Source organism: Tinamus guttatus, unplaced genomic scaffold, assembly GCF_059628265.1.
Source record: "Tinamus guttatus ecotype Peru unplaced genomic scaffold, ASM5962826v1 Tinamus_guttatus_pri_ptg000166l, whole genome shotgun sequence".
Lineage (NCBI taxonomy): Eukaryota > Metazoa > Chordata > Aves > Tinamiformes > Tinamidae > Tinamus > Tinamus guttatus.
This window is the reverse complement of record NW_028288700.1, coordinates 266,587-330,496: the sequence shown is the minus strand read 5'-3', so window position 1 is coordinate 330,496 and position 63,910 is coordinate 266,587. Positions and strand designations below refer to the sequence as shown.

The following is a 63,910-nucleotide window of genomic DNA, read 5'->3' as shown; positions in this document are numbered from 1 at the left end:
CCCGTCCCGACCCGCTCCTGCCCGTCGGTGCCGATGGCGGCGCGAGGCGCGGGCCCGTGGCTGCTGCTGGCGGCGCTGCTGCTGCTGCGCGCGGCGGCGGAGCCGGGGCCGCGGTGCCCGTCGTGCGCGGCGGGCGCGGAGCGGCGGCTGCTGGAGGAGGCGGCCAAGCGGCAGCTGCTGGACAAGCTGCGGCTCCGCGAGCGGCCGCGGCTCGCGCACGCCGTGCCCCGCGCCGCGCTGGCCCGCGCCCTGCGGCGCCTGCAGGCGGCCGGGCCCCGCCGCGGCCCCGAGCGCGACGAGCGGGGCTACGAGATCATCAGCTTCGCGGAGCCAGGTGGGCGCGGGCGGCCGGGCCGGGCAGGGCGGCGCCGCCGCCGGGTTTCCCTCCGCTCCCGGTGGCCGGGACCCGCCTTGGGAAGGGTCCTGCGGGCTGGCAGCGCCGCGGCCCCCTCCACCGGCTGCCCTCGCAGGGCACGAGGGTGCAGGGAGCCGCTCCGTCTGGAATTAAGGCACTGGATGGTGCACCCGCTCTGCTGCTGAAGTGGGCTCGTGTGTAGGGGTTCCTCCTGCCCTTGTCCTGCATTGGTTGATGACGCTGCTGCGCTTTTGAGTGTTGCTATTCCTGACCCATTCCTGAAGAATGGGGGAGCCTCAGGCTCCCCATAGTGGGATGGGAGGCTGCATGGGCTGTTTCCCTGGAAGCCTGGTAGCCACTTGCAGCCTCCTGTACAGAGCAGGCAATGGGCCAGTTGAGAGCAGCCCCCCCTGCCCCATTTGTTGCCCCTTCCCTCAGGCAGAGGGGAACAGCAGCCCTGGGGAGGCAGATGGGAAGGATGGGGGGAGCTGGGTCTGTCCTGGGAAGCAGCAGGAGGGGACACCCCTGTGTGCAGGTGCCAGTGCAGTCCCCTGCGGCGTTTGCCTCATTTTCCCTCTCCTTCCTTAGAGCCCATGTCACCCTCTGGCACCAGGCTGCGCTTCCAGTTCAGCGGAATGCAGGACCAGGACATTCACATCCTGCAGGCCCAGCTCTGGCTCTACCTTCGAGTTCCCCGAGACCTGGCAGCCAACCTCACCCTGAGTGTCTTTCTTGCTGGTGGGGAAGGCAGCTTGGCCAGGGGCAATCGCACGCTGCTGAGCAAGAGGCGACTGAGCGCCAAGGGCAGCGGCTGGTGGACCTTCTCCCTCATGCCTGCCCTGCAGAGCTTCTTTGAGGGAGACAACAGGACCCTGCAGCTGGAACTGGAAAGCCTTGTGGGCAGGGGCCATAGCCTGGCCGTGATCAACGCTAGTCGGTCCCACCAGCCGTTCCTCGTGGCTGAGGCAAAGGTGCAGGAGCCGGGACACCATGTAGCCAAGCGCAGCCTCCGCTGCAGCCAGAACTCGAACCTCTGCTGCCGCAAGGACTATTACGTGGACTTCCGAGACATCGGCTGGAACGATTGGATCATTAAGCCTGAGGGCTACCAGATAAACTACTGTGTGGGCCAGTGCCCTCTGCATGTGGCGGGCAGCCCTGGGATGGCCTCTTCCTTCCATACAGCCGTCTTCAACCTCGTCAAAGCCAACAACATCCAGGCATCGGGGCACTCCTGCTGCGTGCCCACGCGGCGCCGTCCGCTCTCGGTCCTCTACTTCGACCGCAACAGCAACATTGTCAAGACTGACATCCCTGACATGATTGTTGATGCCTGTGGCTGTAGCTAGAGATGGGGGAGCAGTGTTGGGACCTCCTGCCTTCCCCAGGACTGGCTTTCTGGGCACTTGGGATCAGGGGAAGCTTCTCCCTTGAGTTGGATTGTGGTGCGACAGACCCGTGTGGGCAGCTTGGGGGTGGCGGGGGGTGAAGGGGACTTGGGCATCATCTCGGAGCTGGGAGCTGTGGGGACACGTGGGCCAGAGCAAGGCCACCTTGCACCGCCTGGGTCTGAGCTGGGGGCAGTTGGTGGTCGGGACATCTCCGCCCTGATGCAGCGTTCCTGGCGTGTGGAACTGACCCACACTTCTGGGAGATGCCCTCCCTCTGTGCGTGGACTGGAGTAAGGAGGGACCTGTCCTGCTCATGTTCAGGGTGTCTGGTGGCAGCCTGAGAGCAGAGCAGAGTGCAGTGGGGTGGAGAAAAGGGTGGGTTTTCTCCAAGCAGGAAAATGGGGCAGCAAAGAGCAGACCTGCTTCTCTTCTGCAATAAATCTTGCACCAAATGTGGGCTATAGTAGAGGATGGTCGGACTGAGGCACAAATACCAGATCTGAAAGGTGAGAAGAGGGGAGACTGTCGGGAACCCCTGAAATGCAGTGACTAGACCCAGTCCCGGATCCCAGAAGGACACAAAGGTGTTGCTTCCTGACCAGGTTTCTTCCTGTGTCCCCTTTCATTCCCGGGGATTTGTGTACCTTTCCTGCACCCCTTGGGGGTCTTCCAGCCCAGTGCCTCCTCATGGGAGGCTGGAGTCGGACTTTGCCTTAGACTATACTAAAGGTGCACTTTTATTTGCAACTTTTCTTTTGCAACTGCTACTATTTTTTGTGGAGGTTTCTGCAGCTGTTTGGACTCCCTGGTGCTCCATCCTGTCTGCCCATCTTTCTATGGAAGATCCCACTCTGCCTTTGCTTTCCTGGTACTGGTGAATGCAGTGCGCCCACAGGGACTGTGCTTTTAACTTATTTTAATACTTTGGTGCAGCTTCCCCAGTAAATGGGTGGAAACACGACATCTAGGCTCTGACTGCTTTCTTCTGGCACCGCCTGCATGAAGAAGTGGGAAAATGGTCCTACGTGGCCAGAAGGTTCTGGAGGTAGAGCAGAAACAGGGGCTGTGGGGCCTGTGGCAGCACCGCTGTGCTGGGGATGCATCTGCCAGGCTTGCTGGGGTTCCCCAGCCGTGTACCCCTCAAAGCTCTGGGTGAGCAGAGCTGTGCAGGGGCCTCTTGCCCATGTGAGCCTGGTATGGGGATAGGGCATGAGCATCGAAGGAGCCGGTTCCTGGCCTGAAGGGGCTGTTGGCCACGTGGCTGAGCCCCGAGGGGAGCTCCAAGCGGCCCCGCTCTGGGAATGTTGGCCCCAAGCGATAAGCCATGGCCAGTGCCTGGATCCTGCGACCCTGCTGCAAACCCCCCTGCTCCCGGGCACCCTTCACCTCCCGGCCCAGCCCCAGAGCCTGATGCTGGGGGTGCATTTACAGAGGGGCACAGGGTGATGCCATCTGCTCATCCCTCCAGGATCCCGCACGGCCAGCACAGGGCCTGGTTGTGCAAATACTCGCTCAAAGCTCAGCTTAGCGCCGCTTTATCTGGGAGCAGCCCCGCTCGCAGCTTGGCCCCACGCGGCGCCCTGGGCAAAGGGCAGCTTTCCCCAGCTGGCTGCAGGCCCCGCTGGCCGAGGGGGCAACCACAGCCCCGTGCCCAAAAATAGCTCTGCCAGCAGGAGAAACTGGCTGCACCTGCGGGATGCTCTGGCCTTCCGGGACCTCCTGCAGCCCCAACACGTCTGGGATCTCCTGCAGGGGCCCCTGTGGGTGTCTATAGCCCCCACGGGGTGTCTATGTGCTGCTATAGGTGCCAAGGGAGGCAGCGTGCAGCTCACATGAGCACATGGGGGTCGTGCGCGAAAAAAGCCGCAGCACCTGAGCTCTGTCCCTGTCCTGGCTGTTCTAGCCAGCGTGACCGGCACGGGGGACGTTCTGCGAAGACGCCCGATGCCTCCTCTTTTCCCCGGCCAGCGCTTTGCTGTGGCAGTGGCCGTGGGGAGGGGGCTGTGCGCAGGTGTGTGCCTGGCGCGCTGACTCACTGGCACACTGACACACTGACCCACCAGCCCGGAGCAGCGCAGCCTGGGGGGACTGCTTAATCCTTAATCTGCAGGATCATCTGGCCCTGCTTTGAGCTGCTTTAACTTTCTTAAACTGAAGGCCAAGATTAGCCTTGGGGGTGGGAGGCTGCAGCGGGGCTGGTGGAGCCCCAGGGAGTAGGGGCTGCCCGGGGCTGCTCCCACCCGGGGGGCTCCAAGCCCAGGACCTGCTCTGGGTGGCTCCGTGTGTCCCCTGGGGGACTCACAAGGCAGGGGAGGAGCAGGGCAGGGCTGGCCCATGCAGAGCCCAGCGCTGGCGGGGACCTTTCCTGGCAGCTTGGCCAGGGTCACACTTGGCTCAGGAGTAAATCTGTGCTGAGCTGCTTATGTGTGTTACAAAACTTGCGTGCAGGAAACGCTCTCACCTGCGGCCCTCACCTTGGGGCTGGTGCTGTGGGGCTGGACCCACTGCAGCAGCTCAGGGACTCCCTGGGGGCCCAGCCAGTGGTTCCCCCTTCACACCAGGGATAGAGGAGGCCGTGCAGGACCTCCGTGATGAACACGGACACCCCCGTTTGTCCCTCACTGGCTCCTGCTGCTGTGACCAGCAGGAGAAGCAGGTGCTTCCAGGCCAGGATGGTGGAAGGGAAACTGAGGCAAGAAACTTTTGCAGACAGGTTGAGGTGACCTGAACTCATCCTGCAGTTCACATGTTGTGCCCTTCTCTGGAGGGGCCCTCTGGTCAGCAGAGGGCATTTCCCAGGGCTTGGGCCGCACGGGAAAGCTGCTCCGTGGCGCTCCGGGCCGAGCGTGCGGCGACAGGTAGGGCACAGGGGGTCAGGCTGATGCCGGGGAAGGCAGAGCGCTGCGGCTCGGGTAATCCCGCTAAGAGGCTCGAGTGTGGCCCGATTCACCTCCGTCTTTCACCTTCTCTGCGAGACCTTCCAGGCTTGCGCTGGAGCAGGCAGCAGGACAGGGCTGGCTGCAGCTCGGAACAGCACCAGGGCCGGGAGAAAACGGCTTTACCCGCCCGGGCGAGCGCACGCAGCGTTCCTCTGAGCAGGCTCTTAGCTCCTCAGCGTCCCCTGGGGAAAGCCCCTTGCTTTGCCTTGTGCAAGAGGAGCTGGGGCAGGGGCAGAGGGGAACTGGGTCCCAGGGGCATGAGTGGGTCTCGGGGGCACTTCAGCATCAGTGTCTCCCCCATTGCTGGCACCAGCGCACGCTGTCACGTTCTGGCCAGGAGCGGGTGGGCAAAGGCCACTTTCCCTGAAATAGCTGCTTGCACCTCGGGCCGGCCTGGCCCTTCCCCTGCATTTGGTCACTGTGGCAACCCACCGGTACGATGGGGACTGACCTTCGGTGTGAAAAGCAAACAGTGAAACAGGGCAAAGAAGGGCTGCCCAGGTGAGAAATTCATTTCCCTCTTCGCTTCCCCCCCGCCAGTTCCTGGAGTTCCCAGGCCCCATTTCCAGCTTTCGCTTAGGCACTGGCGCTCTTCCTGCCTCCCTCTGCTGTGCGGGCCTTGTCCTTGACCCGCGTCCCCTCCCTGCGCAATAGGACCTGGCTCCCTGCACGCACAGGCTGGTCCCGTGGTGGGCACAGGAGCCGGCTGCCCCATCCACCCCGGCCTGGGGGAAGCCCTTTGGGGAAGGGGGCTTGGCCGTCTGCTCCCCGCGCTGCTGCAGCTGCCGCGATCTGGGAATTGTCGGTTCTGTGACGCAGACGTCGAGTGGGACTTGGCTTGGCCTGGTGGGAGTGTGCGGATGTGGTGGTGGTGGCACAACCAGCTGCATGTGAGGGAAAAGGGCCCTCAAGATGCTCTCAGGTGCCCAGGGAGTGTTCTCAGGTGTCACCAGGACTTAGGGGTGATTGCAAACAGCTGAGTGCGGGACAGGAGCTCCACACCCCAGGGGCTGGGGCTGCATGGGGGCGGCTGGCAGAGCTGATGGGTGCAGCCAGGAGGGGACACGGCCAGGCCGGTTTGAGAGCGGGGAGGAAGCTGTCAGAGCCACAGACCCTGCGCTGAGCAGGGAGATGCCCAGAAGGCCCATGGGGGCCGTGCCAGGAGGATTGCTGGGCACCTGGGCACATGTGTGTGGCAGGGGGGTAGGTGGCATCCTGCAGGAGCGCTCTCCTCTCCCGAGGGGCTGCCGTGAGCCCTGCCGTGCTGGGGGCCGCGTTGGCAGGCAGGGGACAGAGCTCCCCGGGCCTGTGCCAGGGGCTTGGGGATCTGCCCCTCCACCGGGAGCTGAGCCCGAACCAGAACCCCCGGTGCCCCGTGGCCTTTCCCCGGGTGAAGTGGAGGGACCTGCGACCCCGCGGCCACCAGGGGGCGCGACCCGCCGAGCGCGGGGGCCCCGGCGTCCGGGCCGCGCCGTCGGGGAGCGCGGGGGGAGCCGCGTGCGGCCCCGCGGAGCGCGGAGTTTCCCGGCGGTTTCTGTCGCGCCTCCAAAGCCCCGAGCAGCCCTGCCCGGGCGGGCAGGTCCCCACGCAGCGGCCCCTGGACGGTGTCACTGAGCCTGTGTCACCCTGCAGCACCTGCGTCTCCCCGTTCCCTCTGGAGGCCCTTTGCATCTCTCAGCCCTCCGGGATGCTGCAACAGGCGAAGCAGGGGGTCCCAACCTGGTGGCCGCTGCTCCCTGTCCCTCGGCAGGGGAGTCAACTTCTGCAGGGCATCTCCTGCGGTCCTGTATGTGCGCTGTGCACACGCCTGTGCTGCACGTGGGCAAGCTCACAGGGATGTGCTACACGCACAATCGAGGTGTGCAGGAGCATCCGTGTGTGCAAGCAGAAATGCATGTGTGTTTATGCTTCTGTGCACGCATGCACACACATGCACATGTGCAGGGCTCCGTGCCTGCCATGTGTACACGTATGTGCCCTGCGTACGCACATGCACTAGTCCCACTTGTGAGCATATGTCGGTGCACAAGTTCTTTGTGAGTGTGTGTGAGCACCGTGTGCGTGTGCACAGCGGCGTGCAGGCTGCGCGTGTGCCCGGTCCTGTGCGTGTGCACGGGTGAACGCGTGCACACCCCTGTCTGGACACGCACCCGCGCGTGCAGGGAGCGCGCGTGTCCCGCGCGTGTGCAGGGCCGTCGCGTGCGCGCGCGTGCAGGATCCAGCCCGGGTTTTCGGAGTGGCTGGAGCCGGTCGCGTTCCCGGTCGGGGTCTCCGTCCCGAGCGCGCTCGGCGCCGCCGCCGCCGCCCAAGTTGGCGGAGCGGGTCCCGCCGCCCGGCGGTTCCGCGAGTTTTGCCGGGACGCGCCGCCCCCGCGGGGCTCCGGCAACTTTCTCTGGGCGCCCGGGGCGGAGCGGGAGAGGGGCCGGGGCAGGACGGGCGCTGCCGGAGAAGCGCGGGGGGCGCCGCGCCGTCCCGTCCCGCCCCGAGCGCCGGCGTCCCCCTGGATGTGCCGCTTCTCGTTGGGACCGAGTCGCCGCCGGGAACCGGGTCAGCACCGAGCCGCGGGAGCCGCCCGCGTCGCCCGGGGCCGCTCGGAGGTAGGAGCCGCGGGGCCGTCGGGCGGGTCGGGGTCGCGGGCAGGAGCCGGGGGAGTCCCGCGCGCTGGCGGGGGCGCCGGTCCCGCCGGCGGGGCCGAGCCGCGCCGGGGCCGCCCCGTCGGCGCCGCGGGACGTCGGGCGCCGGGCCGGGGCCCGCGCCGGGGCCGCTGCGGAGAGCCCTGGCGCGGAACCGCCGCCGTCCCGCGCCGTGGGTGGGCTGCGGAGCGCCGGGCGCAGCCCCGCGCCGCCGGCGGGGGCCGGGCTGCTGCCGCCCGCCCGCGGCGGCTCCGCGGGGGCGTTGGACGGGGCGCAGCCCCGGCGGGACGGGACGTCGCTGTCCCCCCGCCCCGGCCGCAGCGCCCGGTGCTGCCCGTGGCGCAGGACGGTCCCGGGTGCTGGAGACGCTGTTACCGAGTCGTGGCAATAGCGCAGCCGCTGCTCCTGCGCCCTCCTGCCTTGGGCCTGTTGCGGCTGCGTGGGGCCTGGCCCGCTGCCCCGGGACCACCTTGCCCCACTGCCCCTCAAGGCCAGGGGGAGCTGGCCCAGGCGGGGGGGCCCTGCAGCCCCCAGCCAAGCGCTGAGTCTCTGAGGCTCCGATTCCTCCAGTGCTAGCGGCCTGGGCCTGGTCCTGGCAGGGAATGGGATTCGCTGTTGGGATGATGTCCCTGCTCTCACCAAGGCCCTGCAGCAGCAGCCAACTGGGCCCCGTGGGAGCCGTGTGCTTGGGGCAAGGCCCCGCACACCCCAAAGAGCTTCCCCGACCCTGTGCAGGGTCTCACTGCACCCTGGCTCTCCAGCTCTTCCAGAGGGCTCCTTGGGGCTGCGTTTCTGCCCTCCCCACCTGGGACATGGTTGCAGCTGCTGTGGAGGCATCATGTGTTAGGGAAAGCCTCTGATTTGAGTGGGGAGGCAGAGCTGCTCTTTCAGGTTGTTTGTGGAGTACCTTGGTTCCCTTCCTGCGTTGGTTTCGAGCGTCTCTCTGTCCTCCTGCGTGCTTGCACAAGGAGAACTGCTGCGCTTTAATGCTCGGAGGGATGTGGCTGGCATTGGGGTAGGGGGTCGGTGGTGGAGTTCATTCCCGAGACCTTCTGCAGCAGTGACCAGCTCTGGCCTTGCTGGCAGAGGGCTCCAGGTGTAGAGGACATCCTGGCTCCTGGGGTCTGACTAGGACGGCTGCCAGGGAGCCCCAGACCTGGTCCAAGCCCCCAGCGAGCTGGGGGAGCCGGGAGTCTGAAGTGTCTCTCTGGAGAGTGGATTATCCTCGCTGCTGTCAGGGGGCCCTGGGCAAGGCCTGCTCGCACATGAGAGGTTCAGGTGGCCCTATAGATGCCACAGGGCACTGTGGTGCTGCCCCTTTCCTGTGCGGATAGAGAGGCTGGTGGCTGAGGCCTGAGCAAGGCGGCGCTGCCAGGGCTGGGACACAAGAAGATGCTCCAGCTCTGGGCGAGGGGGGACTGTGCCTGGCTCCAGAAGAGAGCTGGGGCAGCAGGATCCCCAGACACCTGGGTCCTGCCCTCCTCGTGCTCTGTCAAAACCTGCAGTGAAGGTAGGAAGTGAAGTGAAGCAGCTGAACAAGGTTTATTCAGACCTAGGAACACTTTACCCCGTGTGGCGGGGCCTGCTTTCTGCTAGCTGCTGTCTCCAGCTAGGATAGAGGCTATTTCAGCGGGGACAGGAGGAGGCAAAGTCACCCAATACCCTCTTTGTGCCCTTGTGGGTTTTTGAATGGTCATTTTTTTGTTAATTTTTCTTTGCCTAATGTTGGCTGGTTTGGTCCATGCCTTCCCTTGAGCCTGTCCCCAGCAAACAGTCAGGATACCTGCAGCCAAAAAAGGTCTTTGAGGGGAAGGGGGTTCTGCTGGAAATCGGGGCCCTCGGGCAAATCCATGCAAAACCTCCCAATGTCTTTCCCAAGTTCCCCAGCATCCCAACCCCTCTTGGGAGACCGGTGCTCACCAAGCACGTCAAGCTGCCCAGCTCCTGCCACGTGTGTGCACTGGCTCCCGGTTGTGCTTGGGAGCAGGTTGGGTCCTCTGGACGTCCGCTCATCACTGTGTCACTAGTTGCTTGGGGTTCATCTCTCCCCCACATCCCAGGGTCTTTTCCATCACACTCCTAGACGAGCACACAATCAGGAGCAGGTTGGGAGATGAAGGTTGCCAGATCCTCACAGTTTGAGTGACACTTGGTGTTTCTCTTCTCTTGAGTGAAGGTTTTTCCTGCTGGGGTTGGAGCTTGCTGAGCTGGGAGGATCTCCCGAGGAGCAGGGAAATTTCCGTCTGCGGCAGTGAGTCAGCGCAGACACCTTGTGACGTGTTGGGGCAGCCCGAGGAGCAGCGGCTGTTGAGCTCCAGCTTGGAGGGACCTCTGCAGCTCCGGGCCCTGAGCGTGGAGAGGGGGCGGTGGGTGGGCTGGGGAGGCTCCGCGCTCAGCACGGCGCTGGCAGAGCCGACCGGCCCCCGGTCCCTATGGAATAGGCTTCCCCGAGCCGTTCTAGCACCGTGGGCCTGTGCACGCTGCTTGCACACGCGTGCATCCTCATGCATGCACACAGGTGCACATGTGTATGTGAGCACACGCTATGCCTGCTTGGCGTTTTGGAGTCCCTCTGTCCACGTGCCTCAGTTTCCCTTTGCTCCTGGTGTTTAGCAATCCTGGTGACGTGGTGCATAGCGAGGGTCCCCAGAGTGGGGACCTGGTGATGGCTGAGGGGTTCTTTTACGGAAACGCTCCCTGGAATATGGCAATATTCCTGTCCCTCCTCTCCCTTACCGCATAAGTGCCCCCAAATCCTTACAGCACATCAAACCCCTTCAGAAGCTGCAGAATAACAAGGGGAACAGCTGATAAAATAGCAGCCATTGAGTGGGAACAAGCAGCAAAAACACAGAGTCAGGTTTCAGCCCGCCGCATCCGGGTCCAAGCCTGGGGGAAGGGGGGCCCAGATGTGGTGCAGCCCCACATCCAACCTCCCCCCGGCTCCTGGGCTGCGAGCCCTGGTGGCCCTGGTGGCCCTGGTCCCTGAGGTGGCTCCAAGGGCTGGGGCTGCAGCGAGCAGGGGATGGAACAGGTCTCCAGGCAAGCAGGAGGAATGCAGGGGCCTGTGCCAACGGCCTCCAAAAGTGGCAGATACTTTGGGAGAGACCAAAGTGCTCCAGCAGGAAGGGGGTTTGCTGGATGGGGGTGGGGGGACACCCCTCCTGCCTCTCAGCAGATAGAGGGGTTCTCTTGTACAAAAGTAGGAGCAACTTTCGCTTCCTGAGTGCCCCATCAATAGTGCCATGCTTGTTCCACTGCCCAGCGTTGTCACGAGACAGGCAGTTCCACAGATACCAACCAAATAATACTGAAGGGCTCGGTATTGTGTTTTTAATGTTTTAAGCGCTGCTGACATCCCTGCCAGGTCCTGCGCATCCTCCTGCGGGCGGGAGCTCCTGGGATGGGAAGAGGCTCCGTGTGAATTGCCCTGGCCACAGAGGACGTTGCAGCTCGCACCTTCTGTGCCCGGGGAGTGCAGCGTGTCCTGCTGCTTTTGGGGGTGCCCCCCCTGCAGCCCATACATGTGTTAATGTGGGAGGTGACATCCCGGTGCCAGGGGAAGGAGCTGTGCCCGGCAGGGGCTCCTGCAGCAGTGACTCAGAGCTGGGCGTTTATGGGTCCCACATGTTCAGTTTTGCTGTTTCCCTCCAGCACCGGGAGGGGAAGGGGGAAGTATAAAAATTCCTATAGCAGCTGCTGCTCCGTCTGCACCCCCTTTGCCCCCACCCCAAAACCTCGTCTCCACCCAGACCCCGCTCCGATGTGGGCAGGGGCCAGGGAAGTGGCTTTATGGAGCAATTTGCAGGGGTAGCGCATGCTGGCGGCCAAAGCAAACAACACGCGAGCCCGCGACAATTGCCTGCCGGCCCCGGGACCACCTATCAAGCGCCCGCGCTCCGGCTCGGCTTCCCGACGGGCTCGGCCTGCGCGCGGGGCCGGCGCTCCCTGCCCGGTGCCGCTGCGGGTCCGGACGGTTCTGACGTGGGCGCAGGGTTGTCCGGACGGTCCCGACGCCGGTTCTGCTGCTGCAGGGTGGGCGGCTGCGAGGGCGCTCGCAAAGGGCAGAGAAGGGTTTGGGCATGGGGTGGGGAATGAGGATGAGTTAGTTACATTAATGAAGGAAAAAAACGGGGCTGGATAGGGAGGTAGGAAGGCAGAATGGAGCAGAGGATGTTCCGAATCTATCCGGGCATGGATATCTCTGCTCCCTGACCTCTACACACATCCTTCCCCCAGAGCTGCTCCTGTGTCTGTCTCGTGTTTCCAGGCAAGGGACCACCTTGGAATGGCTGGGAGCCCACACCAGCATGGGATCATGGCCCTGAATTGTCCCTTTTCAGACCCTCTCAACCCGAAGCAATGCGCTTTGTGGCAGCCGCGGTCCCTGGGCAGATTAGTTTCCCCTAGCGGGGAGCCTGGATGTGCGGAAAGGCCTGGTCCGACGGCGCCGTCGGATGCGCGGAGAGGCAGCCGGGAGGGAGCTCCGCACGGGAGCCGTGGTGGGGACGGAGCTGGGAGAGCAGGGGGAGATGGGGAGCAGCCCCCACTGTGCGGCCGGGCCTGGACTTGAGCCCGGGGTGACTTGTGGAGGATCCATTTGCTGTTGGGAGCCTTTTCCCGTCCCCAAAGGGACCCTGGTGCCTGGGCCGGGGGCTCAGGGGGGATCTCGGGGGCCTTTTCCCGTCCCCAAAGGGACCCTGGTGCCTGAGCTGGGGGCTCAGGGGGGATCTCGGGGGCCTTTTCCCGTCCCCAAAGGGACCCTGGTGCCTGGGCCGGGGGCTCAGGGGGGATCTCAGCACCGGGGAGGAGGCTGGTGCCGCCGGACAGACCTGCCCCGGGGTGCACGGGACACCTTGACCTCGGGCTGGCGCCCGCGCGGGGCAGCGCGGGCTCTACCCTGCCTTGCCCGTCGTGGCCGCGGCTCAGCCTGGCCATTCCCATTCCTGGAGCTGCTCTGGCCGTGGCCCCGCTGCACCAGCGCAGGAGCGGGGGCCGTGAGTCACAGCAGGGTTTTCCCTAAGGCCCCGTGGGGTTAAACCAATTGGGCATCTCGCTGACCCCGGGGTCACAACGTGGCCAGGGAGGGGACAGCAGGATGGCCGTGGCCAAAGCCCACCTTGGTGGGGGATACCCAGCCCCTCATCCTGGGTCGGGAAGAGCCTCCTAACGCAGCTCCCCAGCCCGGCCCCTGCTGCAGCCCAGCGCTCCGTCTGCCTCCCTGCCCTGGCCCTCCTCGTTCCCACATCGGGGCAGGGATGGGAGTTCCTGGGGCTGCATCACGCAGTGCCCCCGACCGCTGCTCCTGCAGCTCCCAGCCTGCGTTCGCACACGCGTGTGAGCGAACACGTGGGCAGGCGTGCGCGCAACCATGCGTGCCCACGCGCACACACGTGCGCGAGCACATACAGGTGAGCACAACTCCCCCTCCAAGGAGCGCGTCCCGGTGCACGGGCGCACGCAGACACATGCGTCCCGACTTGCGCTCCCGCTCGCAGAACCGCCGATGCCCCCACGCATGCAAACGCAGGGCCCTCCCCCAGGCCCCCCACGCTGGGGGCCGTGCTAGGCGGCTTGATGGATTGTGCCACACACAGCTCGGCGCTGCTGGTCTATCGGCCGGGATCTCGGCCGCGCGGGCTAATCCAGCCCTGACATCACATTCCTCCGCAGTGGGACTCCGGGGCTGTTAACCCTGCTGGGGCCGGGCCCGAGCGGGACAGGAGGCGCTGGGGGGCACGGAGGGCCCTGCCCCACACGCGCTGCCCGGGTGCATCCCGCTGCCTGCGGGCCCGGCCGGGCGGCAGCGCGCGGGCAGCGGCGGGCACAGCCCCGCGCGCTCCTCTTGCCGCCGTCCCTCCTAACGGGTGTCCCCGTCCGCTCCTCGCTCTGCTCCAGCTCTCTCCCTGCTTCCCCGGCTCCTTTGTCTGCTGGCGCAGGTATCCCGGCTCCTCGTGCCGGGCGGACGCCCGCAGCCTCCTGCGCCCGCTCCCTTTTGCCCCGTTCCCGTCTCCTTCGTCTCCCCCTGCCAGTTTCCCAGTGTCCTCAGGAAACTGGAGCCAGATGACAGATTTCAGGCGCGTTTGCAGGAAATAAAAGGCGAGGAGCCTGGGGGATGGCCGGTCCCGACCCCCTCCCGCGCGGCGTTTTTGCGTCTCGAGCCAGCCCGGCTTCAACTGCTCCTGCCGCTGGCTGCGCTCCTTGTTTTCTTGGCAGGGAGGAGGAGGAATGTGTTTCAGTTTGAGTTTCTTGGCAGGAGGAGACCTAGGGAAGATTCTCCTCAATCCCGGCTGCGCCTGGCTCTCAAATTTATGCCCATAGGCTGCGACTTGGGTGGGCCGCGGCGGTGTGCGGCAGGCGGGGGAGGCAGGCGCTGGCGGGGGGAGCCGCGGGCCGGTTCCCATTGGCTCCGCGCGGCCCCCGGTCCCCTCCGGTTGCCTGGGCCTGGGGAGCCCCCGCAGCCCCCGCGTCCTGCAGCCGGGGGCCCGGCGGGGTTTCCCTTTTGCAGCCATGCTCCGCAGGGCAGCGCGGGATGGGGCAGAGGCACCGCGGCCGTCGTGCGCTGCCGAGCTGCCCGAGAACCCGACCGGCGCCGGACCGGGCGGCCAAAGTCCCCCCGCTTCCCAAGTGCGGGAAGGAGGGGATGACTTGGCGCAGCGGGACCCTGAGCGGGGAGGCCGTGGCCGCACCGAACTGCCCGCGGGGTTGCATGGTGCGAGCTGGACGGGGCCGCAGGGGACGCCGCTTGCAGGTGCTGAGACGGTGCACCGGGCCTGGCAGCCGCAGGACTCGAGCCACGTGCCCGCGCGCTCGCCGCACGTGTCGGCACGCCGCGCGCCCGCGTGCAGCCCGCGCTCCGTGCTGCGTGCGCGGGCCGTTTTCGTGATGCCCTTTCGTGTGTTTGCACATGTGGTGGTGAGCGCGGCGGGCTGAGGGTGGCTGCAGTCGAGGGGACAGCAGAAAGGCTATAAACACATTAACCCTGTTCCTAGAAGGGGTAGCTGCCCCACATGATGTCCCTGACTTCTCTGGGACCCGGGAGCAGGGTGAGGGAGGCCCTTCTGTGTCCCCAGCTGTACAAGCGAGGAGCTAAGGGGTCCCCGGGGCTCCTGCCGCTTCCCCCTCGCCAATCACAGGAGCCCCAGAGGTGCCAGGTGGGACCCACAGCGCTTGTACCCCGAGACCTTTGGGGCTGTGCAGGCGGCAGTGCAGGGATACGGTCCTACGGGTGTGCAGGAGTGTGTAGGTGTGTGTGCACGTGTGTCTGCATAGGTGCACATGCACACGTGTGTGTGTGCCTGTTTATGTGTACGAATCTGTGCAGGTGTTAAGTCTATGCGTGTGTGTACATGTGCATCTACCCGCACACGCGTGTGTCTGTGCTGGTTCACCTGTGTGGGCGGCCTGTGTAGTCTTTGCTCATGTGTGCACATGCCTGCGTGTATCTGTGTGCATGTGTGTGCGTCTGCCTGCACGGATCTGTGTGTGTGTGTGTGTGTGTGCATCTGCCTGCACGGATCTGTGCGTGTGTGTGCGTCTGCCTGCACGGATCTGTGCGTGTGTGTGTGTGTGTGTCTGCCTGCACGGATCTATGTGTGTGTGTGTGTGCGTCTGCCTGCACGGATCTGTGTGTGTGTGTGTGTGTGCATCTGCCTGCACGGATCTGTGTGTGTGTGTGTGTGTGTGTGCGTCTGCCTGCACGGATCTGTGTGTGTGTGTGTGTGTGTGCGTCTGCCTGCACGGATCTATGTGTGTGTGTGTGTCTGCCTGCATGGATCTATGTGTGTGTGTGTGTGTGTGTGCATCTGCCTGCACGGATCTATGTGTGTGTGTGTGTGCGTCTGCCTGCACAGATCTGTGTGTGTGTGTGCGTCTGCCTGCACGGATCTGTGTGTGTGTGTGTGTGTGTGTGCGTCTGCCTGCACGGATCTGTGTGTGTGTGTGTGTGTGCGTCTGCCTGCACGGATCTATGTGTGTGTGTGTGTGTGTCTGCCTGCACGGATCTATGTGTGTGTGTGTGCGTCTGCCTGCACGGATCTGTGTGTGTGTGTGTGTGTGTGTGCGTCTGCCTGCACGGATCTGTGTGTGTGTGTGTGTGCGTCTGCCTGCACAGATCTGTGTGTGTGTGTGTGTGTGTGCATCTGCCTGCACGGATCTATGTGTGTGTGTGTGTGTGTCTGCCTGCACGGATCTATGTGTGTGTGTGTGCGTCTGCCTGCACGGATCTGTGTGTGTGTGTGTGTGTGTGTGCGTCTGCCTGCACGGATCTGTGTGTGTGTGTGTGTGCGTCTGCCTGCACAGATCTGTGTGTGTGTGTGTGTGTGTGCATCTGCCTGCACGGATCTGTGTGTGTGTGTGTGTGCGTCTGCCTGCACAGATCTGTGTGTGTGTGTGTGTGTGTGCGTCTGCCTGCACGGATCTATGTGTGTGTGTGTGCGTCTGCTTGCACGGATCTATGTGTGTGTGTGTGCGCGTCTGCCTGCACGGATCTGTGTGTGTGTGTGTGTGCATCTGCCTGCACGGATCTGTGTGTGTGTGTGTGTGTGTGCATCTGCCTGCACGGATCTGTGTGTGTGTGTGTGTGTGCATCTGCCTGCACGGATCTGTGTGTGTGTGTGCGCGTCTGCCTGCACGGATCTGTGTGTGTGTGTGTGTGCATCTGCCTGCACGGATCTGTGTGTGTGTGTGTGTGCATCTGCCTGCACGGATCTATGTGTGTGTGTGCGTCTGCCTGCACGGATCTGTGTGTGTGTGTGTGTGCGTCTGCCTGCACGGATCTATGTGTGTGTGTGTGTGCGTCTGCCTGCACGGATCTATGTGTGTGTGTGTGCGTCTGCCTGCACGGATCTGTGTGTGTGTGTGTGTGTGCGTCTGCCTGCACGGATCTATGTGTGTGTGTGTGTGTGCGTCTGCCTGCACGGATCTATGTGTGTGTGTGTGTGTGTGCGTCTGCCTGCACGGATCTATGTGTGTGTGCGTGTGCATCTGCCTGCACGGATCTGTGTGTGTGTGTGCATCTGCCTGCACGGATCTATGTGTGTGTGTGTGTGTGCGTCTGCCTGCACGGATCTGTGTGTGTGTGTGTGTGTGCGTCTGCCTGCACGGATCTATGTGTGTGTGTGTGTGTGCGTCTGCCTGCACGGATCTATGTGTGTGTGTGTGTGCGTCTGCCTGCACGGATCTGTGTGTGTGTGTGTGTGCGTCTGCCTGCACAGATCTGTGCGTGTGTGTGTGTGTGCATCTGCCTGCACGGATCTGTGCGTGTGTGTGTGTGCATCTGCCTGCACGGATCTATGTGTGTGTGTGTGTGTGTCTGCCTGCACGGATCTGTGTGTGTGTGTGTGCATCTGCCTGCACAGATCTGTGTGTGTGTGTGTGTGTGCATCTGCCTGCACGGATCTGTGCGTGTGTGTGTGTGCATCTGCCTGCACGGATCTATGTGTGTGTGTGTGTGTGTCTGCCTGCACGGATCTGTGCGTGTGTGTGTGTGCATCTGCCTGCACGCCCCCGCAGATGTGCAAACATTCGTGCGTCTTGGCGTGTGCACCGGCAAACCGGTATGTGAGTGGAAAGGCCGTGTTCTGCAATTGACTCCAAACTGAGAAACTTTTGGGAGGAATCTGACGCTCCGTCCATGTCAGGTGCTGCGACAGGGGGGCTTTCCCTGGACCCCCCATCTCCCTGCTGGGAGGCCCAGGGTCGGCCTTGCTCCCGTTCCTTGCTCTTCCTCCTCGTGTCTCTCTCTTCCCAGCCTCCAGCCTTGCACCTTCCCGGGTGCTCCATCCCCCTTTGGCTGCCCCGCCGCCCCCCCCGGCCCATTCTTCCCGGCTGACACTCTCACAAAGCCCCTAGACAGGCTTTCAAAGGGGCAACTCATGCGGAAGAATCACTGCCCCCCTCACCTCCCGTGCTCCAAATGCAGCCAGGCGCTTTCCCAGCGGAGCGAGGGGCTCCCCCGCACCGCCCCGGCGGTTGATTTGGGGTGATTCGCTCCGTTCCTCAAAGCGGGAGGCTGGGGACGTGGGAGGCCTGGGCTCAGCGCACGCTGCTCTCCCGCATCCCTTGCTCCTCTCGGAGCCGCTCTCCCTCTTGCAGGCGCTCGGGATGGGATGGGGTTTGGGGCGCTGGGGATGGGAGCGGAGGTGGGAACCGGGACCTGGCTGCAGGTGCTGGGGCCGCCTTGGAAGTGCGGCCGTGGGCAGGACCAGGCGGAGCCGTGGAAGGGAGACGCCAGGCCGGGACTCCCGGGCCGGGCTGAGCCCCGTGGGCAGGGGTGGGATGTGAGCGTGGGACAGGGCAGGGCTTTGACCCGCGGGCAAGGCGGGAACCCGCGAGCAAGGCAGGGCTGGGTGCGACCTGCGGGCCTGGCAGGGACCCACGCACAGGGCAGAGCCGGTGCCAGCCCCATCCCTCGGCCGAGAGCGGCTCTGTCCCTGTGCCCGCGCGCCGGACCCTCTTGCTGAGGCAGGACCCTCTTCGCGGGGCACCGGGTGGCAGCGCCTGGGGCTGCTGGTGGCCCCGCAGCGGCAGCGCCGCCCGTGCCACCGCGCTGGAGGTGGCCACGCCGCTGGCACTGCCGCGGGGACGGCAGAGCCCCCGGCCCCGTGCGGGCAGCGCCGGGGCCCGGGGGCAGCCAACAGCTCCGTTCCGATTCCTCCAGTGCCCGGGACCCCCCGTGTTAACGACCCCACGGGGGGACGAGGCCACCCGTTGTCACCCGCCCCGCCGGGCCCGTGCCCGGGGCTGGGCTGCGGCGCCCCCTCCTGGCCACGGGCCGCAGCCGCTGGCGGGGAACCCACCGGAGCGATGAGTTTGCCGGGTCTCTGCCCGGCCCGGGCTGGGGAGGATGCAGCAGGAGGTGGCTGGGCCCGGGAGAGGTTCCCTGGAATGCGGCGTGTTCCCACCTTTCTCTTCCTCAGACTGGCTCCTGCCTGGGGACCTGTGGCTGCCTCTCTGCAAGGACCAGATGTGCCCCTGAGCCTGGCCAGGCCCTGCTGTGTCATGTTCAACCCCGTGAACCCCCCAGTCACCAGCTATGTTGAGCACTGCTACCTGCGTCCCCTCCACGGACCAGCACCTGGCACCCCCGGGCCACAAGGTTGGTCGCAGAGCCTTCGTGCTGACCAGTGCCTGGCCTGGCCTCGCTGGGGTCCCTGGCACAGTCATAGACACCTGATTTCTCTTCCCTGGGTCCAGAGACGCTCATGTGTGAGGGCCAGGGCCTGGCTTATCCCCTTTGTGTGCCCGCACCTTGAAAAGTTCTCCCACTTTTCCCCTCCGCCAGGACTTGACTTCTCCTTGTGCCATCAGTCGAACCTCATGGGCAGTCACCATGGGTATGGACTGGTGCCAGGCACCGAGCACCTGGGCACTGGTGATGGTAAGTCCCCCATCTCCGGGGCAGGGTGAGTAAATGTGTTGCAGGGGATTTAGGCACCCCAGGGGATGGTGTTGGTTGTGTCAGGGGTGCAGGTGTGTGATGAGGTGCTAAGACGCTGCTGGGGACAGCGATGGCCGTGACAGGGTAGGAGCGTGTAGGGTTCCAGGTCCCTTCCTGAGCACAGTGGTGCCCACGAGCAGGACGTGGGCATGTGCCAGGAGGCAAGGGCTTTGTGTGTGCGTGGGTTTGTTTTGAGATTTGTTGGATGTGGCTGAGGGCAATCGTTGGCCGAGGGGGTTAGGTGCTTTTCTTAGGATGGCCTTGGTGGGGCAGAGAGACCAGGTGAGTGTCGAGGGGTCCAGCCTCCTCCAGGGATGTAGGTAGCTATGGAGGGGATTGGGGGGTGCTTTAATCCTTGCCATAGCCCAGAGCCAGCAGTTGGCACCTTCGGGGTGCTCCTCCAGGCTCTGTAGCACCACGTTTGTGTCCTTGGGGGTATCTTCAGCCTCCTGGGACCCACGCTGAGAGGAGTGTCCCCCGCTCTCTGCACCACCCCAGGCTCACGGTTCTCCACACCCCGTGGTGCAGGCAAGCTGGGCAAGAAGCGGGCACTGTCCATCTCGCCCCTGTCGGATTCCAGCATTGACCTGCAGACGGTGATCCGCACCTCGCCCAACTCCCTCGTCGCTTTCATCAACTCCCGCTGTGCTTCCACCGGCGGCTCCTACGGCCATCTCTCCATCAGCACCATCAGGTGGGCGCCAGACGTCAGCCCTGCTGGCACGTGCGCGGTCTCTCCATGTAGGAACCTGCGTGTCAGGGCCCAAAATGCGGAGTCTCCGCAGGGGCTAGGGAAGGGGGGAGCAGTTAGCCCAGAGGGCTACGTGCCCGAGGAGGGCAGTGGGGCTGTCCCCTAGCGCACCCAGGTTCCCTGCCTGGCTCATGGGGTCTAAAATTGCTGTCCCGTGCTGCTGCCGTCCGTTCATCCCTCTTGCTCTTTGCAGCCCGTCACTGGGGTATCAGAGTCCTCCGGGCCAGCAGAAGGGCCAAGGGCACCTGTTTGGCCACACTCCCCCGCTGCCCCCGTGCAGCTCCCATGAACATCTGCCCAGCCGCGCGGGGCTGCTGCATCCTGCCTCGGCTCGCAGCACCCTCAAGCACTGCCAGGTAAGGGCTTGTGCGCTTGGCAGGGACCCACTGGTGCCAATTAGCTCTTCTGATGTGAAGAACGCGCTGGGGACGGGGGTGTTCCACCTGCACGCGTGCCCGCAATGGGGTCTCTGCCGTGTGTCCGCCGTAGAGGGTGGTCCGATGGGCATCCCGCTGCCGTCTGCTTCTCACTCCCCCTCTCTCCCCTGTCGCGGTAGCAGCTGAAGTTGGAGCGGAGCCTGAGCAGCCCTTTGACAGCCAAGTACCCTGAGGAGAGATCCGAGGGGGATGTCTCCAGCCCGGCCTCCACGGGCACCCAGGTACAGCACCCCCCGGCCTGGGGACCCTTCCTCCGAGGCTCCGCACTCCTCCCCAGTGTCACTTCCAGTGACAGGGAGCCAAAGGGTCGTGCCTGGGAGTGATAATCCAGCTGTGCCTGCCCAGGACCCCTTGTTGGGGATGCTCGATGTTCGGGAGGATCTGGAGAAGGAGGATGGGAAAACTGAGGCTGAGACTGTCTACGAAACCAATTGCTACTGGGACGGTTGTGCCAAAGAATTTGACACGCAGGAGCAGCTGGTGCATGTGAGTTGGGTCCTGCCTGGGCCCCCCAGCCCTACAATTTGTCCCCAGTCTGCTGGCTGACGTCCCTCTGTGTCAGCTTTTGGCCCTACCTTTGACCCATGCTGGGATGAACCCCGCTAAGAACTCGCCACGCAGGTGAGCGCTGTTGGAATTTGTGTCTAGGCAGGGAGGGACAGGCATCCTCCACTTCTTGGAGGTGACTTCTTGGTGATTCCCTCATGGAATGTTTCTAGGAGCACCCCCAAATATGGCCTTTCCTCCCTGCTGGGGCAGTTCTCTTGGAACCCTGGTGCTTTCCAGACTTGGCTCTCCGTGTCTTCCCCACACCGCTATAACTCCCTCCTATGGCCTTGGTCGTCCCCCTAGATCACCTTGACCCCTTCGTCTTCTCCTTGTCCTCCCAAGATAACCCTAACCTCCCTCCTGTATCCTCTGCCTCCTCCAGACTCCCGCTGACCACTCCATATCTCCTTAATTCCCTGTGTCCCAGTCCTCCTGCATCCACCTCCTCCCATGATATCCGCTAAGATGCCCGGATGCCCTCCCCAGTGCCCCCAGTGATGCCTCTCTCTCTCCAGCATATCAACAACGAGCATATCCATGGCGAGAAGAAGGAATTTGTGTGCCACTGGGCAGCCTGTTCCCGGGAGCAGAGGCCCTTCAAGGCTCAGTACATGTTGGTGGTGCACATGCGGCGTCACACGGGCGAGAAGCCCCACAAGTGCACGGTGAGCGCCTCGATCCCTGCATAGCCCCCCTGCGTGACGGGGACTTGCAGCGGGCAAAGTCTGGGGACGCAGAGGGGTGCTGGCCCCAGCTGGCAGGTGGCACTGAAGAGTGGGGCAGACGCGGTGGGAGGTGGGACAGACGGGATCGGGAATGTGGTGGTTTAGGACGGGATGGGGTGCATGGGAGGCACATGGGCGCATGGCCGGCTGTGCCCATGAGCAGCCCTGGTCCGTGCCGGCGCGGTGCGGATGCGGCCCCGCGCTGCGTGCGAGGTGCGGGACGCGTCCGCGGCAGCCGTGTCGCGGGTCTGTAGTGTGGGGTGATGTGGTACAGCCCTGTTCAAGGTATGTGGCATGTCTCGCCCTGCCTGCCCGCACAGTTTGAGGGCTGTAACAAAGCCTACTCGCGCCTGGAGAACCTCAAGACGCATCTGCGCTCGCACACGGGCGAGAAGCCCTACGTGTGCGAACACGAGGGTTGCAACAAGGCCTTCTCCAACGCCTCCGACCGAGCCAAGCACCAGAACCGCACGCACTCCAATGAGGTACGGTTCACCCGGGGCTCCTTTGCACCCCTGTGACCCTTGGCTGCTCCTGTACCCTCCGGACTCCCTGTATGTCCGGGTGTTTTCTGTGGGTGCCAACTCTCTCCTTGTCCGCTCCATGAAGCATGGGCCCCTGCTCCTCTCCTAGGGCACCCACCAAGGCCCCCCTGTCCCTGCCCTGTTCCTGTGCAGCCCAGCACTCACGTTACTGCCCTGGCTCCTCAGCACCCTCCTCAAGGCCCTCTTGAAGCCCTTTAGGTGCCCCTCCAAGGGGACACAGTCTCCTTGGTCCTTTCCCGGTTCCCGGGTTTGCTGGAAGCGAGGGGCTATGGGCTGTGGGGCTGCTGTGCTGGGAGGCGTTCTGCATTTTGAAATAACACCCTCCCTCCTCCATTCCTCCACTTCTACATGTTCCTGCGGCAGAAGCCTTATGTGTGCAAGATCCCAGGCTGCACTAAGCGCTACACGGACCCCAGCTCCCTGCGCAAACACGTGAAGACCGTGCACGGTCCCGACGCGCACGTCACCAAGAAGCACCGGGGCGACGTGGTGCCAGGCCGCTCGCTGCCCGCTCCCGGCGTCCCTCCTGATATGAAGCAGGAAAAGGACAGCAATGGCCCTGGTGACGCGCGGAAGGATGACAGCAAACTCTTGGTGCCTGACCTGGCCTTGGTAAGGAGCTAGTGAGGGTGAACCCCCAGCTCTGGAAGAGGGTCATTTTGCATGGGGGTGGGTGAGACATCTCCAGACACGACAGGATTCACGATTTGTCCTAAGTGTGTAGTGAATATCCTATATCTGCTGTTTCCTTCGCTGATGTTTTGGGTTTCCCCAGAAGCCGCAGCCCAGCCCGGGTGGGCAGTCGTCCTGCAGCAGCGACCACTCGCCCCTCGGCAGCACCACCAACAACGACAGCGGCGTGGAGATGACCGGCAACGCGGGCGGCAGCTACGAGGACCTGTCCACGCTGGAGGACGTGGTGCCCGGGGAGCCCATGGGCACCTCGGGGCTCATGGCCCTCCACAAACTCGAAAACCTCCGCATTGACAAACTGAAGCAGATGAGAAAGCCCTCGGCTTCCAAGGAGGGCCTGAACTTGCCAGCCATTCCCGGAGCCGGTGAGACCGTGGTACCCGCTCACCCGGATGCGGGAGCAGCCTCGTGGGCGCGGGGTTGAGCGAGGTGTTGTTTTGTGGTTCCCACTTTGCTTTTGCCAGCGCAGGACCCTCACACACGGGCTCTTCCCCACCTGCCCCTGCTCGCTGCTGCCGCTCGGCCTCGCTCCTCGCCCACGGCGCCGTGCGCGGGACGGGCTCCGTGTTTCTGCTCCGGGTGCCGGTGCCCTGCTCTAACTGCCCCTTTCCTTTCCCCAGGGGAGATGCCCGGGATGTGCGCGCCGGCCCCGGTCGCGTCGCACCGCCGCGTCACCGAGCTGGGGCTGCCGCCGGGCGAGCGCCGCGGCAGCGGCACCAGCACCGTGAGCTCGGCCTACACCGTGAGCCGCCGCTCGTCCGCGGTGTCCCCGTACCTGCCGGGGCCGTGTGCGGGCGCCGAGCCGGGGGCGCTGCCCGGCGGGACGGGCCTGGCGGACGGATATGACCCCATCTCTCCGGACGCGTCGCGACGCTCCAGCGACGCCAGCCACTGCGGGGGGCTGCCCGGCGTGGGCAGCCTCACGCCGGCCCAGCGCTACCGTCTCAAAGCCAAATACGCCATGGCCACGGGCGGCCCCCCGCCCACTCCGCTGCCCAGCATGGAGCGCGGGGGCCCGGGGGGCCACGGCAGCTTGCCTGGGGACTACCTGGGGCCGGCCGTGGCCTCCTCGCTGGCCAACGGCTCCCTGCGAAGGCACAGCTCCAACGAGTACCCCAGCTACGCGGGCGCCGCGCGTCCTCACCCGGTGCCGGGGAACGGGCTGCGCCGGGCCAGCGACCCTGCCCGGACGGTGGCCAACCCCCACGCCGTGCCCAAGGTGCATCGTTTCAAGAGCATGGGCAACGTGAGCGCGCCGGGAGCGGGCCGGGTCGCCCTGCAGCCCTTGGGCGGCTCCGAGGCCAAGCTCCAGCATCACGTCTTCTCCCCGCGCCCGCCCAGCATCAGTGAAAACGTCTTCTTGGAGAGCGTCAGCATGGAGCCGGGCACGGAGCCCGGCTTGCTGGAGATGGGGCAGTTCTTGGGCTACCCGGAGGACCAGTTCCAGTGCCAGGGGACGGGCATGGAGCTCCAGGGGGACGGCCCGTACCGCGGTGCTCCGCGGAGCACGGCGGGGATGCAGCTGGACCCGGGGGGGCCCGGGGACATGGAAGAGGCCCTGCTTCCCTCCGAGTTCTCCCTACCTCAGTGCCAGGTGAACCAGCATTTCATGAGCGCGTGTGCTGGCAACGGGACCGTGCCAGCGCTTTGGGACGAGCCTTCCCAGGGCAACCTGGACCTGAGCTCAGGGCAGCCAAGTGCCATCGCCCCCACCGCTGCCATGTCCGGGGGACACTGCCACCATCACAGCGCTCAGTACCCCCTGCCCAGTGTTTGTGGACAGCAACCCAAACTCGTGAACTCGTGCCAGGACAGCGGATTTTCCGGTGGGCACCAGCTAAACCGGCTGCAGATCAAATCGGAGCAGCACTACCCAGCTCCCGCCTCGGTGCTGGCGTCCTGCCGGAGCGCTGCCCCGGCCCGCGCCGTGCAGCCTCCCGCGTCCTTCGGCCGCGCCGCGAACGTGGGGCCCGCCGGGTTCGCGCCCGAGGAGCGGGCGGGCGGCAGCTACACGGGCATGTTGAGCCCGGGGGGGAGAAGGGCGCAGACGCCCACGCTGCAGGCCAAGGAGGTGATGGTCCGTAGCTACGTGCAGGCCCAGCAGGCTCTGATGTGGGGCGAGCAGGTGGCTTCCAAGGGAGGGGACGCGGGCATGGGGCCGGGCAGCGACCGCGGGCAGTGCCAAGCCGTGCGAGCGCCGCTCTACCCCAGCCCCAAGTACTCGGGTTACCAGGACAAACCCGATCCCCTGCAGGGTCTGGCGGAAAACCAGCACCTCCTGAGCCCCCCGTGCTTCAGCCCCGAGTTGGTGCCGCATCCCCCCGACGGCCCCAAGCCCCTTGGACATCCGAACAGCCTGGGCTATGCGGGCAGCCTTGCGGAGCCGAGCCGTTCCTACGAGGAATCCGGCTCCCGGCGCCTCCTTCACTTGCCTCCCGTTCACTCCACGCCCCAGGGACCCAGTAACCCCCTGATTTATTACCCGGGCCAGGGTCCACACGCAGACGTGGACAAAGAGGGGCACAAGCTGCTGAGCCAGATGGCGGCGAGCTGTGGGGGTCCTGGTCATTACGGTGGCAGCTTGGAGGGCCTCAAAGACAGCTCCTATCCCTACCTGGATTCAGGGGAGCAGGTGGCCAACAGCTTGGACTCGCTGGACCTGGAGAACACGCACCTTGACTTCGCTGCCATCGTGGAGGATCCGGAGGCGCCCGCGCTGCTGCCGGGGCCCCCGAGCCCTGCCGGTGGCCTCCTGCTTCCCGCCTCTGGTGGCCCCAACATGGCTGTGGGTGACATGAGCTCCATGCTGAGCACCCTGGCAGGGGAGAGCCATTTCCTCAGCTCCCTGTCCTAACCGGGGCGCGCAGGTGGGTACGTCTGCAGCCGGGCGTCCCCAAGCCTTTTGGGACAGAGGTGGGAGGTCCCCTCTCCACCGTTGACACTCGGGGCCGGAGCGTCCCTGCAGCAGTTTGTCACGTCAGGCTTTCCCATGGGATCCTGCTGAGTCCAAGATGCAGCTGCAGGAGGGATTCCTGAGCAAGCTCCCCCTGCAAGGGGTGCCTGGCTGTACCTGTGCCGTTTCAGTGCCCGTTTTCCCCTGCCTTCCCCAGGCCTCTGGACCACGCAGTCCTATGCAAAGCCTTAATGTCAAAACCAAAGAGTTTCACCCCTGCAGGCAGGTTTCGTCCCCACGCCCCTGCTGCTCCTCGTCAAGCCCTAGCCCTTGTGAGGGCTCCAGTTTTCCTGACAAGACCGCCCAGCCCTTTGCTCGAGGATGGGAGAAGGGGAGGCCGTTCTGCAGCACGGGGATGCTGGGGGAGGCTATGGGTGCCTGGTGCTGCCTGCACCGTTCTGTACATAGTGTGCATATGTGTATGTCTTCCTTGCGGGTGTCACCTCAGCCTCTGTTTTGTTTGGAAGCAGCCACAGTCGCCCTCCCTTCCCATTAAACCCTTTCTCAGGGGACGTGAGCATCCTTGTCCCTGCAGCCGGGCTCCCGGCTGGCCCCTGTGCCGGCTGCTATTGGCTCCTCACTTTCCAAGGCTCCCAGGTTATCTAGGTGTCTTTGGGACTGCTCTGGACACCGTTCTAGGGTGCCCGGGTGTCATTCCGATGCCTCCGCGCTGCTGCACGTTCTCCAGTGTTCTGCCCGAGGGCTGTTTCGCTGCCTCTGCAAGATCTGGGCTCCTCAAAGCTTCTCCCAAAGCCTCCAATGGCTCCTGCAGCTTCTTTGGGGCTGCACAGCGCGTTTCCAAATGGATCCATTTCCTCAGGCCGTCCTGGTGTGTCTGAGGTTGCTTCCGGACTCTTTCTGGGTGTTCAGAGTCCTGTGGAGACCCTTCCCCGGGGCTCAGGGTGACAGTCTTTGGTTGGCATGGGTGGGTGGCATGGCCATTAGTTACCCTAAGGCTACCTTGGGTTCTCTGGGCTGTTTCAAAGCCTCTTTCCCAGCCCCTGATTCTATTCTCAGGCTTTCTGGGGCTCTTCCAAGGGCCAGCGGAGTCTCCAGGTGCTGTGGGCTCAGCAGAGCCTTTCCAAGGCATACAGGACTCCTCCATCCCCTGCGGATCTGCTCTCAGATCTCAGGTCACCAGGCTCTGCTGTCTCCCCGTCTCCCCAGGCTGTTTGGGGAATGCAGAGCTCTTCCCTGGGACTCCGGTGACGCTTCCCTTGTCCTCCCTGGGGACTCCGCTAGGACGCGCAGGAGGGGCAGGGGGACTCGCTGGGAGCTCCAGGCCCTCAGGCTCCAACCCAGCCGCCGCGTGCGTCACTCCGGCCACGAGGCCCCGTCCCTGGGCTGCCACCAGGTCCAGCCGGTGCAGCGGAGCGACCACGCGAGAGCCCCCCGAGTGTCTTTGGGGGGCCATGGAAGAGCAGGAGCTGGCGGGCGACACTCGAGGTGAAGACACTAAGGGAGCTGCAGCGCAGCAAAGCGCCGTGAGCGGCACCGCGGGGAGGCCCGTCCCGGCAGCGCGCGCACCGCGCCGGCACGGGGACCGCGGCCCCTGCAGCGACGCGGCGCGATGCAGCGCTCTGCTGCGCCCTGCAGAGCCGCCGTGCAACTGCCGCAGCTCCCTGCTGCGGGGCTGGGATTGCAGCGCCCGCTCGCGCATGCACCATGCAAACCGCTGCTGTCTCTCGAGGGCGTTTCGGAGCGCGCCGGGTGCGCGGTCACCCGTGGGTACACGCTCAGGTGGTCGTACAGGCTGCGGAGGGTCTCCGCAGGCTTCACGGGCCCGTGTGGACTTGTACAACCCTCTCCCGGGCCGCCGCAAAATCCCCTTGGTCCCTTCTCCCCTCCGGGCTTCTTCCTCCCCCGTTCACCCTCTCCCTTGCTCCGCTCCCTTTCCCACCTCCGTTCCTTTTCCTTGCTCACTCCACCTCTCCCTTTCCCTCTCCCCTTTTCCCCCTCTGTGATTATTTCTCTCCCACTCCACCTCTCCCTGTGCCTCGCCCCCTTTCCCCTCTCCCTTCTTTTCCCGCTCCTCCTCTCCCTTTCTGCCTCCGCTTTTCCCCTCTCCATGCTTATTCCTCCTGTGCCGCCCCTCTCCTTTTCCCTCTCCTCCTTTCCCCTCTCCCTTCCTGCGCAGGCTCCTCGCGGCCATTGAGGCCATTCCCAGTCCATAAGCCGGGAATTCCATTCCATTCCATCATGGAATGTCTTCCATGGCAGAAGCGGCACCCAGAGCCCCTGCCCAGGTGTCCCCATGTCCAGCTACCACCTCCCGTCCCCCGGGTCACCCCGTATTCCCCTGTGCCCCAATGTTCCCCCGTGTCCCCATGTCCTCTCGTGTCCCCGTGTCCCCCCGCCCGCCGCAGTGTTCCCATCCCCCATGAGGGGGCAGCACCGGGACCGTCCCGTCCCCCCCCGCCGGGCACCGTGGGGTGTCACGAGCGGGTCTGGCCTCAGTGCGGGCAGGGGGCTCTGGGGTGCGGATGGGAGGAACACGGGGCACACAGGGGTGAAGGTGGCACCTACCCGGGGGGGACACACGAGGGGTGACACCAGGGGGGTGCCGGGGGTGACATGGAGGGTGCGGGGGGTGATGGAGGGGGGGGCCGCCCGTTGTGTGACGCAGCCGCTGGCTGTCCCCAAGTCCCCGCGCGGTGACACGTGCCCGGGGGCAGCGCAGCGGCTTTAGGGGCTATAAATACCCCGAGACGGCGCCGGGGGGGGGAGAGGCGGGACACGGGGGGCAGCTCCGCTATGGGCCTGGCCTGGCCCGGCCCGCGGCCCCCCGGCCCTATGGCCTTCACTGCCGCCCCCTGCTGCCACCCCCCCTGCTGTCCCCCTCCCTGCTGTCCCCCACCGTGTCCTCCACCCTGCTGCCACCCTCCCTGCTGTCCCCTCCCCTGTCCCCTCCCCTGCTGTGCCCCTCCTTGCTGCCACCCACCCTGCTGTTGCCCCCCACCCTGTCCCCACCCCTGCTGCCCCCCACCCTGCCACCCTCCCTGCTGTCCCCCCTCTTGTCACCCCCCTCGGGGCGCCTCCTGGTGTCCCCCCCCACCCTGTCACCCTCCCTGGGACCCCCTCCCCTGCTGCTGCTGCCCCCTGCCCTGCTGCCCCCTCTGTCTGCCCCCGTCCTCCTGCTGCCCCCGGTGCTGCCCCCTCTCCTGCCCCCCCGCTCCCTGCGCCGCCCCGGAGCCGAGTGCCAAGAGACGGAGCTCGGGGGGGGCCCGGAGCTGCCCCCCCGCCCCGAGGCGCCGCGAGGCCCTGGTGAGTGGGGGGGGGTCCCGGGCAGGGGGTGTTGGGTGAGGAGGGGGGTGCACGGGGGGGGGGGGATGCAGAGCAGGGCCCTTGCGCGAGCACCGGGGCATCTGCATGGGGGCATTTGCACAAGGTTTGATGCATTTGCATGAGGACTGGGGGGCTTTTTCACAGGGCTGGGGCTTTTGCACAAGGACAGGGGGCACTTGCGCAGAGAGGGGCATTTGCTCAAAGATGGGGGGCATTTTCACAGGGCTGGAGCATTTGCACTTGTTAGAGCATTTGCACAGGGATAGGGGTATTTGCACAAGGACATAGGGGGTTGCTCAGGGCTCAGACATTTGCACAGGTTGGTGCAAACGCACAAGGACGAGGGCAGGACCCGAGACGTGTGCACGGGGCACATGGACCTGGTGGGGAGGCCCTGGATCTCCCTGTGTCCAGGGACAGCCGGGAGTCCCGATCCGCCGGCCCCGGGGCCACGTGGGTTCCCCGCACGTGGCATCGCGCGGCCACGCACACGAGGGGAGGTGATGGCGCAGACAGCCCCCCTTCACGTCACGCGGGGCCACGTGCAGGGGGAAGCGGCGCCGAGCCCCCCCGCACACGCCTGCCCGGCGCTAATCCCGGTACAAGCGCGCCGGCTTAGCGTGCCGCGGGCTGTGAAGGGGCCACGGGCAGGACCGGCCACGTGGGCTGTGCACCGGAGTGGGGAGAATCACCCCCCGGTAGTACATAGGGCTGTGCAGTGTTGCGCGTTGCAGCCGTGCATTGCAGCAGGACAGACAGCGCTGGGCATTGCGGAGGTGCAGTGCAACGCAGTGCATTGCAACAGCGTGGGGCAGTGTGTTGCAGTGCAGGGCATTGCAGCGGTGCAGTGCAGGGCAATGCAGTGCTGGGCATTGCAGCAGTGCAGTGCAATGCGGTGCGTGGCACCCGTGCAGTGCCGCCGTGCAGAGCCGGACCAAACCGAGCTCGGCCACTGAGACGAGCGCTCCCGAGCGGAGCCGAGCCGAATGCGGGGCAGTGGCGAGCGGGGCCGAGCGCCGCCGAGAGATCCCGATTGGCGCCGAGCGCTGCCGAGCGGCTCCGGAAATTGCCGAGCGGCGCCGATCCCGCAGTGCAGGCGGCACGTGCCCGCGCGCGAATGTGTGTCAGTGGGGCAGCGCGGGCGGTCACGTGCGCGCGCCGCATGAGCGCGGCCGCGGCGATGCCCGCGCGCGCCGCCGCGCGCCCCGGCCCCGGTACCGGCCCCAGGACCGATACCGGTACCGGCCCCGGCCCCGGCCCGGCCCCGCCGCGCCGCCCGCGGCCCCGCCGCGCCGCCGCCGCAGCACCCACCCCGGCCCGGGCAGCATGGAGAGCAACGCGGGTAAGACACGGGCGACACCGCAGCGCCGGCGACACGGGGACGCCCTGCGCTCCCGGTCCCCATGCACGGGGCGTCCCTGCACCGCGGGACCCGCTGCGCCGGGTGCACGGGGTGTCCCTGCACCCCCGGTCCCCATGCACCGGGTGTCCCTGCACCCCGGGACCCGCTGCACCGGGTGCACGGGGCGTCCCTGCACCCCCGGTCCCCATGCACCGGGTGTCCCTGCACCCCGGGACCTGCTGCACCGGGTGCACGGGGTGTCCCTGCACCCCCGGTTCCCATGCACCGGGTGTCCCTGCGCTCCCGGTCCCCATGCACCGGGTGTCCCTGCACCGCGGGACCCGCTGCACCGGGTGCACGGGACGTCCCTGCACCCCCCCGTCCCCATGCACCGGGTGTCCCTGCACCCCGGGACCCGCTGCACCCCATGCCCTGAGGACTCCCGGTGTCCCTGCATCCCGGGACCCCCCCGCTTCCTTGCCCCTTAGGTGTCTTCACACCCCCGTGCTCCCTGCACCGGACAAACCCGGTGTCCCTGCACCTTGGGGACCTCATGCACTGGCAGCCCCGTCATCCCTGCACCCCGGCCCCCCCTGCACCCCGGGGACCCCCTGCACCGGGTGTCCTGCACCCCGGCACTGGGAACACCCGGCACGCCTGTTGTTGGCACTGCGGGACGCAGCACCTCAGGGACCCCCCACACCCGGGGACATCGCAAACCCTCGGACACCACCGGCTATTCCCAACCTCCCGCCCCGGCCCCTCGCTGCAGGACCCCAACGCTGGCAGGGGACATACTGGACATATATGGGGGTCTTGGGGACATCATGATGGCGAGCGTTAGGGTCTTGGTGACATCGTGGTTGTGAGTGTTGGGGTCTCAGTGACATCGCGCTGGCATGTGTCATGGTGGTCGTATCCCAGCGGTGGGTGTCAGGGTCTTGGTGACATCACGGTGGCCCTTGGTGCTGTCTCAGTGGCGTGACATCATAGCGGTGAGCATCAGTGTCATGGTGACGTCACACGGACATGCATCAGCACCTTGCTGACATCACGGTGGCCTGTGCCAGTGTCCGGGTGACATCACACCGGCGCATGGCGGTGCACGGTGGCATCATGGTGGTGTGCGCTGGTGTCTGGGTGACATGCTGGTGACATCATGCTGGTGACATCACGCTGGCCCTGGTGGTCCGGTGGTGGTCACGCGTGTGAGGCAGGGACACGCGGCGCTGGCGCCATCGTGCGCTCGTGGGCGCGCTTGGGGACGTGACACGCGTGTCTGAGCGCACACGCGTGTGCATCGGGTGACAGCCCCCCCGCGGCCGCCGTCCCCTGGCGCCGCCTCTGCTGTGACATTGACCCAATTCGCTGGTGGCCAGGGCGGCGTGGCGGGGGGGTGACTGCGTGGGTGGGGGGGTCAGACCAGGGCATCCCCCTCCCCGCCAGGAGTTTCCCATCCAAACCGCATCCCAAAGGAGCCCGGTTTTGGGGATCCGCATCCCGACGCAGCCCCAAAGGAGCCCGGTTTTGGGGATCCGCATCCCGACGCAGCTCCGGCCTGGAGCATCCCAGGTTTGGGGTGTCCCCCCCACCTGGACGCCTGGGCCCTCGCTGCAGCCCCTGGGGTGCTCGCTGTGACCCCCCCATCACCCCTCCCTATTGCACCCTATTGCTCTGCCCCCCCTGTTGCCCCCCTCCCTCGGGCACCCTATGGCTCTGCCGGGTGCTCCGGCCGCGTGCGGGGCCGCCCGGGTGCCACGTGCGCCCTCCCCGGGAAGGGGACAGGGAGGGGACAACGGGGCAGGGGGGGGCAGTGTGGGAGCGCGCGGGGGGCCGGGGGGACACTGAGGGGGGGCTCAGGAGGGGCATTGGGGACCCTATGGGAGGCATTGGGGGCAGCATGGGGGGTATTGGGGCACTTTGGGGAGCAACAAGGGGATTTTGGGTGCAGGGGGGCATGGAGGGGTGCAGGAGGGACCCCCGCCCCCCCGGCAGCCGCACGCGGCCCCGTGCGGGGGGGCCCCTGGGTGCTGGCCCGGCCCCCCCGCCGCCGCTCAGCCCCGTGTCCTACTTTCCGGCGGCACGTGCGGCGCCGGCCCACGCTGCCCGCGGGCGCCCGCGTGCGCCACGGGGCACGTGGGGGCCGCCCCGACGCCAGGGTGAGGGGCGCCCGGCCCGACGCCTGGGTGAGGGGCGCCCTGGGGGGGCGGGGGGGGACACACCAGGGTAAGGGCTGATGCAGCCCTGAGGCGACGGTGAGGGGCACCCCGGTGCCGCGCGGGGGGCGAGGGGCCGCTCAGCCCCGATGCCAGGGTGAGGGGCACCCAGGTGCCACGCAGGGGGACGAGGGGCAGCCGAGCCCCAATGCCAGGGTGAGGGGCACCCAGCCCTGACGCCAGGGTGAGGGGCACCCAGGCGCTGCGCGGGGGGTGAGGGGCAGCCCAGCCCCGACGCCAGGGTGAGGGGCACCAGGTGCTGTGCGGGGGGGCGAGGGGCAGCCCAGCCCCGACGCCAGGGTGAGGGGCACCCAAGCGCCTCGCAGGGGGTGAGGGGCAGCCCAGCCCCGACGCCAGGGTGAGGGGCACCCAGGCGCCATGCGGGGGGCGAGGGGCAGCCCAGCCCCGACGCCAGGGTGAGGGGCACCCAAGCGCCGCGCAGGGGGCGAGGGGCAGCCCAGCCCCGATGCCAGGGTGAGGGGCACCAGGTGCTGTGCGGGGGGGCGAGGGGCAGCCCAGCCTCGATGCCAGGGTGAGGGGCACCCAAGCGCCTCGCAGGGGGTGAGGGGCAGCCCAGCCCCGACGCCAGGGTGAGGGGCACCCGGGATCTGCCCCGAGCCGGGGGGGATCCTCTGCTCTCCCGGGACACCCGGGGCCGGACGCCGCGATGCCGGCCCCCCCGGTGACCCCCCCCAACCTGTCCCCCCCAGGCGGTGTGATCCTCTACGTGGGCTCCACGGCGGGGAGCAGCCCCCCCCGGGGCAGCCCCCCCGGCGGCCGGGGCGCCCCGTTGGCGCCGCTCGCGCTGCCCCCCGCGCTGGAGGGGCTGGCGCTGGCCGAGCTGGGGGCCCCCCCGCCGGCGCCCGCCGCCCCCCCCTCGCCCAAGGGGGCCTTCCCGTTCCCCGAGGGCGGCCGCTGCCCCGGGCCCGGCCCGGCGCCCCCCGCCGCTGCTCCCCGCGCCGGCCCCCCCAAGCCCCACGGCCTCGCCGGCGCCTTCGCCAGTAAGGGGGGGCCCAGGCGTCCGGGCTGCCCGTGTGGGTTGGGGGGACCCTTGAGGACTGAATGGGGGGGCGGGGTGAGGGGGTGAGAGGAGCCTGGGGGGGTGTCTGGGGTGTCCTGGGGGGTGCAGAGGGGTCTCTTGGTGGCCGCGGTTTTTGGGGGGTGTCCCTTGGGGTGCAGATGGTTCCTAAGGGGGTGCAGGGGGATCCCTGGGGGTGCAAGAGGGTCCCTAGAGGGTTTGGGGGGACTCTGGAGGTGCAAGAGGGTCCCTGGGGGCTGCCTGTGGGGTCTGCGGGGGTTCTGGGGGTGCACAGGGGCCCCTTGGGGTGCAGGGGGCCCCGAGGAGGTCACTGCACTGCAGGGGGGTCCATTGCAGTTGTTGGGGGTTACGGAGGGTCCCGTGGGGATATGGGGGTCCCCGTGCCGCCGGGGGGGGGGTGCTGAGCCCCCTGTGCCCCCCCCAGAGACGGGGGGGATGGTGCTGCTGTGCAAGGTGTGCGGGGACGTGGCCTCCGGCTTCCACTACGGCGTCCACGCCTGCGAGGGCTGCAAGGTGGGGGGCTCTGCGGGCCCGGGGGGGCGCTGGAGGCTTCGGGGGGGGCTCTGGGGGCCAAAATGTCCTGGGGGGTCCTGAGCGTCCCTGTGGGCTAAGGGGTCCTGAGGGGATCCCTAAGGAGGGCAGGAGGACCCTGAGGGGTCTGGGGGGGGATCCTAGGAGGGTCTAGGGGATCCCGGGACTGAAGGGTCCCTGGAGGTCCAGGGGGATCTCTGGGGTCCTGAGGGATTTGGGGGGATACTGGGGGGGGTAAGGGGTCCTGGGGGTCCCTAAGGAGGGCAGGAGGACCCTGAGGGGTCTGGGGAGGCGTCCCAGGGGCCTGGGGGTCCTAGGAGGGTCTGGGGGTCCTAGGAGGGTCTAGGGGATCCCAGGGACTGAAGGGTCCCTGGAGGTTCAGGGGGATCTCTGGGGTCCTGAGGGATTTGGGGGAATACTGGGGGGGGTAAGGGGTCCTGGGGGTCCCTAAGGAGGGCAGGAGGACCCTGAGGCATCCCAGGGGGGTTTCCGCGGTCTGGGGGCCCTAAAAGGGTCTGGGAGGGGCCCCTGGGGGCCAAGGGGTCCTGGAGGTCCAGCGGAATCCGGGGGGTCCTTAGGGAGACCTGGAGATTCCCAGGGTCCAAGGGTGGCCTGGGGGCTCCTGGGGGTCCCGAGAGGCTCCTGGTGGGTCTGGGGGCTCCCTGGGACCCGCGGGGGGGGCGGCTGACGGCCCCCCCGGCCCCCCAGGGCTTCTTCCGCCGCAGCATCCAGCAGAACATCAGCTACAAGATGTGCGTCAAGAACGAGAACTGCCTCGTGGTGCGCATGAACCGCAACCGCTGCCAGCACTGCCGCTTCAAGAAGTGCCTGGCCGTGGGCATGTCCCGCGACGGTGCGTGTCCCCCGCGCGTCCCGCGGCGCCCCGTGTTCCCACTGCATCCCAGGGTCCATCTCTCAGTGCAACCCAGCGCTCCCAATATATTCCGGAGCATCCCAGGGCCTTCCAGCGGTCCTAGGGCATCCTGAGGCTCCCAGTGTCCCCCATGTCCTAGGGCATCCCAGTGTTCTCAGTGCATCCCAGTGTCCATCTTCCAGCGCAAGCCCAATGCATCTGAGTGTTCCCGAGGAATCCCAGTGCTCCCAGTGCCAGTATCCATCTCCCAGTGCATCCCAGTGTTCCCAGTGCATGCCAGTATCCCTCTCCCAGTGCTCCCAGTGTTCCCAGTGCTCCCAGTGTTCCTAGTGGATCCCAGTGTTCCCAGTGCATGCCAGTATCCATCTCCCCGTGCTCCCAGTGTTCCCAGTGCATCCCAGTGTTCCTAGTGCATGCCAGTGTACATCTCGCAGCACATCCCAGTGCATCCCAGTGTCCCCAGTGCATGCCAGTATCCATCTCCCAGTGCATCCCAGTGTTCCCAGTGCATGCCAGGATCCATCTCCCCGTGCTCCCAATGTTCCCAGTGCAGGCTAGTATCCATCTCCCAGTGTTCCCAGTGCATGCCAGTATCCATCCCTCAGCACATCCCAGTGTTCCCAGTGCGGGCAGGGTCCATCTCCCAGCACATCCCAGTGCATCCCAGTGTTCCCAGTGCATCCCAGTGTTCCCAGTGCATGCCGGTATCCATCCCTCAGCACATCCCAGTGTTCCCAGTGCATCCCAGTGTCCCCAGTGCATGCCAGTATCCATCCCCCAGCGCATCCCAGCACATCCCGTCGCTCCCGGCCCGGCGGGGGGCACTGACGCCCGCCCCCCCCCCGCAGCCGTGCGCTTCGGGCGCATTCCCAAGCGGGAGAAGCAGCGGCTGCTGGACGAGATGCAGAGCTCCCTGCAGCGCCTGCCCGAGGGCCCGGGGGGGCCGGCGGCCGAGGCCCCCCCCGGCGCCGACGGTGCCGCCGCGGAGGCCATCGGCGCCGTGTCCCGCGCCTACCGCGCCATCTTCGGCAGCGTCGCGTGTCCCCCTGGCGAGACCGGCTACGGCCCCCCCCGCACCTGCCCCTGGCGGCCCCCCGGCCCCCGCGGCATCGTGAGTACCCAAAAAGGGGCGAGAGCACCCAAAAACACGGCCCTATGGGGCGGGGGGCCATGGGGAGGGACCCAGGCGTCCGAGACCGCCCCCCCCCGCCACTGTCCCAACAGAAGGGCACCCGGGGTCCGTCCCTTGGCAGCCCCATGGGGAGGGCACCCAGGGGTCCCTGTGCTCCCCAGGCTCTAGCGGGGACACCCAGGGCTCTGTCCCTTTCTAATCCCTCGGGATGGGCGCCCAGGTGTCCATCCCTTCCAGGGCTCTGTCCCTTCCCACTCCCACAGGCTGGGTGCCCAGGCGTCCGTCCCTTCCTAATCCCTTGGGATGGGCGCCCAGGCGTCCGTCCCTTCCCAATCCCTTGAGATGGGCACCCAGGAGCTTGTCCCTTCCCAGTCCTTCGGGATGGACACCCAGGGGTCCGTCCCTTCCCAATGCCCCGGGATGGGCACACAGGGGTCCGTCCCTTCCCAGTCCTTCGGGATGGACACCCAGGGGCCCGTCCCTTCCCAATGCCCCGGGATGGGCACACAGGGAACCATCCCTTCCCAGTCCTTCGGGATGGGCACCCAGGGGCCCGTCCCTTCCCAATCCCTCGGGATGATCACACAGGGGCCCGTCCCTTCCCCATCCCTCGGGATGGCCCCGGGCCCCGCGGGTGCCGGCGCGGCGGCGCGGGCGCTCACGCGGGCCGCAGGCCTGCCCGCTGAACCGCAGCCCGTGGTGCGGCGCGGGCGGCAGCCGGCAGCAGGCCTGGCACGACTTCTCGCGCTGCTTCACGCCGGCCGTCACCGGCGTCGTGGAGTTCGCCAAGAGCATCCCCGGCTTCCAGGCGCTGGCGCAGCACGACCAGGTGCTGCTGCTCAAGGCCGGCACCTTCCAGGTGAGCGCGCGGGCGCCGGGCACGGCGTGGGTGCAGCTCGCTGCGCGCTTGCAAGCAGCCCCCGTCTCTGCAACGTTTCCACTGCACTGCAGCGGTTGCAGGTTCTGCAAGCGCGCAAAGCACGCCGCATGCGTCCTTGCAGAACCCGCAACCGCTGCAAGCGCTGTGCTTGCGCTCCCCCGGCGCGCATGCAGCGTGCGTGCCCACACCTCCCCGCCTGGGCGCACGCGGGCTTGGGCACCGTCGGCGTGCGTGCACCGCCGACGCGCTCGCCGCGCTCCCCGCAGGTGCTCATGGTGCGCTTCTCGGCGCTCTTCCACCCCGCGCACAAGGCGCTCACCTTCCTCAGCGGCGACACCTACGCGCTGAGCAGCCTGCGGGCGCTGGGCATGGGCGCCCTCCTCGACGCCATGTTCGACTTCAGCGAGAAGCTGGCGGCGCTGGCGCTCGACGCGCAGGAGCTCGCGCTCTTCATGGCCGTGGTGCTGCTGTCGGCGGGTGAGTGGCGCCGCGCGCGGGGACGCGGCGGGGAAGCCCGCGGGCGCTGACGGCCGCCCCGTGCCCCGCAGAGCGCGCGGGCATCGCGGCGGCCGAGGCGGTGGAGGCGCTGCAGGAGACGCTGCTGCGGGCGCTGCGCGCGCTGCTCGCGCGCCGGCGCCCCGACGACGCGGGGCTCTTCGCGCGCCTGCTGCTGCGCCTGCCCGACCTGCGCAGCCTCAACCGGCAGCACGCCGAGAAGCTCCTCGCCTTCCCCATCGAGCCCTGAGCGCCCCCGCGGACGGGCCACCGGGCTGTCCCCTCGCCCCGGGACGGGGACGCTCCGCGCTCCTGGAGATGCTCCCGGGATGGGGGGTGCTCCAGGGTTGGGGACGTCCCAGGGACAAGGACAGCTGGTGGACTTGGAGATACTCTAGGGATGGGGACACCCCAGGGACGAGGATGTCTCGTGGTCCTGGAGAAGCTCCTGGGACGGGGACACCCTGGGGACGCCTCGTGGTCCCCAAGGACAGGGACACCCCAGGGATGAGGAGGCCTCAGGAGATGCTCCTTGGATGGGGGTGTCCTTGGAGCGAGGACACTCCATGGCCTAGGAGATGTCCCATGGAGGGAGACACCCCAGGGACAAGGACACGTTGTTGGCTTGGAGTATAAGGACATCCCAGGGACAAGGACGTCTCATGATCTCGGAGATCTCCCTGGATGGGGATGGCCCAGGGATGAGAACACGCCATGGCCTCGGGGGTGCTCCTGGGATGGGGACACCCTGGGGACAGGGACGCCCCACAGCCTTGGGGATGTCCCCAGCTACAGCGACACTCGTGGAGATGGGGACGCCCTGTGGTCTTGGGGATGCCCCAAGGATAAGGATATCCCATGGCCTTGGAGATGCTCTAGGGTGCCCCAGGGATGTCCCACAGCTTTGGGGACACTGCTGGGGACGGCAGTGCCCCAGGAACAGGGGCCACCCATAGCCTTGGGGACACCTTGGGGGTGATAGTGCCACCAGGTGGCAACACTGGATGGCAATGGCACTCCGATGACGATGCCACCCTGGAGATGGCGGCACCATAACGATGACGATGCCCTGCGGCCTTCAGGGTGACCCGTGGCCTTGGGGACAGTCCAGGGACGATGGCAGCCTGGTGGCCATGGCACCCCTATGATGATGGCACCCCAGCAGTGGTGGCATCCCGGGGATGAGGGTGGCCTGGGGACGTGGCACCCTGGTGACGACGACACCCCCATGACGATGACCCCGTCCCGGCCGTGCGTCCCCCTCGACTCCCTCCTGCCCTGCCCACCGTAGCCCCCAGGCCAATTTGGGCCGTTTTGGGGCTTTTCGGAGCTGTCCCTCCTTCTCCCGGGGTTGGGGGCAGGGAGGCCCCGAGGGCCCAGGCGTCCGGGCCCCTTTGGACACGTATCGGTGCGGGGGAGAGGGCGAAACTTTGCACTTTGACGCCGGGCGCTGCTGCAGAGGGTTTATTTTTTGTTAATTTTGAAGTGCAATAAAGGAAACGTTCAACGAGAAGCACTGGAGGGTCCCGTGCCTGTCCCACGGCCACCCCATGGTCACCCTGTGGCCCCCACCACCACACCCAGACTCTAGTGTCACCCAGTGGCCCCCACTGCTGCCCCACTGCCATTTGATGGCCCCACGGCCACCCCACAGCCCCCGGCGTTGCCCTAGGACCACCCCACGGCCCCCACGTGTGCCCATGGCCGCCTTAGGGCCACGGCGACCCCCACGGCCGCCCTGTGCCCCGCAGAGACCCCCTCAGAGCCCCGTTTGCGCCCCACGGCAGCCATGACAGGCCTTGGCCTGGACCCGTGCGGCCACCGTAGTCACCATGGCAACGCGGCCACCGCAGTCACCATGGCAACGCGGCCTCCTGTTTCTCATACCCACCCCCTCCTCCCGCCGGGTGGTAGCTTTATCGGGGGGGGGGGGGTCCCATAACCCCCCTCCCATATGGGGGGGGTCCATTTTTTTTGGGGGGGGGGGTGTAAAGATGGTGAAGGGCGGGGCGAGCGCGGGGGTTCCCCGTCACGTGACGCCCGCCAAGATGGCGGCGCCTGCGGCGACGCGGAAGCGGAAGCGGCGGCGTGGGGGGGGCCCGGGAGCGCGGGGCCTCTCCCCCCGCGGAGGGGCCGGTGAGGCCGGGGGTCACCCGGGGGGGGGGGGAGCGGGGCCGTGGGGACGCGTGGGGGGCGCGAGGGGGGGCCCGAGGTCACCGGGGCCGTGGGGACACGTGGGGGCGCGAGAGGGCTCGGTGGGGCTGGGGGAGGCGCTGAAAGGGACCCCACGGGGGCCGTGGGCTCACGGGGGGAGGGCTGCGTGGGGGCTCATAGGGGACACGGGGCCGTGGGGACCTATAGGGCCAGGGGGCCTATGAGGGGCGCGAGGGGCCCTGGTGTGAGGAGGGGGCTGCCGGGGGGAGGAGGGTGACACGGGGCCAACGACAAGGGGGAGGGTTGGGGACAAAAATCCCCGAGGTGACAGAGCCGCCCCCCCTCGTGCCGTGGGGACAGGGGGACGTCGGCTGCGGCAGGACAGGGTGATTCCCCGTCCCTGGGAGCCAAACTCATCCCGTGGGACCATCCCGACGCTGCGGGCTGCCCCTGGAGCCGAGGCCACCCAGGTGAGGTGGGGACAGGGGACAGGGCCAGGCGGTGGCACTGGCTGCCTGCCCAGCCCCGCTCTGCGACTACATTCACCGCGTTTTATGTATTTTGTTTTCAAAGTTGTCCAGAAAGATCTGCGAGGGACAGGTTGGGAATAAGGATGGGGAATGGGGATGGTGTCATGGGGCCGGGGACAGGCAGACCCAGGACGCCATGGAACAGGGAACACAGAGATTTTAGCTTTTGGAGACTTTTTTTTTTTTTTTTTAGCACTTCTGGTCAAACATTTGGCTTAGAAACAAAGCAAATGCCCTGACAGAGGGATCTTCCACCCAGAATCCCAGAACGGGTGAGGTTGGAAGGGACCTCCGGAGATCGCCTGCTCCGACCCCCTGCTCAAGCAGGGCCACCTGGAGCAGCTTGCGCAGGATCCAGGCGGGATTTGAAGGTCTCCGGAGAAGGAGACTCCGCAGCCTCCCTGGGCAGCCGGTTCCAGGGCTCCGTCACCCTCTCAGCCCGGTAGTTCTGTGTCTCCCGCGCGGATCTCACGCCGTTTTCCCCCCGTTTCTCAGGATTGTCGCGCTCGCCCCTTCCCGGAGATGCCGGCGCCGCTCTGAGGCACCATGTTCTTCGCCGCCTACGCCGCCTTCGCCGTCCTCGTGGCCGTGTGCTCGGCCTTGGAGCTCTCCGCCTGCCGCTCCAGGCTCGCGGGCAGCGCCTGCACCAACCCGGCTTTCCTGCGCTTCCAGCGGGATTACTACCAGGTGTATTTCCTGGCGCTGGCCGCCGACTGGCTGCAGGGCCCCTACCTCTACAAGCTCTACCAGCACTACCGCTTCCTGGAGGGGCAAATCGCCATCATCTACGTGTGCGGTTTTGCCTCCAGCGTCCTCTTCGGGCTGGTCTCCACATCCCTGGTGGACTGGTTGGGCCGGAAAAAATCCTGCATCCTCTTTTCCTTGACCTACTCCATCTGCTGCCTCACCAAACTCTCCTGGGATTACTTTGTCCTCGTGGTCGGGAGGATTTTGGGCGGCTTGTCCACGGCGCTGCTGTTCTCCGCCTTCGAGGCGTGGTACGTCCACGAGCACGTGGAGCGCCACGACTTCCCGGCGGAGTGGATCCCGGCCACCTTCTCGCGGGCCGCGTTCTGGAACAGCGTCATCGCCGTCGGCGCCGGCGTCGTGGCCAACTGCGTTGCGGAATGGCTGGGCCTGGGGCCGGTGGCCCCCTTCATGGTCTCCATCCCCCTCCTCATGCTCACGGGCATCTTTGCCATGAAAAACTGGGATGAGAACTATGGGAAGAAGCGGACGCTCTCCAAGACGTGCATGGATGGCTTGAAGTGCCTCCTCTCGGACCGGCGCGTCCTGCTCCTGGGCACCATCCAGGCTCTGTTTGAGAGCGTCATCTACATCTTCATCTTCCTCTGGACGCCTGTGCTGGATCCTCACGGCCCCCCCTTGGGCATCGTCTTCTCCAGCTTCATGGCAGCCAGCATGGTGGGCTCTTCCCTCTACCGGATTGCCACGTCCAAGAGGTACCACCTGCAGCCCATCCACATCCTCTCGCTCTCCGTGCTCATGGTTTTCTTCTCCCTCTTCATGCTCACCTTCTCCACCAACCCTGGCCAGGAGAGCCCTTCCGAGTCCTTCCTGGCTTTCTTGCTCATCGAGCTCTCCTGCGGTCTCTACTTCCCCGCCATGGGCTTCCTGCGGCGGAAGGTGATCCCGGAGAAGGACCGGCTGGGGGTGCTGAACTGGTTCCGCGTGCCCCTCAACCTGCTCGCCTGCCTGGGGCTGCTCATCCTGCACGACAGCGACTACAAGACGGGCACCAGGAACATGTTCACGGTCTGCTCCGCCGTCATGGTGCTGGCGCTGCTCGCCGTCGTCAGCCTCTTCAGCATCGTGCGGAGCAGCGCGGAGCTCCGCGTGCCGGCGCCGCAGGGACAGGCCGAGCCGTCCTCGCCGGGTCCCTGAGGATCCCAACGTCCTTTCCGAGGTGGGACCGAGCTCACCCAGAGCGCGCCGGGGCCGAGACTCCCGCACCGGCTGTGACCGTCAGCTCGCTGCTGGCTGTAGGAACACCTCCACCGGCGACAACCACGTCAGTGAACACCCGGCCGACCGGTGATTCCCAAAGCATCCCAAGCCTCTCCTCCTTCCCGCCTCCTGCCCGGCCGGGTGCGCGAGGTGCCGGTGAAGTTCTGGGAGCGCTTGCTGCGCGGCGCCAGACTCCGGAGAGCCGGAGTTGTGCGCGGAGCAGGCGCTGCCGGCGGGTTATCCCGGCTGCTCCAAACCCGGCAGCTCCTCCTCCTCTCCCGGCAGCCGCCGCCTCCTCTGTCGTTATCATTTTTTAAGCAAATAAAAACCGTTTCCTCAGACCCGCTCCCCCCGTGCGGTTCCTGCCGGGAGCCGGCCGCTCGCTGTTGCGCGCTTGACTGTTCACAGCCGCTTCCACGGGCGCTTCCACCCGTTCCAAGGGTAGCGAACACCGTTCCGCTCCCACGTGCAAGCTCCCTGTTGTGCAGGAGCCCTTGCACACCCACGCTGTGCACACACGCTGCAGCGGGCGCTGTGCACGCCTACAGCCTGTTGCACGCTCGTGTGCGTGCAAGGGTGCTCTTGTATGCGCATGTGCGTGCAAAGGGCGCTTTTGCATGCTCGTGTGTGTGCAAAGAGCTCTTGCACGCTCGTGTGTATGCAAAGGGCGCTCTCGCACGCTCGTGTGTATGCAAAGGGTGCTCTTGCATGGTCATGCTCATGCAAAGGGTGCTCTTGCACACTCGTGTGCGTGCAAAGGACGCTCTTGTATGGTCATGTGCATGCAAAGGGTGCTCTTGCACGCTCGTGTGCATGCAAAGGGTGCTCTTGTATGCTCGTGCGCGTGCAAAGGGCTCTTGCATGCTCGTGTGTATGCAAAGGGCGCTCTTGCCACGGGGTCCGTGTGCCCAGCACCGCTCCGCACCCGTGGGTGTGCACAGGGGGTCCCTGTTGCCCCCCCGCGCGTGGCCGCGCCGGTCCCTGTTACCCACCCGCGCTGGTGCACACGGGGGGGGGGGTCCCGCTTACCCTGCGCGCATGCGCTCTGCTGCGCACGCCACCCCGCCGGGGACTACAACTCCCGGCGTGCCCCGCGCGGGCGGCGCCGCGCGCTGATTGGCCGGGCCGTCTATTTGAAGCGGGCGCGCGGGCGGCGCCGGAGGCTGCGGGCGGTAACGCGTGAGCGGCGGCCGGGCCGGGGGGGCCGCTCGGGGTGCGCGGGGGGCTACGGGGCCCGGTGTGGGGAGGAGGGGGGCCGGGATGGGGGGAACGTGGCTGGGGGGCGCCCTGCAGCCCCAGTGTGGGGAGAAGTGGGGCTGGGGGGGGCGTTGGAATTGGGCCTGAGAGAGTTACGGTCTATAGAGGGAGCTGGGGGGGGCACTTGAGGGGCTGGGGCCGCGCAGGCCCCTGGGGGGGCTGGAATTGGGGCTGAGGGGGCTGCAGCCTAAAGCAGGGAGCTGGGAATGGGGCTGGGGGGCTGCGAGCGCTTGTGGGGCTGGGAATGGGGCTGGGGGGCTGCGAGCGCTTGTGGGGCTGGGAATGGGGCTGGGAATGGGGCTGGGGGGCTGCGAGCACTTGTGGGGCTGGGAATGGGGCTGGGAATGGGGCTGGGGAGCTGCGAGCGCTTGTGGGGCTGGGAATGGGGCTGGGGAGCTGCGAGCGCTTGTGGGGCTGGGAATGGGGCTGGGGGGCTGCGAGCACTTGTGGGGCTGGGAATGGGGCTGGGAATGGGGCTGGGGGGCAGCAGGCTCCCCGGTGCCTCCCTGCCGGGGCGGCAGCTCCCGGGACCCCCCCCAACCCGAGCCGTCCCCCCCGGCAGCCCCGGAGCATCATGACGCGCCTCAGAGAGGGCAACTTTGCGGAGCGGCTGCGCAGCCGGGCGCACACGGAGACGCTGCTGTCGGAGCTGACGGTGAGAGCGGAGCGGCCCCGCGGCCCCGGGCCGGCACGGCGCGCGTTTCGGGTGCCGACGCTCCCTTTCTCTTTCCCAGGATTTACTCGCCAGCGCCTCGGCGGCGTCGGGCTCGTGCAGCCCCGAGCAGAGCGCCGCGTGCGACCGGGTGCTGCGAGCCTGCGTGGAGCAGCTGGCGCAGCCGGGGCTGGGCGCCGCGCACGCCGCCAGCCTGGCGGCCCTGGCCAGCGTGGCCGGCCGCGTCTGCGCCGCCGCGGCGCCCCGGCCCGCGCCGCTCTACCTGGAGAAGATGCTCTACCACGTGCTGCGCAACGCGGCCGCCCAGGGCGCCGCCGACGCCACGCGGACGGCGGCCGAGTTCCTCCGGGCCCGGCTGCTCACGTACGGACCCCGGCACGTCGCCTCCAAGGACTTTGCGGCGCTGGCGCAGAGCGGCTTCAGCGTCCTGTGGAACAGCGCCGAGGCCCTGGCCGGGGGCAGCGGCGACGCGGCCGCGCTCGCGGCGCGCCTGGGCGCCCTGCGCTTCCTGGCGCTGCTGGAGGACGTGGCGGGCGCCGCGCTGCCGCGGGAGCCTCCGTTCTTCACCTCCAAGGTGGCTCGCCAGGCGGCCGCGGCCGCCGCCTTGTTCAAATCCCGCCGGGAGCCGCTCGGCGCGGCCGACGCCGCGTTTCTCAGCCAGCAGCTGGGCCTGTTGCTCGCGGCGCTGCGCGAGGGGCGCGAGGCCGCGCAGCCGCCGCGCGCCGCGTGCTCCTTCGAGCTGGCCTTGCTGCACTGCGCGCAGCTCTGCAGGAGCGGCCGCTTCGCCGAGGCGCGCGCGGCGCTGGAGGAAACGCGGCGCTTCCTGGGCAGCTCCGCGAGGGCGTTCGCGGAGCCCCTGGCCCTGCTCGACGCCGGCATCGCGCTGAGCCGGGCGCTGGCCGAGGGCCACGCGGCCCAGCAGCCCCTGGCGCGGGCGGCCGCCGCGCTGGGCTCCGCGCGCGACGCCTCGGAGCGCTCCGTGCGGCTGCTCGCCGAGAGCTGCCACTTCATCGTCCTGGCCCTCGGCCGCCACGCCGAGAGCAGTGAGAGGGAGCCCTTTCCTCGGGAATTCCTTTCCAGCCTCTGCCCCTTCGTGGAGGGGTACTGTGGCATCATCCACAGGCTGCTGCAGGAGGTAAGGCCGGGCTGTCCCCTCAGCCGGAGCCTCTGTGTACGCTGGACTGGGTGGTGACTGCGCTCTAGATGTCCCTGATCGTCACCTCTGTCCTTTCTGGCACCCGCTGTTGGTGCCTGCTGCTGTCAGGACTATGAAGACGCTGTTTTTTCTTTCCTCCCCTCTGCAGATTCCTCTCGACAGCAGCAAGGAGCAGCTAAGGGTGAAGCAGCTGCTCTACTACAGCCTCCAGCTCTTCACCAACGTGGCCTACAGCACCTTCCAGTGCTCCCAGGTACCAGGGGTGGAGGGGATGGTTCCCAAGGCAGGGCCACGAGCACAACGCTGGGAAGCCTCCCTGTTCCGGGGTGACAAACTGGCTTCCCCGGCGCTTTTGGCAGCCTGGCCGAGCCCCAAAGCCCCTTGGAGGGAACTTTCCTGGGAGATGATCCCTGCTCCGAGTTGCTCTCCCTCCAACTGTGCCCATTGTGCAGGCAAAGGGCTGGGGTGGCCTGGAGCAGCTGCTGGGGACGTGCCGGCGCGTCGTGGAGTGGATGCTGGCGGCGCTGGAGGGGCTGCCCTCGGCCAAGCAAGCAGAGTACCTCGAAATCACCGGTCAGTGGCCCCAGGGCAGCCCCTGGCCAGAACTGACGGGTTTGAGGGGCAGCGGCTCCGGATCTGCCTCTCCCCGGGCTGCTGGAGCTCGGGGAGCGTCAGCTTCCTCGCTGCGAAGCGCCCGGGGCTCGCCGGGCTCCGGAAGGGGCTACTGAATCCTGCAGGGAGAGGGAGGACGGTGACGCCCTCTTTCCAGAGCACCTTCAGCACCCGGTTTCCTTTCTCTGTGGCAGCGTCGTGCACTTTTAAGCTGGCCTACATCTTCTACAGCCAGAACCTTCACGAGGAGGTGGCCTCCCTCTCCACACTCTTCTGCAAGAGGCTGGAGAGTGCGGATGGCTCCCAGTACCCGGAGATCCCTCCGGAAAAGGTGGGTTGAGGGAGGGCAGCGCGGGCCGGCCCTTGCCCGGGAGCTGCAGGCAGCCCCACCGCCCCGCTCGCGCTCTCCCCGCAGCTGCACCGGTGCTTCAGGCTGCACGTGGAGAGCTGCTGGAAGCAGGGCCGGTTCGAGGAGGCCCTGGCGGCCGTCGTGCAGTGGTTGGTGGCCCTGCGGGACAGGGTGCGGGAGCAGATGGTGGAGCCCGTGTCTCTCTGGACCCGAGTCAAGGCAGACGCCGCCAAGAAGGGCGCCCAGGAGATCGGCTTGTGGTAACGCGAGGCCCGCGCTCGGCACGGAGCGAGGCCGGCTCTGCACGGAGCCCCCACCCGAGCGGCCCCCGTTTCCCCAGGACGCTGAAGGACGCCCTGAAGGGACGCGGCCTGGACACGGGGACCTTGGTGGCCTTGCTCTTCGAGGAGCTCAAGGCCTACAAGGGCGTGCGGGCCAGCACGGGCCGGGAGCGCTACAGCGTCGTCTGCGACCTGCTCGAGCTCTGCTCCGAGGACAGCGGCCGCGTGCACGAGCGCGCCACCGCCTTGGTGGAGCTGGCCCAGATCTTGTGTTATCACGACTACGCGGCCCACACTGACTGGTGGGTGGCCCTGCTCGTGCCGGCTCTGTCCTGTGGCCCTGGGAGCCCTGAAAGGGCCTTTGAGAGGCTCCTTAGGGGACTTGAAAGGTTTTGGGGTCAGTTTTGGGTGCGGAAGGATGTTTGTGATCGCTCTCTCTGACAGCTCCGCCCTGGACTCGATCCAAGAGGCCTTGCGGCTGCTGGAGTCCGTGCCCAGGACTGCGCAGAACCGGGATGAGCTCCTCGATGAGCAGGCGCAGGCCTTGCTCTGGCTCTACATCTGCACCCTGGAGGCCAAGCTGAAGGAGGTAGGTGGGGCTGATGGAGGCTGCTTTTGCAGACCTGGAAAAACAGCAGTGGTCCCAGGCCCCCGGAGCTTCTCCGTGCACCTGCCTAATGCACTGAGCTCCAAACTCAAGAGTTAGGATGGAGAAGAGCTCCCTGCTCGCCTGGATCCCTCGTGCTCCCAGTTGTGCCCAGCTACTGTGGGAGAGCCTGGTGCCTCCTGGCGTGGGAAGTGCCCTCATCAGCTCTTCCCTGCTCGTCCTTCTCCTTTTGCCAAGGCCACCAAGAGCCTTCCCAGAGCCCCAGCAGGGCCCCAAGGGCTGGTAGCACTGCCTGTGTCTCCTAATGTTTGCTGCTGCTGCCTCCCAACCGGCTGCAGAGCATGGAGAGGGAGCAGAGAGCCAGAGCTCAGGTGCAGAAGAACCTGGACGACTTTGAGCCCAACGACCTCAACTACGAAGACAAGCTGCAGGAGGACAAGTTCCTGTACGACGGCATCGTCTTCAACCTGGCCGCGGAGTCCGGTGAGAAGGTGGCGGGTTTGAAGCCCCTTGTGTCGTGGAAAAGGCCCCTTTGGCCAGCGAGGCTCCTGCGCCCGAGGAAGGAGCAGCCCTGGGGTTGATGCTGGGAGGGAAGGACACGTTTGGGAGATGCTCCTCTGCAGCCCTGCTCCATGAGAGCAGGGAAACGCGTTCCTGAGGGGCAGAGGCTTTGCTGGAGGTGCTTCCCCTCCCCGGCTGCTTTGCTCAAAGCTGCGACGTGTCCTTAGCTCAGTCCCGGAGCCTGGACGATGCCTTCGCCCTGTGGAAGCAGCTCCTGGAGAAGAAGGGCGTTCCCGGCGTGCGCAGCCCGGAGCAGACCGTGGCCTCCCTGCGCATCGTGGCAGCTCTCTACAAACTGATGTCCAAGGTACCGCGGACGGGAGCAGCCGCTGCAGGCGCTGAGCTTCCCTCTGGGATGGCCTCCCAGCGTGACCGTGTCCTGCCCTCAGCCCCTGCAGGCCCTGGAGAGCTGCCTCCTGCTCAGATCCCTGTGCAGTGCCCTTGGAGACAGCCTGGGCACGGCCGGCGCCTTGTGCCAAGTCACCAAGCTGCTCTTCCAGCTGGAGTGTCCCAGCTACGCCAAGGCAAGCGCAGGACGGCCGGACCGAGCCGGGCGACCTCGGCCGAGTCCGCAGTCCTCAACCTGTCGCGATTCCTTCCAGCTTTTCCTGGAGGAAATGGAGTCCTGCCTGCGGGAGGCTGACACCAGCAGCGATTCCTACCTGCTGTTGAAGCAAACGTGTCTCCTGCTCCGCAGCCAGCTCTGCTGCACCAGCCACCAGGTACCAGGGCTTCTCCCCTGGGGCGGCCTCGCTGCTTGGGGCTGCCCTAAACCCCTTTTCCCCCTGCGATGGGGGAGCTGGGGAGCAGGAGCAGAGCTGGGCAGCTCCCTGGCAGGCCTCAGGACCTCTTGCTGGCAACTATTTGCCCGTGAGAGATGTGGAAACCTCCTGGACCCTGAATGGTGACGTTTTTCCTCCTCCCCTTGATTTCTGCTGCTGCATCCAGGTTGGAGAAGGCCTTGCCCTGCTGCTGGCCGTGCTGCAGAACCCAGCTCTGCAGAAGGCCTCCAAGGTCTGGTACCTGCTGCGAGCCCACGTGCTGCAGCTGACGGCCGCCTACCTGAGCCTCCCTCCTGCCCGTCTCCTGCCGGAGCTCCGGGAGCAGCTCTCCGCTCTGGGTGCGTCGCTGGGGACCGGGTGGGTGTTTCCAAGCCCTGCAGTGAGTTCCAGGGCAGTGGAAAAGCCGCAGGGGTTGTGAGCAAAGCTCTGTGAGAGCTTCACACCCTCGTTTTCTCCAAACGGCCTCAAAACAAGCCCCTTTTTGGGGCAGGGGGAGGGGAGCTGGAGCCTGTCTGGCTCTGAGGCCCCCCTGCTCGGTCTGTGCCGGGCAGAGCGCTGACGTCCCCGGCTGCCCTCGCGCAGGCTGGAGGACGCCTGAGACGGCTCTCACCGAAGCCCACAAGTTGTTCCGGAGCATCGTCCTCCTGGTGATGGGCAGCAACGTGCTGGGCTCCCAAAAGACTGCATCAGACGTCCAGTTTGTGGATTATGGTGAGTGTTATTTGCTTTCGTGGACCGAAAAGCAGCTACTCCTTTGGAAGGCCTGGTCACCTGCGTGTCCCCCCCCACTCTGCAGGGGACAACCTGCTGCAGAAGTGGCAAGTGCTGGCTGATCTGCTGGCCTGCTCGGAGCAGCTCGTGGCTGCGCTCGGCCGGGTGGAGATGGTGAGCGAAGCCAAAGCCTTCTGCTTGGAGGCCATCAAGCTGGCCATGAAGCTGCACGCGGCTCGGTGGTGAGTGACCGTAGCGGCGTGTCCCCAAACCCAGGGCACCTGTGGAAGGGTCGGCTGCTTTTTGGGGTGCAAAGAGCTGCTTTAGGCTGTCCCAGGATGTGGTTTCTGTGTGTTTAGCCTAGACACAGGTTGTTCCTTGTTGTCTGCACGGGGATATGGCCCTGGGGAGGCTCTGAGTGCCCTGTCCCCCCCCAGGTGTGTGGCCTTCCTGGTGCTGAAGGCGCAGCTGGAGCTGCAGCGCAGCGAGCCGGAGCTGAGCCGCTGCGACCTGCAGCAGGCCCAATTCCTCCTGGAATCCAGCACCGGTGAGTCCCCCCTCCCGGCTCCCCTTGTCCAGGCATGGAAGCAGGCCTGGTGCTGGGCACAAAACTCAGGAGAACTGGGCTGAAATATGATTCTCCAGGTCATAGAGGTGCAGCTGGACTCCAAAAGCTTGGAGTAGAAAGATGGAGAGCGCTGGAATATCCCAGCTCAGCTCCCCCTCATCCCTTCTCCGGGCAGGCGGGCAGCGCTCCTGGGAAGGGCAGCACGGCGGGAGCTGCTGTGGTGGATCAGGATGTGGAGGAAGGATATGGGGCTATAACCCTCCTCTCCCCACGGCCCGCAGAGTTCGAGGGCAGCGAGAAGCGGCGCGGCCAAAGGAAGATCCTGCCCCGCAAGGGCGAGCCGGGAGGCGGCGGCTGTCGGCGTCCGGGCTCGGAGCCTCCCGGGGAAGAGGACGCCTTCCTGAAGGGCCCCGCGCTGGAGTTCGTGGCCACGGTGAGCGCGCCGGCTCTCGCCACGTCCCCGGAGCTGAAGCCCAAGCAGAGGAGGCGCCTGGGCTTCCTCGGCCACCGCTCCGCGTGCTCCTGCTCCCTGTGCTCCGACCTGACCCTCTCGGCTCTCTGCCTACGCTGGCTGCTCTCCTGCGCCCAGCTCGAGCTGGCGGCGGACGGCGAGGCCGAGGGGCTGGCGCTGCTCGAGGCCACGCTGCAGCGCTGCGCTGCCGTGGCCGCCCGCTTCGTCGCCGTGCTGCGGGACAAGCTGTGGCCTGGTGGCCTCGCGCCGCTGGACGGCCAGGCCCTGCCTGCCTTGGAGCTCCTGGATGAGCTGGTGGCCGCCGGCTACGCCACGCTGGCCTCCCAAAGCCTGGCGAGCTGCCAGGCCCAGGAGAAGCTGCGGGAGCACGTGGAAGCCGGCCTGGCCTTCCTGGAATCCCGGCGGCCTCACTTGCCCGCCTTGGAGATCTCCAGGGCCACCCTGCTGCTCGCCAAAGCCACCGCCACCATCTGCACCCTGGTCCCCCATCGCAAGGACTCTGTGACCGATGTCTTCTCCAGCGCCTGGTCCTGGCAGCCGCCGCTGACTCCTGTGGAGCCCAAAGGATCAGCCGCCCTCAAGGCGCTCGAGGCGGCCAAGGCTCTGCCCCAGAGGAGCAGCAGCAGGAAGGGGTCAGTGACAGCCCCCGGGCCCAAGGCCAGGGTGAAGAAGAGCCAGAGGACGAAGGCCCTGGCTGCAGCGGACTCGAACGATGTCTTTGCCGTGGGCGACCTGGACGCGGAGGTGCCCCCCATCGTTATCCGCCCGGGGCCGCTGCCCCGCACCCCGCACCAGAAGCCCTGTCCCCCCGGCAAGGCCGCGGCCCCCAGGGCTCCCTTCAGGGTGTTCATCGATTCCTCCCCTTCGCCCGCCAAGTGCCAGCTCCCGAAAGCCCCGCGAGCCAAGGGCAGAGCCAAGTCCCGCCTGAAGGTGAGCGGGGAGGGACAGGGCTGGAGGGTGGCTCCGTGCCACCTCCCTGCTCCCTTGGGAAAGAAAAAGCTGGGAAAATCCCAGTAGCTTCCCAGCGCTGCGTCCCTTCTGCGGGCAGGGGGTCACCTCCGCATCCCTGTGCTCTAGGTGACGTTCAGCGATGACAGCGACGTGGAGGATCCCAAACCGAGGGCGACCGCAGCCGCTGGCAAAGCCCCAGCTTCCAGCTGCAGGACTTCGGAGCCCACGGGCCGTTCCCGGAGAGTCCCGGCCCCCAAATCCACAGCGGCCGTCGCGGCGGGATCCCGGACAACGCGGACAAGCTGCTGCAGAGCTGGCGGCGCGGAGGAGAAGAGAGAGCAGGCGACCCGCAGGGCTCCCAGGCGGAGAGGGGAGGAGAAGCGGGAGCTCATGAGGACCATCGAGGAGGAGGAGAAGCTTGACATCAGCCTGGAGGTTTTGCGGGCCTCTGAGGAAGAGGAGGGAGCGCCAGGTGAGCGGGGTGCCCGGGGGAGGAAGGCAGGGAGCCTTCCAGCTCCCCCAGCGTTGTCCGGAGTATCCAGGGCCCTCTCCGTCCCGAGCTCCAGGCCCTTCCCTGTCTCCCTGCAGGCAGGGCATGGCTGGAGGGCGCAGACGGGGAGCGCGAGGTCCTGCGGCAAGAAGCCACCAGGGTGGACGTCCCCGCGGTGCCCCCGCACGGCCAGGAGCCCCCGCACCCCGGGGCGCTCTCTGCCCGGCCCGCGGCCAGCGGTGAGCCCAGGAAAACTCCTCTTAGCCCTTCTGCACATCCCCCCGGAGCTTCCCGCCGCTCCCAGCTCCGGCAGCGGCGCGGGTGCCCCTGGCAGGGACTGACCCCTGCTTGGGGTGGGTTTTCTTCTATTTTTGGCTTTTTGCAGATGCCACTTCCCTGGCTGCAGCCTGCGAGCTCCTGAAAGCCGCTTTCAACTGCGTCAGCCACTGCCCTCCCGGCGCTCTCTACAGCCGGCTCTGCCAGCTGCTGGCGCTGGCGCGGGGCGAGCGGGACCCCGCGGGCACCGCGTACCTGCTGTGCGAGGCCGTCTCGGTCACCCTGCGCCACCAGCTGCTCAGCACCCTCCACAGGAACCTCCAGTAAGGGCCAGCGCGTCCCCGGCCGCTCTAGCGGAGCCAAATCCTCTCCGTGTCCCCTTCCCGGAGCCTCGGAGCGCCGCGGAGCTGGAGGGGTCTCCGCCGAAGCCCTGGGGCCCAGCAAAGCGCAGCTGGGGGTGGTTTTTTTCCCTTCCCTTTGCAGCAAAGCGAAGAAGTCGTCGCTCGGCGTCACGGAGCAGCTGCGCGGGCTCTCGCTGCGGGAGGAGGGCTCCGCTCCGTGCAGCCGCCACCGCCGCCACCTCGCTCGGCTCCAGGAGCTCTTCGCGTTCAGCTCCTCGGAGCTGGGGCCTCGGGAGCGGGACAGCTTCCAGGAGCAGCTGGAGCAGATTCCCAGCGGTGAGGGCTGATCCTCGGGCTCTGGAGCATTGCACGGCCTCGGGTTTGTCCCTTGGCTGCTGTTAATCCCGGGGTGTCATTGCCAGGGGTGACCGTGTGCCTCCTGACCCTCGTGAGCCTCCAGGCAGCCTCGGCGGGGGACACGCTGCTGCTGACGCGGCTGGAGAAGGGCAGCGCTCCCGTCTCCATCCGCATCCCCACGGGCTGCTCCAAGGTGAGGGCGGCCCCGGGGATGAGCCCCGGCGTGGGGCGGCTTCGGGGTCACAGCTCTCCCTCTTCCAGGCCCCGCTGAGCTCCGTGCTCAGGGAATTCGATGCCATCCAGAGGGAGCAGAAGGAATCCATCAACTGCACGGACCACGTGGAGTGGTGGCAGCGCCGCTTGAAGCTGGACCAGCGCATGAAGGTTGGGGAGCAGCTGCTGGTGCCCCGACGTGCCTGCTGGCACCCGGCGCGGCCGTCCCCGCGTCCCCGGTGACTCCGTTCTCCTGCAGAGCCTCGTCGAGACCCTGGAGACGCAGGTGCTGGGCTGCTGGAAGGGGGCCCTGCTCCCCGGCGGCCCCGAGCCTGGCCTGGCCGAGGAGGCGGCGGGGCTGCGCGCCCGGCTCCGGCAGCGCGGCGCGGCGCCCGTGGACGCGGCGCTGCTCGAGGTGCGCGCGGGGACGTCCCGCTCGGCCTCGTTGCCGGATCAGAACCTGGCCGCGCTCCAGAGCGGCGCTGGATGCTCCTTCTCTCTCCTTGCAGGTCGTGCTCAAGGCCTCTGCCCTCCTCTCTCCTCAAGACCTGCAGGCCTTGGCCTCTGGGTTCTGCCCGGCTCAGCCCCACGCGGCCCAGATCCTGTTGCAGGAAGCTCTGGAGAAGCGGGAAGCCCGGGCCGGGCAGGGCTCCCTCGTCCTGGTCCTGGATAAGGTGAATCCCTGCGGCTCCCGCTGCCCTCCTGCCCGCCTCGGGCCTGCCCCTTCCTCACGTCTCCCTCTTGCTCCCAGCACCTGCAGCGGCTGCCCTGGGAGAGCATGGCGTTCCTGAGGGACGTCACCGTGACCCGGCTCCCTTCCCTGCGCTTCCTGCTCAGCTATTCCCTGGCGCAGGAGGTGGGAGCGCCAGGACCGTGCGGGCCAGGAGCGCGTGGGCTCCTCTTGGGGCTGACGCTGACCCGTCCCGTGTCCCCGCTCGACCTGTCCCGTGTCCCTGCTCCAGGAACGGGCCGGCTCGGTGCTGAGCCGCGGCGTGAACCCCGCGAGCGCCTTCTACATCCTCAACCCGCACAACAACCTCCCGGGCACGGAGGAGCGATTCCGGGGCTGGTTTGAGAGGTGAGGGCAGCCCCTTTCCCTGCAGCCGGGGCCACCTCTGCCCTGGGGCTCTCCGGGCTCCGCGCCACCCTCGCCTGCCTTCCCCTGCAGCGAGCCCGGCTGGAACGGCGTCACCGGAGCCATCCCGCGGCAGGAGCAGATGCAGGCAGCGCTCTCGGAGCACGATCTCTACATGTAAGCGGCGCTTGGGGCCCTCGGGCGCCCGCGGCGCTCTCCGGCGCGCTCAGCCGCCTCCTCTCTCCGCGCAGCTACGCCGGGCACGGCGCGGGCGCCCGCTTCCTGGACGGGCAGGCGCTCGCCAGGCTGGAGTGCAGCGCCGTGGCCCTGCTCTTCGGCTGCAGCAGCGCCGCGCTCGCCGTGCGCGGCGCCCTCGAGGGCTCCGGCATCGTCCTCAAGTACCTCATGGCCGGCTGGTGAGTGCCGCGAGCCGGGGGCGGTCGGGGAAAACACCAAGAAAAAAACAAAAGGGGAAAAAGTTTTCTCTAATGCACCTGCGGTGTCGTTCCTTGCAGCCCCCTGGTCCTGGGCAACCTGTGGGATGTGACGGACCGGGACATCGACCGCTACGCGGAGGCTCTGCTGCAGGGCTGGCTCCGCGCGGGCTCGGGCGCCCCGCTGCTGCGCTACGTCGCCCGCGCCCGCCTCGCGCCCAAGCTCAAGTCGCTCATCGGGGCCGCCCCCGTGGTCTACGGGCTGCCCGTGGGGCTGCAGCCGGGGCTCGGCACGGACCCCCGGCCCCGCTCCGCCTGCTCCGGCCCCGCTCCCTGAGGGCTCCCCCGGGGGCTGCAGGATCTGGGGCCGTTTCTGCTTCGCCCCCGGGTCGCTCCGTTGGGGATTCTCACTCGTGGTTTTATGACACAGGCGCTGCCTCTGCGCAAACAATAAAGTTGGAACTTTTAGCCTGGGCCCTCGTGTGCTTGTTGGGACGGTGCTGGGCGGCTGGGGATGGGACACCAGCCTGGGCCACCTTCCCTGGCACGAGACGGGGTAGGGACGAGCACCGTGTGCCCCCTGTCACCCGCTCTGCTGCGGGGCTGGGGACAAGCAGGGAGGTGGCAGCGGCTGCAGCGTGTGAAACTCCCCCCGCGCCTGTTCCCAGCAGGGCCCCGTCCCTGCTGCCACCACCGGCCAGCTCAAGGCTGCAGCCGCAGCGATAAGGGACGCGCGCGGTTCCTGTCCCCTTGAATCGGCCTCTTCAGCCTTTTAGAAACCTTGGTGACCTCGGGGGCAGCCGCAGCCCCCGCCGTGCCGATAAACCTGAATGTTTCCCACGTCTTTATGGGACTCCAGGAGCAAAACCAGCCCCAGCTGGAGGAGCTGCAAAAGAACCTGCCCGGCCAGGGAGCTGCAGGGGCCCCTCGCTCCGGGGCCACGCGCTGGCAGGCTGTTAGTTACAATACACATATGGAGCTGATATGAACATGTTTTTATATAAATATAAACATATCAATGTATATATTTATACAAATGTATATATTTATATGTTTACAAGTATAAATGTATATATTTATATAAATATATAAATTAATATATAATGTATATAGATATATAAAAATGTGTATATATAGGTATATAAAATATAAAAATATATTTTATATACTCTATGTACAATATATGTCATATATATTACATAATATATTTTCTATATCATATAATACATATAAATATGAATATATGTATATAAACATATTTATTTCTATATTTTATTATATGTATTATTTATTTGCTGTGATTGAGGCACGTGTGGGTGGGGGGTGACCCCCCCCGCCCGCCAGGGGCAGCGCTCGGCGGGCACCATCGAGAGGCGGGGCGGCGGCGGCTAGAGCGCCGCGCGCGGCACCAGCGAGAGCGGCGGGTTGTGGCCAGAGCGCCGCGCGAGGCACCAGCGAGAGGCGCGTGCTGCGGCTAGAGCGGCCCAAGATGGCGCAGCAGGTGAATGTGGCGGAGCTGTCGCTGCCGCAGCTGGAGGTGCTCAAGAGTCAGCTCGACCAGGTCGGCCGCGCTCCGGGCGTCGGGGGCAACGCGGTGGCGGCGGGGCCGGGGCAGGCCGCGATGGAGGGAGCCCCGGCCTGAGGCGGCCGTGAGGGGCGCTGGGGGGCGCCATTTTGGGGCGGACTGTGGGGGCCGGGAGGTCTCATGGGGCCCGGGGGGCTGGGGGGGGGCATGTGGGGCTGGGGGGCTGCGGGGGGGCATGTGGGGCCGGACTGGGGTGGGGGGGACATTGTGGGTGGGACCGGGGGGTCTGGGGGGGACACGAGGGGCAGGACAGGGTCTGGCACCGCAGCAGGGGGGTGTCCCGGGGGTGACGAGGCTGAGATGGAGCAGGTGAGATTGTCACTTGCACATGGTGCCGGCTGGAGACACCCCGTGGGGGACACCCCACTGGGGACACCCCACCGGGAACACCCCGCCGGGAACACCCCGCCGGGACCCCCCGCCGCTCACGGCCGCGCCGCCGCAGGAGGTGGAGTTCCTGTCGTCCTCCATCGCGCAGCTCAAGGTGGTGCAGACCAAGTACGTGGAGGCCAAGGACTGTCTGGCCGTGCTGCACAAGAGCAACGAGGGTGAGTGGCGGCCCCGCGCGCCGGCCCTCGTCCCCGCTGTCCCCGGCGCTCAGACCGGCCTTTCTGCCTCCTTTCCCGCAGGGAAGGACCTGCTGGTGCCGCTCACCAGCTCCGTATCCTTCGCCAGCCCTGCTGATCCGGTGACGTTCGCTCTTCTTTCGCTCATGGGGACAGCGGGTGCCACCTGCCAGGGCTTGGGGGTCGGTTCTTGTTGGCCGTGTCCCCTTGGGGAATCCGGGTTCCTCTCGGAGCACTCGGCTCCCGGAGCCGCTGGGTTTTCGGGCTCCCTGTTTTCCCTTGACCCGCGGTGCCGCCAGATGTACGTTCCCGGGAAGCTCCTGGACGTGGAGCGCGTCCTCCTCGACGTCGGCACGGGCTACTACGTGGAGAAGGTGAGGGCTGCGCGGCAACGGGGCCGGAGCCACCCCCGGGTGTCGCTCCCTGTTTGGGGACACCAACCCGTGACCCGGGAACTCTCCTCTCCGCCCGCCCAGACCGCGGATGACGCCCGGGACTTTTTCAAGCGGAAAATCGACTTCCTGACCAAACAGATGGAGAAAATCCAGCCGGCGCTGCAGGAGAAACACGCCATGAAGCAGGGTAAGGAGCTGCCCCCGCCGCGGGGCGCCCCGGGACGTCCCCCCGTCACCGCCCCCGGCGCCCGTCTCTTCCCGCAGCCGTGGTGGAGATGATGAGCCAGAAGATCCAGCAGCTGACGGCGCTGGGGGCCGCGCAGGCTGTGAGCACCAAGGCGTAGCCTTCGGCCTCGCCGCGCGAGGAGGACCCCGGAACCCCCCTCCCTGCTCCGCTCCTGGCTCTCGAGATTCCCGGAGCCGGAATCCCCTTCCCGTTTTGTAAGCAGCTGCCGGAGGATGGAATAAAGGAGAGGTGTGGGGAAGAGCCCCCTGCGGCTTCTGGTGCTTTTCCAAGGAAAAAGGCTCTGAAGGCTGGAATTCCTCCCTCTGGAGCTAGCGGGAGGAAGGCCTGGGCAGGGCGGTGGGGTTTGTAAAGGGTAAAAACCCGGGATTCCTCCCAAAGTATTGTCCCACGAGGCAAACATGGTGACCAAAAGCTCCCAGGATGCCCATGGGCCTCATCCAAGGAATCGGATAAGGATAATCGTTTTCCCGCTCCTGCCGCAGAGCCCCCAAAATCTGCCCTCCCGGGGCCCCTCTGGAGGCACCACGGCCACAAACCAGTCCACGCTGCCCCAAACAGCAGAACTTTATTCTACAGCCGAGGCGCCGCCGAGCCGCGTCCGTCCGGGCGCCCCGGTATGGCTTCTACCTTACGCGTTCCCCCTTCCCCCATGCTATGTACAACTATAGGGTCCAGCGCCTGTGGATTCGCTGTTCCGCGGCTCGGCCCCTTCGCGGCCCCGCGCGGCCCCGCTCCCGCTCAGCTGGCGAACAGCGCCTTGTGGACGCGCTTGTGGCGGTCGAGCGTGGCGCTGCGCGCGAAGCTCTCGCCGCACTCGACGCAGATGAAGGGCTCGCGCGCCGGGGCCCGGCCGCGCTCGGGGCCGCCGTCGGCGCGCGCCGCCGCCGCCGCGTGCACCCGCTGGTGCTTGAGCAGGTTGGTGCTCTGCGCGAAGCCGCGGCCGCACTGGCCGCAGCGGTGCGGCCGCGCGCCCGAGTGCGTGCGCTGGTGCTTGATGAGGTTCTTGCTCTGCGTGAAGCTCTTGCCGCACTGCGCGCAGCTGTAGGGCTTCTCGCCCGTGTGGATGCGCTGGTGCTGGATGAGGTTGGAGCTCCAGCTGAAGCTCTTGCCGCAGTCCCCGCAGCGGTAGGGCTTCTCGCCGGTGTGCGTGCGCCGGTGCTGCACCAGGTGCGAGTTCTGGCTGAAGCTCTTGCCGCACTCGCCGCACGTGCTGGGCCGCTCGCCCGTGTGAGTCCGCTGGTGCCGCAGCAGCTTCGACCAGTGGCTGAAGCTCTTGCCGCACTCGTTGCAGATGAACGGGCGCTGCCGGGGCCGCCCGGCGCCTTCCTCCCGCTCCTCGTCCTCGCCGGAGCCGCCGGCGCGGCCGGAGCCGCCGGCCGGAGCGCGGGCGCCTTGCGGGGCCGCCCGTTTCTTGGCCTTGGGGGGCAGCGGGCTGTGCGGGATCACGGTCTGGATGATCTCGTGCGGCAGCACCTCGTCCTCGCAGTCGCTCACGATGCCGTCGTCGGCTGCGGCGCGCGGAAAAGCCGGGGGAAACGCGGATGAAACCCGGGGGGCTCCGCGAGCCGAGCGTGAACCGTCCCCCCCGTTCCCTGCGTGGGTTTGTCCCCGTCCCCCGTCCCCACCGCCGCGTGCCCGGCCTCACCGATGTAGACCCTGCGGACGATGTCCGTGTCGTCCGAGTCGTGGAGCTCCACGACACACGGCTCTTCCTGCTCCATGCGGAGGGGCCCGGGTGTCCTGCGAAGCGGCACCGAAACAGCCCGGCCGTTAATTTACCCCCGCACCGGGTGCTTCTCCCACCTCCGTGTCCCTCGAAAGCAGCCCTGGACGGGCTGGGAGGACCCAAATCCGCCTCGGAACGGAATCCACCTCGGCCGCTTCCGAGGTTCCGGCTGCCCGTTAAAAATTTGCATCTCGTTTCCTGCTTGTCCTTGGCCACCTTCCCGCTGCCTCCGGGCGGGATCCGGCCCCTCACCTGGGCCGGGCCCATTGCCAGCCTGCCCGGAGCTGGAAGCAGCTCGAATCCCAAATATCCCCTGGAACAGGGACAATCCCAACCCTCCAGGAGGAGGAAAAGGGGATTTAGGGACAGCCCCCCCATGCCCCGGAGCCCTCCCCTGCTCCGAGGAGCCACTGGCTCCGGGGCTCATCCAGCCTTAGGGAATGTCCCGGAATGTCCAGTTTGGCACGGACAGGGATAAGGGGCCCTTGTGGGCTGGGATCGGCCCCCAGAGGCTCCCGGATCCTGCTGGGATCTGGGAAGGGGGGGGTGAGACCCCAGCGAGCCCTGCCTGGCCCTGGGATACCTTGATCCTAAGGAAAGCGGCCGATCCCGGCGCTGCTCCGAGCTCTCCCAGCCGCCTCCGGAGACCTGGAGGGGAGACGTGGGCGGTTACGTGGCCAGACCCGCCCGGATGCTCCCAGAATGGGGGTCCCGGGAGCTCCCCCAACTCCCTGGATCGGGAAAGAAGAAACCCCAGCCCAGAACAGGGGCCCCGGCGCCACCTGGAATCACACAAACAGCACCCGCTCGGCGGCGGGAAGCGGGAATATCCATAGGGAAAGACGGCTCCATTCCAGAAGGAGAGGAAGAGCCAGTCCATCCTGGGAAGGGAGATGGATCCGGATCCAGCGGGGGGGATGGGATTTATCCCGGGGCGGGGGGGAAGATCCGCTCCCCCCGGGTTCCCTTTGCAGCGGCTATTGCAGAACCCAGGGGGGGCCCCCCCCCGCCCCCCCCCCGCAGCGCCCCAAGGCTGCTGCCCCCCCCCCCCCCGTTCCCAATTTGGGGGCTGAAAGGGGCTTAATTCACCCCAAAAGTGCCCGCACCCCCCCCATACCCCAGGGGACCCTGGTGCCCCCCAAAACTGCCTGCCCCCCCCCCCAGTGCCCAGGGCGTCCGGTCACCCCAAAAGGTGCCCGTGGGCCCTGGCGGGGGGGGGCTGAAGGCACCGACCCCCCCGACTGCCCCCCCAAACTGGGCAGGACGAGGCCGGAATCCGGCCCTTTTCCAGCAGCCTCCGGCCGCAGGGAGCGCCGCGGCCCGGCCATCCCGCTGCTCCCTCCGTGCCTCAGTTTCCCCACCCGCCATCCGCGTTCCCCCCTGCACCGGGATTCCTCCGGGCAGGGGGACAACGAGGCACAAAGGAAAAGCGGGATGCCGGGATGCGGGAACGCCGCTGCGGCCCCCCCGCTGCGGCCCCGCTCCCAGGGGGCCCAGGCGTCCGGGCGGGGGGGGGCGGGCGGGGGGGAACCGCGCGGCCCAGACCTGGCGGCCCCAAGGGCAGCGGTTTCCCCCGCGATGCCGCTTTTCCCCCCGCCGCCATTCCCGGCCTCCCGACTCACCTCTCCGAAAGGATGGGATGAGGAAGGCGGTTGGAGGCGGGGGGGGGGCGGCGGCCGCTTTTGGGGCCGTTTCCTGCGGAATCGGGGTCCCGCGGGCTGGCGCTGGCCCCCGGCCGCGAGGCAGCGCTGGCGGGGGAGGCTGGGAACAGGAAGGTCCCAGCGTCATCCCATTCCCCCGGCCGTGCTGCCGGCTCGCAGGGAGCCGGATGCTTTTCCGCTGGGCTCTTTGCAAGCGGAGAGGTGGGAAAAGCCGGGGTGGGGAGGGTTGTTCCCGGCCCTATCGCATCCCATTGGGACCCCCAAATTCCCCTGGATGGAGCTCAGGGACATGGAAAAAAAGAGGGAGCGATCCTGCTCATTGCGGCAATGGGAATTCCGGCTTTGGGGGGGCTGGGAAATCTCCCGAGTGGGTTGAAATGCTGGAAGGCGGAATTTGGGGATGGAATGGGGGAAAATAACGGGCCCAAAGCCAGCACGGAGCCCCCGCCGCCGCCTGGTTTTGTTTAACGGTTCCGCGTGCCGGGATCGGCTCCCCGCGCGGATCCTGCTTGTGGATTATGCAAGCGTGCGGCTCCGCGTGCCCCGGGGCGGCGGGCAGGGCGCGTGCCGCCCAACCGCGCTATTAGCCCTCCGAGAAGCCACCGCGCCGGGAAAAAAACACTTTTTATTGAGTTATTTGGCCAAAAAACCCCCCGCCGTGGGCAAAACGTCCCCGCGCGGCCGCGGTGCCATCGCGGCGCGTGCAGCGCCTGGTGCCGCCGCAGCTGCGCCGGTGCCGAAAGGCCTCTCCGCAGAGGCCGCATCCGTGCGGCTTGTCGGCCGGTGCCGGAGCAGGTTGGAGCTCACGGAGAGGCGCTTCCCGCAGGCGCCACACGCGAAGGGCCGTGCGCCCGTACGGGTGCTCCGGTGCCATGTGCCCGTGCGGGTGCTCCAGTGCCGTGTGCCCATGTGGGTGCTCCGCTCCGGTGCACGGCCAGGCCGCGGTGACGGTGACGGTGATGGTGACGGTGACTGTGCGCACTCTGCGCTGGCCCTGGCGCTCCTGGCGCCTGTGGGGGCGACGGCGGCTGCAGCCCCAGGGAGCTGCTCCCCAGCCGCGCTCCGGATCATCCGTCTGTTTTCCTGCCCCTCCATCCCTTCCCTGTCCTCTTTGCATCCCTCACCCATCTCCTAAACCCCTTCTCCATCCCCTCCATCTCTTCCCCCTCCTTTCTCCATCCCATCTCCATCCCTCATCCCATCTCCTCCATCCCTTCCCGATCTCCCTCATTCCATCTCCATCCCTTCCCATCCCATCTTCATCCCCTCCATCCCTTCCTCATCCTTTCTCCATCTCCTCCATCACTTCTCCCCACACTATGGGAATGGGGCATCCTCATGTCCCGGAATGGGGACATCCCTGCACGCTGGGATCAGGGTGTCCCTGTGCCATGGGACTGGGCCATTCCCACACCGTGGGAATGGATATTCCCAAGTTGGACATGGGAATGGGACACCCTGGCACTGGGTCATCCCTGCACCCCAGGATCGAAGCATCCCCATGCCATGGGAATGGGGCGTCCCTGCATTCCAGGAATGGAGCATTCCTATGCCCCAGGATTGGGATGTGCCTGTGCCACGGGAATGGAGCATGTCCATACCCTGGGATTGGAGTGTCCCCACACCATGGGAATGCGGCATTCCCGTTTCCCAGGACTGGGGCATTCCCCACCCTGGGACTGGGGCATCCCCACAGCCCCGGATTAGAGTGTCACTGCGTGCTGGGAATGGGACATCCCTGCTTCCCATGCTCAGGGTATCCCTGCACCCTGGGAATGGGGCATTCCCTGCATCCCATGCTCAGGGTATCCCTGCACCCTGGGAATGGGACATCCTGTTTTAACCCCCCCCCAATAGCCGCCCTCTGCCAGATGTTTGCAGCTGGATGGAGCTGGGAGTGTGGGGGGGTCTTTAACCCCTGGCAGCCACGTGGCAGCTGCGCCAGATGTTTGCAGCTGGATGGGGCTGATGGGGGGGCGGTTCTTGCGCCCCCCCCCAACTACCCTGCCCTGCGCCAGATGTTTGCAGCTGGATGGGAGCAAAGTCCCCACCCCCCTCCGGAAGCCGCCCTGTCCGGATGGTTCCTCCCGGGTACAGGCGGCAGCTCAACGGCTGTAACCCTTTCATGGCCACGTGGCCGCCTGTTGAACTGCCCTGACTGGGAGCTGCTGGTTTCAAGCAGCTGTAGTGTCACCCAGCGCCGGTTACACCCACACGGCTGCTCCTGTTGTCATCAGCGTTTGGGGATGTTGGGGGTGTTGCAAATCCTGTTGGTGCCCTGTAGGACTGCACAGAGCTGTTGCCATGTCAGGGTGTTGGGTCACCCGCAGGGCTGGGCTGTCACCCATCAGGCTGCTGGGTCACCCTGCGCGACTGGGCTGTCACTGTGTCAGGACGCCTGGTCACCTTGTATGACTGTACCCTGTCACCCAGCACAATTGCGACCCGTCACAGTGACACCCTGTCACCCGGTGAGGTGACGTGCAGGTGTCACCCGGCACCTAGGGTGCCCGTTGCCATGGCGACACCGCGCTGCTGGGGGCGCCCTAGGGCCCGTCGTCCCATGCCAGGCCACGTTGCCATGGCAACGCCAGGAGTCGGGCTCGCCGGATTGGTGGAGAGCCGGTGCCGGGGCGGGGCTTGCGGCACGAGCCGCGATGGCGATTGGAGGCTAACCCGATGAGAGGCCCTAAACAGGAAAGGCGAGGATTGGAGGAGCGCAAGTCGCGGGGGTGGGACCTGAGCCGAGAGGGGAAGAGCCGATTGGCGCAGAGCCAGAGGGACGGAGCCCATTGGAGGAGAAGCAGGCGGGGCGGCAGAGGCCGGGCGGTGTCGGCGTCGTGGTTGCTCTTTGCGCATGCGCCGCAGTGCCGCCCCGCTTCCGGCCTCGCGCCTTCCCCTTCCGGGCGGCGGCGCCGGTGGGTCCCGGGGGGCGTCGAGCGGCGGTGGCGGCGGCACTGGGTGAGCGCGGCCCTTGGGTGGCCCCGGAGCCGCCGTCAGCCCCCGCGGGGCCCCGGGAGCAGCCCGGGCGTCTCCGGGGTAGCTGGCACCGGCGTGCGGGGCGGGGGGGGTCGGGACGGGGGTCGCGTAGGGCTGGGGCCTAAACCGGGCGGGGAGTCAGTGGGTCCTTTTGGGGCGGGTCGTGCAGCCTTGAGGCCCTGACACCGGGATGGGGGGGTCGTGTAGGCCTGGGCCTGACCCCGGTTTGGCGGGGGCGTCTCCGGGCCCCGGGGGGCTCGTTCGGGCCTCGGGGGGCTCGTTCAGGCCCGAGGTTTCACCCCCGGATTGGGGGGGGGGTGTCGTATAGCCCTGAGGCCCCAACACCGGAGCGGAGGGGGGTCGTGGGGACGGGGGGCCGTGACACCGGGACGGGCGGGTGGCCCCGGGCCTGCGGGGGGTCGTTTGAGGCAGGGGCTGAGCCCCGGTGCTCGCGGCGCCCCGCAGGCCGCCCGGCCCCGCCATGTGGTACGTGATGCAGAGCGTGCAGAGCAAGTACTCGCTGTCCGAGCGCCTCATCCGCACCATCGCCGCCATCCGCTCCTTCCCGCACGACAACGTGGAGGACCTCATCGGCAGGGTGAGCGGGAAGCGCCGCCGGGATCCCCTCCGGCACCGGGATCCCCTTCGGCGCCGGGACCCGCTCCCTGCGGCGGCCGTTCCGTGTCACCCCCGTGTCCTCCCGGGACGGAGGGGAGGCGGTTGTGTTT

General features: G+C 66.8%; 8 protein-coding genes across 8 annotated transcripts in view; 7 read left to right on the top strand and 1 right to left on the bottom strand.

The window, feature by feature from the left end:
• The first annotated feature begins 33 nt into the window (after positions 1-33).
• Positions 34-1,711, top strand: LOC104576313 (inhibin beta C chain-like). Its single transcript, XM_088522791.1, has 2 exons — positions 34-334; positions 944-1,711. The coding sequence occupies exons 1-2, from the start codon at positions 34-36 to the stop codon at positions 1,702-1,704; spliced, it is 1,062 nt and encodes a 353-aa protein (XP_088378917.1). The 3' UTR covers positions 1,705-1,711.
• Positions 1,712-18,319: 16,608 nt separating this feature from the next.
• GLI1 (GLI family zinc finger 1) lies at positions 18,320-25,312 on the top strand. Its single transcript, XM_088522813.1, has 11 exons — positions 18,320-18,416; positions 18,603-18,698; positions 19,257-19,452; positions 19,703-19,865; positions 20,066-20,167; positions 20,292-20,432; positions 21,011-21,160; positions 21,541-21,705; positions 22,129-22,377; positions 22,541-22,826; positions 23,073-25,312. Exons 1-11 carry the CDS (start codon positions 18,320-18,322, stop codon positions 25,310-25,312), a joined length of 3,885 nt encoding a protein of 1,294 aa, XP_088378939.1.
• Positions 25,313-30,015: 4,703 nt separating this feature from the next.
• On the top strand, positions 30,016-37,457 carry LOC148595012 (nuclear receptor subfamily 1 group D member 1-like). Its single transcript, XM_088522790.1, has 8 exons — positions 30,016-30,038; positions 32,965-33,255; positions 33,718-33,806; positions 34,533-34,677; positions 35,547-35,809; positions 36,504-36,689; positions 36,977-37,187; positions 37,259-37,457. The coding sequence occupies exons 1-8, from the start codon at positions 30,023-30,025 to the stop codon at positions 37,453-37,455; spliced, it is 1,398 nt and encodes a 465-aa protein (XP_088378916.1). The 5' UTR covers positions 30,016-30,022; the 3' UTR covers positions 37,456-37,457.
• Positions 37,458-40,405: 2,948 nt separating this feature from the next.
• On the top strand, positions 40,406-41,794 carry SLC61A1 (solute carrier family 61 member 1). The gene has a single exon (XM_010222850.2). It carries the CDS (start codon positions 40,436-40,438, stop codon positions 41,792-41,794), a length of 1,359 nt encoding a protein of 452 aa, XP_010221152.2. The 5' UTR covers positions 40,406-40,435.
• Positions 41,795-43,020: 1,226 nt separating this feature from the next.
• On the top strand, positions 43,021-54,360 carry ESPL1 (extra spindle pole bodies like 1, separase). The gene is made up of 31 exons (XM_088522797.1): positions 43,021-43,036; positions 43,677-43,769; positions 43,849-44,922; positions 45,092-45,196; positions 45,396-45,516; positions 45,750-45,886; positions 45,971-46,164; positions 46,245-46,487; positions 46,630-46,774; positions 47,131-47,275; positions 47,521-47,660; positions 47,743-47,877; positions 47,956-48,075; positions 48,302-48,473; positions 48,718-48,846; positions 48,932-49,088; positions 49,284-49,393; positions 49,696-50,816; positions 50,964-51,335; positions 51,443-51,566; positions 51,713-51,926; positions 52,087-52,280; positions 52,367-52,494; positions 52,563-52,685; positions 52,774-52,929; positions 53,024-53,188; positions 53,266-53,370; positions 53,477-53,592; positions 53,683-53,766; positions 53,841-54,005; positions 54,105-54,360. The coding sequence occupies exons 2-31, from the start codon at positions 43,689-43,691 to the stop codon at positions 54,358-54,360; spliced, it is 6,531 nt and encodes a 2,176-aa protein (XP_088378923.1). The 5' UTR covers positions 43,021-43,036; positions 43,677-43,688.
• A 1,058-nt stretch (positions 54,361-55,418) lies between these two features.
• On the top strand, positions 55,419-56,930 carry PFDN5 (prefoldin subunit 5). The gene is made up of 6 exons (XM_088522789.1): positions 55,419-55,584; positions 56,054-56,156; positions 56,238-56,269; positions 56,474-56,548; positions 56,651-56,756; positions 56,834-56,930. Exons 1-6 carry the CDS (start codon positions 55,513-55,515, stop codon positions 56,911-56,913), a joined length of 468 nt encoding a protein of 155 aa, XP_088378915.1. The 5' UTR covers positions 55,419-55,512; the 3' UTR covers positions 56,914-56,930.
• Positions 56,931-57,554: 624 nt separating this feature from the next.
• On the bottom strand, positions 57,555-58,552 carry LOC148595011 (uncharacterized). Its single transcript, XM_088522796.1, has 2 exons — positions 58,462-58,552; positions 57,555-58,324 (listed from the first exon to the last, which is right to left on the bottom strand). Exons 1-2 carry the CDS (start codon positions 58,535-58,537, stop codon positions 57,555-57,557), a joined length of 846 nt encoding a protein of 281 aa, XP_088378922.1. The 5' UTR covers positions 58,538-58,552.
• Positions 58,553-63,647: 5,095 nt separating this feature from the next.
• Positions 63,648-63,910, top strand: part of ASB8 (ankyrin repeat and SOCS box containing 8) — a 2,178-nt gene continuing 1,915 nt past the window's right edge. Inside the window, exon 1 of the mRNA XM_088522822.1 lies at positions 63,648-63,780. Coding sequence (XP_088378948.1) covers positions 63,664-63,780 — 117 coding nt within the window. The 5' untranslated portion in view covers positions 63,648-63,663. The remainder of the gene's footprint in view (positions 63,781-63,910) is intronic.

Excerpts from the sequence above, each read along its gene's own strand:
- LOC148595012 (XM_088522790.1), top strand. Across the intron at positions 34,678-35,546 it reads CGTGGGCATGTCCCGCGACG|CCGTGCGCTTCGGGCGCATT; the intron begins GTGCGTGTCCCC and ends CCCCCCCCGCAG. Across the intron at positions 37,188-37,258 it reads CGTGGTGCTGCTGTCGGCGG|AGCGCGCGGGCATCGCGGCG; the intron begins GTGAGTGGCGCC and ends CGTGCCCCGCAG.
- GLI1 (XM_088522813.1), top strand. The coding sequence starts at position 18,320 with ATGTTCAACCCCGTGAACCCCCCAGTCACCAGCTATGTTGAGCACTGC. Across the intron at positions 18,417-18,602 it reads TGGCACCCCCGGGCCACAAG|GACTTGACTTCTCCTTGTGC; the intron begins GTTGGTCGCAGA and ends CCCCTCCGCCAG. Across the intron at positions 21,161-21,540 it reads AGAAGCCCCACAAGTGCACG|TTTGAGGGCTGTAACAAAGC; the intron begins GTGAGCGCCTCG and ends CTGCCCGCACAG.
- SLC61A1 (XM_010222850.2), top strand. The coding sequence starts at position 40,436 with ATGTTCTTCGCCGCCTACGCCGCCTTCGCCGTCCTCGTGGCCGTGTGC.
- LOC148595011 (XM_088522796.1), bottom strand. The coding sequence starts at position 58,537 with ATGGAGCAGGAAGAGCCGTGTGTCGTGGAGCTCCACGACTCGGACGAC. Across the intron at positions 58,325-58,461 it reads CGTCCGCAGGGTCTACATCG|CCGACGACGGCATCGTGAGC; the intron begins GTGAGGCCGGGC and ends CGCGCGCCGCAG.
- LOC104576313 (XM_088522791.1), top strand. The coding sequence starts at position 34 with ATGGCGGCGCGAGGCGCGGGCCCGTGGCTGCTGCTGGCGGCGCTGCTG. Across the intron at positions 335-943 it reads CATCAGCTTCGCGGAGCCAG|AGCCCATGTCACCCTCTGGC; the intron begins GTGGGCGCGGGC and ends CTCCTTCCTTAG.
- PFDN5 (XM_088522789.1), top strand. The coding sequence starts at position 55,513 with ATGGCGCAGCAGGTGAATGTGGCGGAGCTGTCGCTGCCGCAGCTGGAG. Across the intron at positions 56,157-56,237 it reads GCTGCACAAGAGCAACGAGG|GGAAGGACCTGCTGGTGCCG; the intron begins GTGAGTGGCGGC and ends CCTTTCCCGCAG. Across the intron at positions 56,757-56,833 it reads GAAACACGCCATGAAGCAGG|CCGTGGTGGAGATGATGAGC; the intron begins GTAAGGAGCTGC and ends CTCTTCCCGCAG.
- ESPL1 (XM_088522797.1), top strand. The coding sequence starts at position 43,689 with ATGACGCGCCTCAGAGAGGGCAACTTTGCGGAGCGGCTGCGCAGCCGG. Across the intron at positions 52,930-53,023 it reads TGGACGCGGCGCTGCTCGAG|GTCGTGCTCAAGGCCTCTGC; the intron begins GTGCGCGCGGGG and ends CTCTCCTTGCAG. Across the intron at positions 53,189-53,265 it reads TCGTCCTGGTCCTGGATAAG|CACCTGCAGCGGCTGCCCTG; the intron begins GTGAATCCCTGC and ends TCTTGCTCCCAG.